Source organism: Falco rusticolus, chromosome W (assembly GCF_015220075.1).
Source record: "Falco rusticolus isolate bFalRus1 chromosome W, bFalRus1.pri, whole genome shotgun sequence".
Lineage (NCBI taxonomy): Eukaryota > Metazoa > Chordata > Aves > Falconiformes > Falconidae > Falco > Falco rusticolus.
Window position 1 is genome coordinate 15,415,676 of NC_051209.1, and position 62,733 is coordinate 15,478,408.

Below are 62,733 nucleotides of genomic sequence, written 5' to 3' on the forward strand. Positions count from 1 at the left end.
GTACAATTACTCTCTAGTAACACATAAGTATAACCTCTGGATGTTATATCTTTTTTCAAGAGTAAAACTAGTTTTTCAATAAGCACTAATTAATTTGTTAATAACAACCAATTCTCTAAGGATAAAATGTAATGAAAATCCTACTGATCTTAAATATAGCCTTTACCGCCTGTGGGTCCTGGGTCATGAAAAATGTACTCTGCAGCGTACCAGGGAGGCAGAAGAAAGGTTTATGCAAAAAGACAATGAAAAGCGGAAACAAATACTAAAAATGAATATATTTAGACTGAAAATTAGAACGTTCCTAGCAATAAAATCAGTGAGATTCAGGAAACAGTTGTTCATTTAGGTTAACAAGAACAGAAATATATCCCCTTTAAGAGGGGGTTGGATTATGAAAAGAATTATACGAGATGGCTGCAGGAAAACTGGGTTTGTGGCAAGCCTCAGGTCAATGGAGCTGGTAAAGGGTCAGGGGCACAAGTCTTATGAGGAGCAGCTAAGGGAACTGCGGTTGTTTAGCCTGGAAAAAAGGAGACTCAAGGGGGACCTTATCGCTCTCTGCAACTCCCTGACAGGAGGTTGTAGCCACGTGGGGTCGATCTCTTCTCCCAGATAACTGGCGATAGAACAAGAGGAAATGTCCTCAAGTTGCACCAGGTGAGGTTTAGATTGGATATTAGGAAAAATTTCTTCCCTGAAAGGGTGGTCAAGCATTGGACCAGGCTGCCCAGGGAGGTGGTGGAATCACCATCCCTGGAGGTGTTTAAAAAGGTTGTAGATGTGGTGCTTAGGGACATGGTTTAGTGGTGGGCTTGGCAGCGCTGGGTTAATGGTTGGACTTGATGAACTTAAAAGTATTTTCTAATCTAAATGATTCTACGATTCTATGATTTTTAATGTTTCTGTGTCTTCTGTGTCTTGCAGTTACTAAATTCCAAAATGTGTAAAAAGAGGCTTATTTCTAAAGGACTTCCTCACTGATTTACATCATGAGAGCTTCCCCACCACATTTCCCTGCCGCTGCTGGAAATGAATTTCCACAGAGACATCCTATGGCTAATGGGATGTCTGATCTTTCGCTGTGTGCTGGGCAGCCTTTGGCAAGCCATCCACTCTGGGTACTTTCAGTAGAGGCAAGAAAAAGGCAGGTGTTTTTATCTTTTCTTGAGATTAGAAAGGTTTGGAGATCATAGGTGAGTTTTGCTATCAAGTCAAGGTAGCTTTAATGCCTCTGAAACGTGGTTTAATTATTCAAATGTGGCTTAAACAAAACCCAACTTTAGGCTTGACGCTAATATATGTATCAGCATAAATTATTACCTGCTTATTTCCTTACTGTTTGTTTGCAATAGTAATTCAAATTACTATAGTCAAAATTATTTCAATAAATATAACAAATTATGGAAGTAATTATTACAGCATGTATTTCAGAGCGAGCTTTATTTACAAAGGACAAAGCATTGATTAAACCAGCTTGAATTATGCTAACTACAACTCTGAACTCTACAAAACATCTCAAAAGCACAGTAATTTGAGTACAAGGGAGAGGCAGTATTACAAGAAGGCTAATGATAATCATGTTTAAGGTCATTGACAACTAAAGCACTTACTGTACAGGAGCCTTCTGTCAGAGACAATTATAGTGAAGGGCCTTTGAATGAGGTCGAAACACTCAGAGTGTGTTTCTGTGACAGCTTTGGTCTTACAATATTTATTCTGTTTCTAGTTTATCTGTAGCACAGTATTAAATATACAGTGTCACAAGCCAAGTGGTTCATGTAAAACTGAATTGACAGAATGCAATGATGTTGTAGTTATACCACAGCCTTTCTAATAATGGCAAGGCCTTGTTAGATCAAAAGCACCCCCAGGACCTAGGAGGCAGTACCAGTAATCCTGTTCACATGGATTATGAAAGCACTGTTGGCTGCACAAAACTGCTAGAAATAAAGAAAAATCTTGTAGGATCACATACTGTTGTAGCTGCTCTTCAGTCAACACTACATATTTTTTAATTGTGTCCTCTTTTCTTTTGTTGCAAATCTATTTTACTGTGGTTTTATGTAGAGGAATTTTTAAAAGATCAAGGACATATGTTAACATTGTCCGGGTTGGACAACCCAGGCCTGTTAGTTGAAGCTGCAGAGCAACTTTAAATTGTCCTTGGAACAAGCAGGGTGAGAAAGAAAACAAGCTATGCACAAACAAGAAGCCAGGTGCAGAGCAAGTCCTAGGAATTGCGAAATCAGCACACTCTCATTGGCACACTCTGATCAGGCACATGCAGCATGGTCACCAATCAGCGACACAGACGCCCACGTGACCAGAGACTTTTATCCAATCACCTGTGTGTAAAGTCGTGTGAGCGGTTGGTTTAAGTTATAAATATGACCTGTTTGTTTAATAAAGTGAGCATGGCATGTAGCCATATTGGTGCGATTGTCGTGACTTGGCCGACTCTCCACGGGGGACCCTCTTCGTCTGGTGCCTGAACAGGGACCCTTTTAGTCGCTTAAATGCGGTTCACTTAAATATGAAAGTCTTCGTGCATTGGACCTGAAAGGAAGCTGTCCAATTAGGGAGATGGAGGTCAGAGGTGGGCGGAACCTGGAAGGTGAAAAGCAGAGTCCAGAGTTCAGTGTAGTGCTGCAGATCGCACCCCTGCCGAGGTAACACCGTGACGAAAAAAACACGGCAAGAGGCTCTCAACTAATATTCTCTCTGAGAGAAGGGAGAGCACTCAGGAAGACAGCGATGGAATTAGACGCGGAAATTAAACTGTTAACTAGTATCCTCTTTAAGAGAGGTGAGAGCACTAAAGAAACAGAAGTAGAGGCTTTAGTTTGCTGGGCACGAAAAAAGGATAAGATTCCCGAGCCCACATTACTGTTTAGTATTGCGGAATAAAGTGGGAAATTGCCTCTGGGATACTACAATCGAGCGAGGTAAAGAAGGAAAAGAAGATAAAATTTTAGGAGCTAGGTGGCAGTCTATAATTAACACTCTGGAAATTATGAAGGTGGAAAAAAAAGTAGCGGCAGCAGCTATAGAAGCGTTGGGAGGAGATGTGGTAGAAAAGCCAATAGAGCAGAAGGGTGATTCACCTAAGCCTTCTCTCTTGGCTACATTTTTTGGAGTTGGGCATACTTGTTCTATGAAGGGTATGTCAGCCTCTGCGTGTTCAACAGTACAGGAGTTTTTAGATAAGACAGCGGACAAACCGGAAGTTACTCTCCTCGGGGGTCTATGTAACTGAGCCGAAACCGGAAGAGCCTGTTGAGCCTCCCCAGGAAGGAGGAGCAGTGAGTCATGCTGCACCAATTGGAGCTGTGGGTGGAGCAAGACCAAAACGGATGGTGGTGACAGCTCGTAGGTCAAATCAGGGGGGGGAAAAGCGCCGTCCGATGTCGTATCCTCCTCTTCCTGAAACATCATCGGACGACTTTGAGGAGGAGGGCAGGGAGAAGCTTTGTGATAACAATACAGAGAAATCCTTACAGGAGGTAATAGATCAATTAAGAAACCTGGAAAAGCGAGTTGAAATGAACCTGCCTACTACTTCAATACCTGTAGTTCCTCCAGTTAACCCAACTACCCCCCCAATGCTGAACTCAAGAAAAGATCCAATTCTACAGCGTTGGTCTGGTGTTGTTTGTGATGCTATTTTGGAGGGTGACTGGCAGGTGACTAGCTCATTAGTTTGTCCAGTAGTGGTTAATAATCTTGGTGCACAATGGGAGCCGCATGATTGGAAAATATTGCAACAGGCAAAGCAAACGGTCACTACTCATGGTCTGAGTTCAGAGGCTGCGCGACAAATCATACAGTTTATTTTCACAGCAGACGTTCTTTCACCTGCTGATTGTGCTAGACTTGCTTCCCTATTTTTCACTCCTCAGTATTTAATGTTTGAGAGGGAGTGGAAGAGACTAGCCATAGAGGAAGCAAACAGACATCAAGATCCAAATATAGGAGATCCACTTTATGGTATATGGGCAGATATGTTAACTGGGCAGGGACTTTACTACGCAGGTTCAATTGCAGTATCCTATACAAATGCATCAACTTGCTCAAACTTTAGCACATCGAGCCCTTTTGTCTGTGCCAGACAAGAAGAAACCTGCTTCCTATATCACTGTTCGTCAGGGGACAAAGGAGCCCTATGGACAATTTGTAGATCGTTTGTCTGCAGCATTAAAGGACAATTCTGATTTACCTTCAGATCTGCAGGAACATTTGTTCCACACCCTTGCTTTTGAAGGGGCTAACCCAAGAAATCGAGCGATCTTAGCAACACTACCCCAAGGAAGTCCTGTAGATGAAATGTTGATTAGAGCTACTCGAGCCAAACAAAATAACCAAGCGGCTGCCTTTACTGCTGCGATGAGGGAGCAAGGGCATATAATTGCAGCAGCCTTAACAAATCATATAGGTGGACATCAAAAAGGGAATGATGGTAAATCAGGATTTGGTATTTGTTATCAATGTGGTGAATCTGGACACATGAGGCGTACTTGTTCAAAAACTGTTTGGCGTCACAAATGTAACTTAGATTCACATGCTACTGCTGTTTGTAGATATAACAGGTCGGGAAACATGCACCACAGTGTGACGGTTCTACATACGAAGACACAAGTACAGGCCCCACCAATGCAGATGAGAAATGCTGATTCTTATACCAGCATGTCCCAACCACCCGGGGGAGTCTCGGGGTAGACGTGGCAACCACAGTAGAAGTAACTTTGAATAATAAAGAAGTGACTTTAATTCCAACTGAAGTAAAAGGACCTTTGTGTAACGCGAATTCTCCAGTTGGAGGAATTTTATTGGGGAGATCTTCAACAGGAAGGCAAGGAGTAATTGTTTTACCTGGAATAATTGATGCAGATTTTACAGGACACGTACAAGTTATGGCCTATGCGTTACAACTATCTGTTACTATTCCAAAAGGAAGTAAAATTGCTCAAATACTTCCCTATGAAAGCCTTGTTGCACATCGACAATATTATGAGCAACTCAGACAACAAGGCCAGACATCTAAGATGAGCGGAGAAGACGATTTTGGGTCTACCGGACATGAGGTGTGTTTCACATTAGATCTTAATCAAAGGCCATATCTGAAGATTCAATTGAAGAAAGGCAGTCAACAAATTAGTCTGGAACCTCTATTAGACTCCGGGGCAGATGTCACCATCATTAATCAACATCTATGGCCCCAGAATTGGGAACTGCAATCTCCAATGACCCAAGTGGTAGGAGTATGTGGATAACTGGCTAGCTGAAAAAGGTCACATAGACATAGTCCAGCTGGCTGGACAAAAATGCACATCGCTCTCAGCTTATCTGAAGTAAAGCAAAAATACACTATCCTTGGCTGTTCTTGTTACACAATAACAGGAAGATTGCGGTGGGAAAAGAATGTTGCAGGTGGGAACAGATAACTACAGAAGAGAAACTAGGGGCGGGCTTGGTATTTAGGCAACTAACCAATAATGAGCTTAACTTTTGTAATATGTATGAGCTAATTATAACAAGGCATAAAAGGTGACTGTAAGGGACAATAAACGAAGTCTGCTGATCACTCATATTGAGTGACTGTGTCTTCCCTCCGTCGCGACAAATGGTGCCCGAACAGGGACCCTAGAGAGGGCTGAACCTGCGAGCCACGAGTCGACGGAGGTTCGGGTACCGGTCCTGAAAGCAGCGCAGGAGGCGGAAGGGCACAGTCCCCGCGCCTGGGAGCACCTAGAGAGGGACCGCTGGCCACGCATCGCCAAAGTCTCACAAAGGCTGCAACAGCGCTGATGACGGTATGGAGAGACAAGCGACGTATGATTTGCTCAAATGCTTTTTAGAAAAGCGGAGCATTCGGGGCATAGACTGTAAAAAGGAATTACCCGGGTTATTAGCATATGGGGTAGCGAGGGGTCATTTTGGGAATCCGGATACGGTTTTCGAGCATGCAGAGTGGCGTAATTATGGGGACGCACTGTTTGCCAAAGTAATAGCTGACAATAAAACTGCCAAAAAACTGATGAAACCATGGCAAGCTGTCGCTAATGCCCTTTTGCAACATCGAGCCGAACAGAGAGCGGCTGCTGCCTCTGAGCGGCTGGGAGTTGCAAGCGGGACTGCAATAGCCACACGGCAGGGGGAATCGGCTTCCCCCGCCCCGATTGCCCGTTGCCTCCCTCGGTGCGTACGCTGACGGTTCAACAGGGGACTGCGGGAAGGTGGGACCAGTCGCCCTTCCCGTCTCCGCCCTCTTCGAATCCCTCAGCCCCTCCGTCGGGGAATGATGACGTAAGTGAGGAAATAGAGCGTAAAAACCCCGTAGAGAGTAGGGAATGTACGAATCCTTTTGCAGAATGTCTTCAGGTTGCCCAAAATAGGCAAAAGGTCTGGAAGCAGATGGCAGAAAGCGCTATGCTTGAGGGTGAATGCGATTTTGCCGCGGGAATCGTGCATGAGGCTTTCCCGGTCACGTATTCACAGCCAGATGCGCAGGGGAATATCACGGTTTCTATCACTAACTTAGATTGGAAGTTATTAACTCAGCTACGGGCTACGGTGAGTGAGTCAGGTTTGAAAGGGGAACCCACCAGGCAAATGTTAGATTATATTTGGGGAACTAATATCTTACTCCCGAGTGACATCCGCAGTATAATGAAGTTAATCTTGAGCCAACATCAGCAGCTTCTGTTTAACGCTCATTGGCAGGCTGCTTGTCAGGAATCGATAGCAGTGGTTAGACAGCCAGGGGACCCGCTGCATGGGGTTACTCTACAGGAGCTGATGGGTTTAGGACCCTATTTTTGAACTGAAGCTCAGGCACTGATGGGACCGGATAAGGCAAAGGAAGCGATGAGGCTAGCTAGACTAGCGCTTGACCGTATAAAGGAACCTGGGGGAATCCCTTCATATATGGGAATCAAGCAGGGAAGAGAGAAGCCATTTGGGTTATTTATTGATCGGGTAGCAAACGCCATACAGGCGGCTGGGGTGCAAGACTATCTCAAAGGCTCCATTTTAAAGCAGTGTGCCATACAGAATTGTAACCCAGCCACACGTAACATCCTAGCTATGCTACCAGGGACATGGACCATAGAAGAAGCTTTGGAAAGAATGGCACAAATGCCGGTCGGGCCCCAGGCTATGTTGGTCGAGGCAATAAAAGAACTAGTGAGTGCTTTAAAAGAGCAGGCGCAGGCTACCCAAAGTCAGGTCTTGGCAGCCCTTGCTCCTTTGCAAGCCTTTGCTGGGCGATCAAATGCCCGCGGCCCATCTCGTCTACGGTGCTTCCGTTGCAGTGTCACCGGACACGTGAGATGGGACTGCAATGTCAACTCCGTATGGTGTCGAAACTGCCACTCAGACACTCACAACGAAGCTGCTTGTCGTCGATCAGGAAACGGGCGACCCAGCGGGAAGAGCCGCCCCGCGCCAACACAAAAATCGGCTTCGCTGTTTCCCCCACTCTTTATACCTAAAGGGACCAAGATAGCCCAGCTGATTCCACTACCGCATCTTGCAGGCACCCTCCAACCACTGCAAGAACAACCTCGAGGACAAGGTAACTTTGGGTCTACAGGGCAAATGGCTTTATTGACTATTGGCTTGCAACAACGACCACGGCGATCGGTCACAGTGCAGTATGGAGACCAGACTCTCGATTACTGCGCTGTTGGATACTGGCGCTGATGTCTCTATAATCAGTGCACAGAAATGGCCGGCGCATTGGCCAACCTGTATGACCAATGCCACAGTTGCAGGAGTGGGGGGATTGACCCTCGCTCGCAAATCCCCCCTTCTGCGATGGACTATAGCTGACAAAGTTATAAACTGTTGTGTCTCGATTATTCCATTGCCTGAGGGGGTGCATGCTTTGATAGGCCGTGATATCTTGGCCCAAATGGGGATGGTCCTCACTTCAGACCTCCCTTTCTAGGAGCGACCATTGCTTGGACTTTCCTGATCCCACTCCGATGGAAGACAGAGGAACCAGTGTGGATAGAGCAGTGGCCGTTAAAAAGGGAAAGTCTAGAACAGGCGCATGAACTGGTTAAAGAGCAGTATCAACAAGGTCATTTGCGTCTGTCAACGAGCCCCTGGAATACCCCCATCTTTGTTATCAAGAAAAAGTCTGGAAAATATCGATTGCTTCATGATCTGCGAGCGGTAAACAAACAGATGCATGATATGGGGGCCTTACAACCCGGATTACCCAACCCAGCTATGATACCGGAAGGGTGGCATTTACTCATTGTAGATTTGAAAGACTGCTTTTTCACAATTGCTTTACATGAAGATGATCAGCGCAGATTTGCCTTTACCTTACCCGCGATCAACCGGGAGGGACCGGACCAACGCTTTGAATGGACGGTCCTCCCTCAAGGAATGAGAAATTCGCCCACCTTGTGTCAACTCTATGTTGCTGCCACACTACAACCTTTGCGACAAAAACAGGTTTTAACAGAACAACTCAAGCATAGAGGCTTGGTAGTAGCACCCGAAAAGGTGCAAGAATCAAGCCCCTGGAAGTATCTGGGGTGGCGCATTACTGATACAACAATTCAGCCTCAAAAGTTGTCACTCCACCTGGATATCCAAACCCTTCACGACGCCCAACGACTGCTCGGTGATCTGCAATGGCTCTGACCTGTAGTGGGCATCCCCAATGAACTATTAAATCAACTACGCCCCCTGTTGAGAGGGACAGATCCCTCAACCCCAGTACAGCTTACTGAACAGCAAGAACAAACATTACAACAAATAGCTTCAATGGTGACTACGCGCTCCACGCATCGGCGTGTTGTAGGGTTACCCATCGATTTGACTATCTTATGTGGCACTCAGTACCTCATGGGTGCTCTAACACAGCAATAAATAAAAGCGGGGGAGAAAGGGGAGTACACCACCATCGTATTGGAATGGATAGCTCCCCCGCTGCAACCACGACGCACAATACAAGACAAAATTTCTACGCTGTCGGCGCTGATCAAGAAAGGTCGCTGTCGTATCTTACAGGTGGATGGCACTCCTCCTGGCACGATATGGGTGCCGATGAGACAGATCGACTTGGAGTGGTACTTGCAGAACTCCGAGGAACTGCAGGCTGCATTACTCCACGATGGAGCAGCGATAATAGTGAAACCACTCCCATCGCCCATCCTGTCGTGGATGGAGAACATGGGCTGGATTGTTAAGCCGAAGCCATCCAGCCAGCCTATCCTGCACGCTCTCACGGCCTTTACTGATGCGGGTTGACGCTCTAGGACCGCTGCCATAACGTGGAAAGATGAGCAAGGGTGGCAACACCAAATTCTACAAGAGCAGCCAAAGGATTCCCTACAGACGCTAGAACTCTTTGCAGTGGTCTGGACATTTATTAGATGGAGAGATGTCCCACTGAAGGTAGTCACAGATTCTCTCTATGTTGCCGGCATAGTCAGCTGGATTGAAGATGCAAGCGTGTGTGATTTAAAGAAACAGCGCTTGACAGAACTGCTTGTGAGCTTGCAGCTTGCAATCACACAGAGATCGGAATCGTATGCGGTGACCAATATCCGAAGCCATCAGTGGGAAGAAGGCCTCGGAGAGGGCAATGCTCGAGCTGATCGTCTCGTCGCAATTGCTACTGAACCCCCATTAGCACCACATTGTCGAGCCCGAGAAGCCCATTCGATCTTCCATCAAAACGCGAAGGGGCTGGCACGAGCCTACAAACTCTCTATGGAGGAGGCTCGGGCCATTGTGAAGGCTTGCCCTATATGTAGTCACCATAACTCAGGCTTAGGGCTCGGTTGCGGGGTCAACCCGCGACGACTAAAGTCTAATGATGTTTGGCAGATGGATGTTACTCATGTTCCTGCATTCGGTCGATTGAAATATGTGCATGTTACTATAGACACCTATAGCCATATGTTATGGGCCACACCACAGCCCGGGGAAAAGGTCCGGGACGTGCGCTGGCAATTTAACTAGTTGCTTTGCTGTTTTAGGGGTGCCTATTACTATTCAAACTGATAACGGTCCTGCATATGGTAGCGGATTACTTAAACACTTTATGCAAATGTGGAATATTAAACATGTTACTGCAATCCCTCATTCTTCAACTGGACAAGCAATCGTAGAGTGGGCTAACGGGACGCTAAAACGTTATATAGAAAAGTTCAAAGAGATTCAGGATGTAAGAGAAAGGGTAGAGAAGGCTCTTTTTGTGCTTAATCTTTTGCGTGTATTTGGGGACAGTAATGAGCCGCCTATAACAAGGCACCACGCTGGCTCAGAACCCCCCAGGCCACCACACATGAAAGTACTGTATAAGGATGCAAAACCAGGACAATGGGTAGGTCCTGGGGAGGTGATTTATGTGGGGCGTGGTTATGTCTGTATTTCTACCGATTCAGGCACTATTTGGGTTCCCAGCCGTTGGGTAAAACCTGCTGTAGAGCATGCTGGAGGAGCTCGACGCGAGAACGCTGCTTTGCCTGCACCTTGCGATAGGCCCTGTTCTGGAACCTATTCGACATCTGTTCCGATCCCACATACAGGGGACCACGCGTGAAAAACTCGAACTTTTGACAGCAAAGATACAATCTCATAGCAAACGGGATTATTATTTTTGATCATTATTGTAATAGTTTTAGTAGTGCTTAGCTGTGTATTTTCCTGTGTTAAAACGCTGTTATTGAAATTGGTCAACCAAGCCTATGTCGCCCAAAATAAAAATGGGGGAATTGTGGATAACTGGCTAGCTGACAAAGTTCACATAGACATAGTCCAGCTGGCTGGACAAAAATGCACATCGCTCTCAGCTTATCTGAAGTAAAGCAAAAATACACTATCCTTGGCTGTTCTTGTTACACAATAACAGGAAGATCGCGGTGGGAAAAGAATGTTGCAGGTGGGAACAGATAACTACAGAAGAGAAACTAGGGGCGGGCTTGGTATTTAGGCAACTCACCAATAATGAGCTTAACTTTTGTAATATGTATGAGCTAATTATAACAAGGCATAAAAGGTGACTGTAAGAGACAATAAACAAAGTCTGCTGATCACTCATATTGAGTGACTGTGTCTTCCCTCCGTCGCGACAGGAGTAGGAGGTGCAAAAGTCCCAAAACAGAGTAAAGACTTGATTACATTGCAGTTTGAAGACGGCCAGGCTATTGTAGTTCAGCCATATGTAATGCAACTCCCACACACATTATCTGGGTTGATTGGACGAGATGTTTTGTCACAATTGGGACAAGTTATGACAACTGATCAGCATTTTTTAGCCACGGCCACTGATCGGCAGCCGCCCATACTGAAGATTACATGGTTAACAGAAAAGCCAATTTGGGTAGACCAGTGGCCGATAATAGAAGAATGGCTGCGCATTGCTGAGGAATTGGTGCAGTAACAACTGAAAATAGGTCATGTTCGACCTTCTACAAGTCCTTGGAATGCTCCTATTTTTGTGATACCAAAGAAAACTGGGAAATGGTGACTTTTACATGATTTACGGAAGGTTAATGATCAGATGTTAGCGATGGCAGCGTTGCAACCTGGTCTTCCAAGTGCTACAATGATCCCTCAGACTTGGCAAATTGTCGCGATAGACTTGAAAGACTGTTTCTTCACGATTCCCTTACACTCTGATGACACACAAAGTTTTGCATTCACTCTGCCATCAATAAACCGTGCCGCTCCGGTCAAACGGTATGAATGGGTAGTCTTGCCACAAGGAATGAAGAACTCTCTTACGATGTGTCAGACTTTTGTAGATTGGGCACTTGTTCCGATACGACAACGTTGGCCTCATGTCCTGATCTACCATTATATGGATGATATTTTATTGGCTGCTGAACAAGGGATTTCAGACTATCAAATGAAATGGCTTGTTGACCACCTTCTATCATGTCATTTGATTGTGGTGCCTGAGAAGGTTCAACGTCTGGCCCCATGGAAATATTTGGGCTGGCTCATCTCGGATACTCAGATCTCAACCCCAAAAGGTAACTCTTACTACACAAATAAGTAATCTGCATGATGCTCAAAGGATTTTAGGAGACCTGCAGTGGGTTCGTAATATAGTTGGCCTCACTAATGATGATTTGCAACTGTTCCGATCCTGGTTGCACGGCACCGAAGCCAACAGTCCTCAAACTTGTTCACCAAAACAGCGGGCTGCCCTAGAAGTTGTGTCCCGCAAGATTCAGTCTGGCTGGTGTGGTCGCCAAATGGCGAATCATCTGTTATCTTTTTTGGTTTGTAATGTTGCCACTTCACCTTTTGCCCTTATTTTACAATGGCAAAAGAAAAAGGGGGAAAATACAGTGATCGTTTTAGAGTAGTTGTTTTTGCCATTGCAACCCAGACATCGTATTTTAAGTCATCCTCAAGCAGTAGCGGCCTTGGTGAGAAAAGGAAGGGACAGGATTGTTGAAATTGATGGGACTGAACCGGCAGATATCAGTATTCCAGTCCGTGGTGATGATTATGAGTGGCTCCTGAGACATTCAACAGCCATATAGGAAGCCTTGATGGGTTATACAGGTGTTGTACACAACAACCGGCCAAAAGGACCTCTCTGGAAGATGTTAGAACATTATCAGTGGATTGCGAGACCGTTACGCTCAAAAAGACCAGTTGAAGGGCCAACGGTGTTCACAGATGCAGGACGAAAGATGAAGAAGGCTGCGTGTGTATGGCAATCCGATAATCAGTGGCAGAAACACATGATCACCAGGTGTGAACCAGGGGACAACCTTCAAACCTTAGAACTGAAAGCAGTGTGTTGGGCTTTGGGAAGCTGGAATGACACACCTGTAAACATAGTATCAGACTCATTGTACGTAGTAGGTGTAGTACAGCGCTTTTGTTATACATCACCAAACAGCGCAAGGGAACCAAACAACTACAGTTCCTGGTTTGAATATTTTGTATAAAAATATGGCTTCAGGCATATGGGAAGGGCCTAATCCAGTGGTATTTATCGGTAGAGGTTATCTTTTTATCTCCACAGATAAAGGACCTATATGGGTTCCTAGCAAGTTTCTGCGACCCGTATGTCAAGATCAGAAGACAGAAGAGAAGACTCAGAGCGAGCAGACAGAATAAACTGTCTATGTTGTAAGGGATGTAACCCGCAGATATTGTGCCAATGTATGCTATGTGGGGTAAAATGGTTCTGTAAGCCAAGGCTTAAATGTCAATGGTGTAAAGAGTGTATGTGTTTGATTAGTAACCGGGCATGAAGCAAGAGAAAGCATACGGCTAGTGTAATACCATGCTGATTGGAGACAGTATACATCATCAGAATCTGTGAAAGCACAGATTTGTGGGGTGGAATATGTAAAAAAAAATAAAAAAATGTGGAAATTGCAGGAGTAAACATGTTTGAGTGGTGGACTTGGTTTACGGTCTTGATGAATTTTTTACTCATTGGCCAAAATATTTTTGTCATCTTGCCTAGGACAAACATATGGGTGACATGGGCAAATATCATGGGAGTAACAGACTTTTGTTTAAGTCTGCAACAGGCAGACAACCCCTTTAGAACTTGTTTAATTGGTATTCCACTGCAAGAGAATGAAACAAATTTTGATGGTTTTTGGAATGTTAAAGCAGTGAATCTGACTTCCAACCAGAATGGTACATGTATGAGTCCAAATGGGCAATATGTTTGGCCTTCTATGCGTAATGCAGTGTGGCAGAAGACGGTTATTGAGAATTTAAATCAGCCACATCATTTACCTTTGCAGGAGTTAGACCTATTGGCTAGCGTTGTACCTGTTGAATATGTTAATGTTACTGCAACTGATATGGCAGACTGTACCCACATGTCATCACCACTTCAACCCGTGAAAGGCCCTGGAGTAATTTGGTTTGGTGACCCGTGGCAGTTATGGCTAACACGTCAAGGTGAACAAAAATTTTATATAGGGTTTCAAAATCTAACTGGTTCACCTATTTGGGGTGAATTGAAAACTGGGGGTTTCCATATAGATGTATCAGGGGGTTATCAGTTGCCACCGGGAGTCTCTTTGATATGTGGGGACAGAGCATGGCCAGGGATTCCTTTGTATCCTGTCGGTGGACCATGTTATTTAGGGCGCTTGACTTTGCTCCACATATGAAAGACTTATTGAAAATGACTCAACATTCTCACAGATCACAGCGGGCACTGCGCACCTTTGATAAAACATGTAGTGACTGAGTCGATCTACATTCCATAACAGCAAATGCCCTGGCCTCCATATTTATGCCGGGGGCAATGACAGCATTAAATGCTAAGAATATACGAAGGTTAGTGTGCTGGGGAGAGAAACAATTTAATCTTACATCGCAGATTTTAAGTTTGTTATTGCTTGATTTAGATAGTTTTAGGCATGCTACGTTACAAAATAGAGCTGCAATAGATTTTTTGTTATTAGCACATGGACACGGTTGTGAGGATTTTGAAGGGATGTGTTGTATGAACCTTTCCGATCATTCCATATCGATGCACAAGTAGTTGTCACAACTATGGAAACTTGAAGCATATTCTTGCTGATGATGATCCCTTTGATGAATGGTTGAGAGGATTTGGGATAACAGGGTGGTTAAAGACGTTATTGATGGAAGGAATATGCTTTGTTATCATCATTGTTGTAATGTTTTTAGTTTTTAGCTGTTTATTTTCTTGTTTGAAGAAAGGTTTAACATCTATTGTGAAACAGACATGGGTTGCCCAAAAAGAAAAAGGGGGATATGTAGAGGGATTTTTTAAAGGACCGAGGACATATGTTAACATTGTCCGGGTTGGACAACCCAGGCCTGTTAGTTGAAGCTGCAGAGCAACTTTAAATTGTCCTTGGAACAAGCAGGGTGAGAAAGAAGACAAGTTATGCACAAACAAGAAGCCAGGTGCAGAGCAAGTCCTGGGAACCGCGAAATCAGCACACTCTCATCGGCACACTCTGATCAGGCACCTGCAGCATGCTCACCAATCAGCGACATGGACGCCCGTGTGACCAGAAACCTTTATCCAATCACCTGTGTGTAGAGCCGCGTGAGCGGTTGGTTTAAGTTATAAATATGACCTGTTTGTTTAATAAAGTGAGCACGGCATGTAGCCATATTGGTGTGATTGTCGTGACTTGGCCGACTCTCCACGGGGGACCCTCTTCAGTTTACTGTTGTTTGTTGAAAAGGACAAAATAGATGAGCTGTTTTAACTTCACATACTCTGCTGTACCTCAACTTCTCACAGTCTTCAGTTTGGTTAATCCTACTACAAAACTTGATGGCGCTGTGACTATTGCAGATGGAAAACGGAGTCATGTAAGACGTCAAGTAACTTGAGTGTTGTTTCCTAACGGGTGGCAGGGTCCACTCTCCACCACTGTGGCTTGGGGACCTATCCATGCTGCCACCCTGTCCCAAATAATACGGGTCTTCACCCGGGATGTGTCAGTCCTCTAAAATGGCAGAGGACTGAAATAACTTCAGTGCATGTGACAAAAGCTTATTTCACACAAAGAGGGTGTTTAACCAGTTGTAAGGGTCAGTCTAAAGAGAACAATATTGTCTCAACATTGCTAACAGAGACCTGGAGATGTAATGCGCTCCTCATGGACACCTAGACGCAGAGACCCTGAAGAACTGCATGGTACGAGTTGTACTATGCCACTCCCTGATACCCGGCGCTGGAAGGAACAACTATGATAACGTCGCATAACAACTGTTGTCTTTACAACGGACCAGAACATGCATTCAAGGCAGAGACTGACAACAATCCATGGGCCGGAGGAGGAGCAACGTGTATTGCTCAGCATAAAAGAGGACTCCTTAGCAACCAAATTTTAGGAGATCTCCCACACCAAGGATCACGACGATCAGAAGGAGCAGCAATGTTGCCTGGACGTGGGACCATAGGGTAGACCTGTGGTGGTAGCTATAGACTTCTTCCCTTTTTCTTTTTACTTTATCTTTTCCTTCAATTTCTGTCTTTTTACCTATCGCACACCACTTTACGGGCAAACAATAAAATTGTGCTGTTTAATTGAAGCATAACCCCTTGGTGTGGTCGCCTTGATTTTTTTGAGCTTCAAGATCATAGTAAACGAACCTTCACAAGTCCACTGAGTGGACCATGACATTAAACTGGCGCCACGGACAGGATCCTGAGAGACAGAGGGGTGCAGGTTGTGTGTAGTTTGTAACAGGGGAAGTACGTTTCATTCTAGCCACACCTGGCCCTACGCTCAGCAGGGTGAGAGGTGTCCAGAAAGCGAGGGGGATGACTCGAATTTCCTGCATACCACACACGCCTAGGACTTAGCACTCCAAACTCTGATTGAGGGCTCTGTCTGTTGGGATCCAACTAAAAGAACTCGAAGTGCAAAAGAGGGAAAGTGCTAAAAAGGGGGGCTGCCCTCGTGTTAATGAGAATTTGTCTGCTCTGCTCAGGAAAGTGAAGGGACAACCTTGTAGTAACTATAAGCTGCCTTCTCGAAGCAGATTTTTGGTCCCTTCAACCATTCGGGGAAGAGAAGGGCGATACAGCAGTGGCTGTGTGTTTGTAACTAAGTCTAGCCTCCCTAAAGTGGGTTGGGTCCCTTCGTAGTGAGAATGGCTGAAAAGGCTGATAAACAAAATCCTTTGTTGATGAAAGATCAGGACATGTTTTACACATTTCTGGTAAAGTATGGGGATCGAGCCTCTGTACCCGGAGAAGATTAGGCTCGACATAATACGGCAAACTTGCAGAATGTAGTGGACCGAGTGACCTCTTTACAGACTGAAGCTAAAGTTAGATCAGGTAAGGGCAAATCTATAGTCTGTGCCATTTTAGGAGCCAGCCTGGTCGCAGCAATCGAAGATCGCTTTAGAAAACGTAGCAATGTACGGTGAATGAAGAGACGGGACGCAGCTTGATGCAAGCAAATGTTAATTTATTGTACAGAAGCACGATTTATATACACTTTCAGAAGCTGCACGTTTTAAACAGATTGGTTCTTGAAGCTAAGCATTGCATACTAGGCAATCCCTGATTGGTGGTTAACTACCAGCAATTAACAGCAAGGTGTTGCCTTTCCTTGGCGCCATCCTTGGCGCCATCCGTCTCCCACTCCCCTGTGCTCTGTAAACATGTCTCATCATGTTAATTGTTGTCTAGACAAGCTCGAGCACATTCCCCTCAGCAAACTGATTGCCATGCATGGTCCTAGTTTCCAGCCTGCTCCTGCATCTCCCCCTTCCTGTTGCACAAAAAGAACCTTTGAAACCGAACGAGTAAAAACAAGGTATAAGTAATAGAACAAATAAAAAAAGCAACTAAGACATATTATCAGTGTCAAAATAACCCACTGTCTCTGTTCCGTACAGTTTTACAATTTCCCCTTTTTGTTTTTGAACAGCTAGTACCAGGTTTGCCATGTTCTGCAGGGCCCTTGCAAACATGACAGCAACCAAGGTAATAGCAAACAAACAATACTGCCAATTGAGTGAATGGATGCCAAAAAGGCTGACATTTTCTCAGATTTTGATAACATGTTGCTGCAATGGGGCGCCTAAAATTCACGCAGCACATACCATCAAAATCCTCACAGCCATGTCCTTGAACCAACAACAAAAAGCAGTGGCAATTTTGACTCACATTCTGAACTGCCTACCAAACAAGGTGATTTAACTCTTTAATGCTTTCACTGCTGTTACTCTGGGTAAGAGAAGAACCGCTGAGACACATTCCCATCATAGCCTCCTACTATAATAGTATCTACAGAAAGACAATTATCGACATTCAAAGTGTAAACAGTATCATCTTCTTTTGGATTAACATTATACATAGGTGGAAGGGCACACCAAACAAGAACCCGTTCAGTCAAAAAGTTCGAAACATCGCATGCCTTCTCTGAACATACCTCTGGGGTCATTCCCTTCATTCCCTCTCTATTTTATGCAAAGAGAAACACTTTTACCATAACAGAGAAGCCCCTATTTACATCTCTGAGCCCGGACACAAACCACAGCTGTATGCTCCACCAGGCTCGGGGCAGGAATCATTCATGTAGTTACGTAGCTATATATCTCTACAAGCATGCAGACACCTATTAAACACTAGATAACCATGTTTATCTTTCCTATTCTCCTTCACAATACCTAGTTGTTCTCTCATCTCTTGTTAGGTCAAATATTCTCCAGTTTCCTCTCCTATCTCTCTTCAGACATTCTCTATCCTCTTTTTTGCTTGTTAATTGCGACGAGGCAAAGGGTGTGTGTAGCTGGGTGACCATGACCTGCTTTATGTTACAATCAACTAAACACTGAATACAGGGAAAAAAAGGCATGGGAGACATAAGGCAAACATCAATAAGGTGGTTAAAGATAATTGTAATAAATCCTGTAATACTTTTGAGTCATGGCCCAAAGTTTCCCAGCCGTGAGAAGAGACCAAAGGCATCCCGCCCCTGGCTCTGCTGCAGATCTTTGTTTTAAGGCTTTTAAGTTTTGTATACTTTTGTAAATTAATTCACAGTGGTCACTCAGATTCACGTAACACATCCTATCAAAGTCTTCACACTTGTGTCCCTGTGCTAATAATAAAAATCAATAGCAACTCGGTTCTGTAGCAACATATGATGGACAGAATCAACATCTGTTAATAAGCCAGAAAAAAAAGAACAGTATTTGTAGTATTACTTTGTTTAGCAAGCTAGCAGCCTAATTTACTAAGCAAGTTAAAAGCATGTACTATTCTTACAGAAGAGATTAGAGAAGCAAAAATCTGTTATGCTGCATTCCAGAACTCAGCCTGAGAGTTACAGTCTGCTGTGAGTTCTGCGTTACAATCATTTGACACATGTTGGGGTTGCGATTGTGAAAGTTGCCCATTTACAATTTTCATTGGCATTATCACAGCTAGTTTTAAAAGCAACCCTTGAGCTTCCTTATGTTTGACTTGTTGCAAAATATTCTGAAGCCAATCAATCAAGTTAGTATTAAAGTTAGTGACTCTCTAGGACCCTGCAAGACTGTGGCAAGACTCCCACATCCTGACTGCCTTAATAGCCATCTCCTTCATTTGCAAACAGTTGTCCCTGGGATACCTTGCCTGAGTCACAGAATCGGCACAGTTATTTTCTCCAGCCAACTGCCCATAGTTAACAGCAATTCCCTGATTAAGGTTTTCAGTCAAGGCCACTACACATAGCTCACAAAAATCAAATAACCACACCATATACTGTATCAGTTAGTACCATATAAAGCAATAACTTCCAATCATGCAGTGTGAGCGTATAAGGCTCTGCCATCACTTCAAGAAGGGACATAGCAAATGTATTATGAATCCTCCCTTCCCGCACTGATTTGCTTAACTCTTTAACAGTCTCGTATTGCACAGGCTGCCACTCTGCAGGTTGATTTGTCTGACAAAATACTGAACATGCCCTAGCGACTCCCAAAACCCATCACTTAAGTGTTTCCCACTTGCATTCCTGCCACCAATCCCTCAGACTCCCTTTCACCCTCCCCAGAAATGCAATCAATGCATCAGGAGAGACAAGGGGGGGGGGTGGGGGAAAGGTCTAGCTGCTTTTCCAGATCTATAGGACCTGGATCAAAAGGTTTATCAGTGTCAATGGAATCATTGTCCCAGTTGTCCTGTTCCCATGCTTGCTCCTGTGTTGTGAGGGTTGCTGCAATCAGTGACAGAAGCTTTGGGGGCAGAGGAGGTGTGGATTGAATCGCCATCGCTGAGGGTGTCTTGAGAAGAGTCGCGCTGTCGGTGGAATTTACAGCTTCAAAGTCTCTAAAGTTTCTTGGCTGCTCACCTGTCTCGATGCAGGTTGTCCGCCTGGTGCGGCCAGCCAGACGATCGTTCAGCCAAGACGTCTCCTCCGGAACACAGCCCTCTTCCACGAGTTGTCTTTTTTCCATCCTTATTCTTCCAAGGCTTCGGAACACCACCATAGGGGTCACCATTTGAGGAGACTGAGGCACGGACTCCCGGATCTGACTAGAAGACCCTTCATGAGTCCATATACATCTCTTTCTGGGGACGAAGCCTGATTCCCCGTTACGGATTTCCCACAGCTCACCTCTCAACTCCGGAGGGATTTCAGGCTGGCTCCTGCTTCCTTTCAGCAGATCATTCAAAGTTCTGTGGGATTCGCTGCATGTCGCTCAGATAGGCGATTCGAGAGCCCTTCACGTCAGATCCTTAAACGTATCACGTCGGGGTCAGCAATTTGCGGCGAATGAAGAGACGGGACGCAGCTTGATGCAAGCAAATGTCAATTTATTGTACAGAAGCACGATTTATATACACTTTCAGAAGCTGCACGTTTTAAACAGATTGGTTCTTGAAGCTAAGCATTGCATACTAGGCAATCCCTGATTGGTGGTTAACTACCAGCAATTAACAGCAAGGTGTTACCTTTCCTTGGCGCCATCCTTGGCGCCATCCGTCTCCCACTCCCCTGTGCTCTGTAAACATGCCTCATCATGTTAATTGTTGTCTAGACAAGCTCGAGCACATTCCCCTCAGCTAACTGATTGCCACACATGGTCCTAGTTTCCAGCCCGCTCCTGCAGCAATGGAAACAAAATTATAGAATCCTTTGAAAATTTGGTGAAAGTTCTGCAAAAAATGAATTATGGCTTAGAACAACAATTAGAGAAAGAAAGGGAAGAAAACCGCTTGTTAAAAACCACTCTGAAGGCAGAATGCTCTAAAGACACTGAAGCCCTGAGTGAAATAGAGCTGGAAGTAGAGGAAAAGGGTATTAACCCAAGATACCCTCAGTAGGAGTTGGAGGAGGAGAGAAAACGTTTTTTAGAAAACCCTCAAGTAAAACCCTTAATTATAACAGAATATACTTATCTGAATGAGGACGATGATTATCCTCACATTACAACCAAAGAGATACCATATACTGCCACTGAGCTAGCCAAATTGAAAAGAGAGTATGGGCTCCTTCCTAAAGAATCCAAAACAGAGTATGTGTGGAGCGTATCCCTAACTGGGGGGGACCAAATTCAATTAAGTGAAAAGGAAGCTGGTGGCTATTGAAGTCATGGAGTTTTCTTAACAACAAGAAATAAACGTGCCCCATGGTCCCTAACCCATTGAGCTGCTTATTGGGCTGGAGGATTTAACCCTTTGGACAGAGGGGATTCCCTGGCAATCACTGGCACAGCTGATCAGTTGTAAGAAAGTGTACACAAAGCAGCCTGCTTACAAATGATACATGAAAGAAAATTAATTCCCGGATGTGAATCCCCAATGATGCTGCCGGTGAATCCCGAAATCATGACCCTGTAATAAGTAACTAAAGGTAATTTGCTGATCAAACAAGTTAAGCAAGAGGAACGAACCAATTGTGGGGGTCTTGAGAACTTCCTGTTTAACAAGAAGAGACATGTCCAAAATGTTATCTTGCTACACCAAACATGGGAATGTCCTGTTTGACAAGAAACCACGATAACAGAAGAAGCAGAGGGGCGTACCGAAGATGTCAGAAACGACCTCGGTGAAGATAAAAAGAGCTGCTCAGCTTGCTTGAATTTGCGAGCCCTTGGTGGAGCTGCGACTCCCTGGCCGCCCAGCGCTGCTTTTGCTTTCCTACCTTAATAAATATTTAGTGAATCCATTTCAGACTCGATTTGTTTAAATTCATCTATAACAAATTTGGTGCCGTGACTCGGATCCAGACAGCCAACTTGGAATTCAACTCTGGGAGGGCACCCCATCTTCGGATGGTCCCAGAGGATATTCCGACTTAGCTCAACTGGATTTTCCGAACTGAGATAGGAAAGCAAAAAGAAAGAGAAAGGAGATACTGCAGTTCCCCGTAATTTTTGTGCACGAAGAGCCGGACGAAGACTCAGTAGTGAGCGAGTATATTGCGGTTCCGTTCGGTCAGGGATTGGGTACCCAGAGTGCGAGTGAGTGAGATGTCCACTGGGCTTAGTCCACCGGGCAAAGTGAGTGTGGACTTCCTAATAGTGCGGTTCCCATTGTCCGCGAGGGCGTGGGCCACGAACAGAGGGAAGTGAGTGAATTTTGAGTGAAATAAGGCACTCTCGGAAGATGGGACAGAAAAAGAGTAAGGCTTTTGGTTCCATGCAGGAGATATGGGGTGGGGGTGGGCTCCCCGATATACCCCAAGATAGCCCGTTAGGCCTAATGATCCAATATTGGGGTACTTCCCCTTCTCGAAAGGGGAAGTCCAAGGGGAAAATGGTCCATTATTGTATGGAAGTATGGGGAAAAAAACAAATAAGAAAAGATTTATATTGGCCAATGTATGGATCTTTTGAGGATTGGCTATGTCAACAATTAAATATATATGTTAACAACAAACGACCATTTAATAAGGAGGAGAGCGAGTATGCCTTTTTATGGATCCTAGGCACAGCCCAGACCGCTAATTTGTTCCTATTAAAAGAAAAGAAAAATGATAGAAAGAAAAGGCGGGAGGTAGACGAACCTCCAGCTTCTCCCCCACCCTATATTCCCCCTCCTCCGCTACCACAAGGTCCTGAGCATGATCTTCTTCCAACAGCACCCCCCCAATCTCAGGAAGAGGCCCCTCCTAATCAGAGAATGTCTAGAAGTCAAACTAGAGAAAGGAGGGAGGAAAATCTATTGTATCCATTAAGGGAGACTGCTATGGGGGGACCACAACCCGGAATTGGATTTGTATCTGTACCCCTCAGCTCCGGGGATGTGAGGGAATTTAAGAAAGAAATGGGACACTTGTTAGAGAACTCATTAGGGGTAGCAGAATGTTTTGATCAATTCCTCGGGCCTAACATTTATACTTGGGACGAGATGGAGTCTATTTTAAGGATCTTGTTCACAAACGAAGAACGAGGAACAATGAGAACGGCAGGCATGAGGCATTGGGACCAGAGGCATCAGAACCAGAGGCATCAGCATAGTCCTGCTGGAGATGTAAAATGGCCCTTACAGCAGCCCAATTGGAACAATCAAGACCCCGTACATAGAAATAATATGGTAGATCTCCGGGATATGATAATTCAGGGGATTAGAGAACTCCAAGTAATTGGTGCAAAGGGGGAACCTTTCAAAGTGCCCCTGATAAGGAATGTAACAATAGAAGCTCCAAATAAATATGAAGTGGGAACATTTTTATTGGTCCCAGAAGCTGAATATAACCTTCTGGGATGAGACCTTATGGTGGAATTAGGAATCAATTTGGAAGTAGATCAAGAGGAATTAAAAATAAGATTATGCTTATTAACCGCGGAAGATGAAGCCAAGATTAATCCAGAAACTTGGTATAGCCCAGGGTCGGTGGGAAAATTAAATATCAAACCGATCACGGTCTCCATAAAAGACCCAGACCAGCCAATTAGGATAAAACAGTATCCCATCTCTAGAGAGGGGAGAGAAGGGGTGCAGCCAGTAATTGAGACACTTTTGGCCCAAGGGCTTTTGGAACCCTGTATGTCTCCCCACAATACTCCCATATTGCCCGTAAAGAAGCCGGATGGGTCTTATTGTTTAGTACAAGATCTGAGAGCTGTAAATGAATGAACCATTACCCAGTTCCCTGTGGTGGCTAACCCACACACTATACTTAATCAGTTAAGTCCAGATTATAAATAATATAGTGTTATAGATCTAAAAGATGCTTTTTGGGCTTGTCCCTTAGAAGACAAATGTAGGGACTATTTTGCTTTCAAGTGGGAGAACCCCAAGACCCATAGAAAACAACAATTACGGTGGACCGTTTTGCCCCAGGGATTCAGAGCCTCTGAACTTGTTTGTACAAGCTCTGGAACAGTTACGGGAATCTTATGAATTAAGTCAGGGACTAACTCTGATACAATACGTGGATGATTTATTGATCGCTGAAAAAACTCAAGAAGGAGTCAGAAATGAGAGCATCAAATTATTGAACTTTTTAGGCCTCAAGGGATTAAAGGTTTCTAAGTCCAAATTACAGTTTACTGAAGAAGAGGTAAAATATTTGGGACATTGCCTCACAAAGGGATACAAGAAATTAAATCCCGAAAGAGTAAAAGGAATTTTGTCCCTAACAGTGCCCACTAATAGAAGACAGATAAGACAGTTATTTGGATTATTAGGGTATTGTCAACAGTGGATAGAAAATCACAGCAGTAAAGTAAAATTCTTGTACGAAAAATTAACTAAAAACAGGTTGGTAAAATGATCCCTTTACAGGAGCAGGCTGGAAACTAGGACCATGCGTGGCAATCAGTTAGCTGAGGGGAATGTGCTCGAGCTTGTCTAGACAACAATTAACATGATGGGGCATGTTTACAGAGCTCAGGGGAGTGAGAGACGGATGGCGCCAAGGATGGCGCCAAGGAAAGGCAACACCTTGCTGTTAATTGCTGGTAGTTAACCACCAATCAGGGATTGCCTAGTATGCAATGCTTAGCTTCAAGAACCAATCTGTTTAAAACGTGCAGCTTCTGAAAGTGTATATAAATCGTGCTTCTGTACAATAAATTGACATTTGCTTGCATCAAGCTGCGTCCCGTCTCTTCATTCGCCTCATCCCTTGAAGATGAGAATCATTGGGAAAATATAAAAAGAGATCTGGTAGAAGCACCTGTCCTCAGTTTATCCGATATCCGTAAACCCTTTCAAATTTTTATCAGTGTGGATAACGGTACAGCTTATGGGGTTCTGACCCAAGGATGGGCAGGACAGAGAAAGCCTGTAGGATATTATTCTAAAATACTGGATCCTGTAAGCCGCAGGTGGCCCACCTGCTTGCAAGCAAGAGTGGCCACTGCATTATTGGTAGAAGAAGTTGGAAAAGTCACCTTAGGAGGTGAACTAAAAGTATACACCCCCCATAACATTCGAGGAATATTAAAACAACAAGCTGATAAGTGGCTTACAGATAGTCAATTGTTAAAATATGAGGGAATTTTAATTAACTCCCCTAGGCTAGAAATGGAAACCACTTCTATTCAGAATCCTGCCCAATTTTTATACGGAGAACCTAAAGAAGATTTGACACATGACTGCCTCCAACTAATAAATTTGCAGACTAAAATAAGGGAGGACTTAGAAGAAGATGAATTAGACAAAGGAGAAAAATTATTTGTGGATGGCTCCTCACGAGTGGTTGAAGGACAATGAAAATCAGGATATGCTATTGTGGATGGGTATACTTTTAAGATAAAAGAATCAGGACCATTAAGTAAAGCTTGGTCCGCACAAGCGTGTGAGTTATATGCTATGTTAAGAGCATTAAAACTCTTAAAAAAATAATATTGGAATTATTTATACAGATTCAAAGTATGCCTTTGGGGTGGTACATACTTTTGGAAAAGTTTGGGAAGAGAGAGGCTTAATTAATTTTTGTGGTGATTGCTTTGCTAATATTTATAGGATGTGTGACATACTATCGCAGACAGTGTGTTGTTGATTGTTATCGCCACCCTTAATACTAAAGGAAACTCCCGTACCCCCCTCCTCGAACAGAGGTGGCAAAATGGATTTATAACGTTAGGCCAAAACGTGGCCAATGCTTCCAATTTGACAAACTTTTGGGTATGTGGGAGTCCTTTAGGATTCAGGGACTGGCCATGGATGTCAAAACCGATATCCCCAAGATGGCTTGTAAGTGATCTAAGTGATACACGATTGGCAATAATTCACTAAATTGGAATGAAGAAATGGATCCATGGAAAATCCAGTTTCCGGGAAAAGGAGAGTATTGTCTTAATCGTAATGATAGCAATGGAGTTTTTGTGGGTCATAGTATATGTAATTGGACATTTAAATATGGGGATCACTGTATCATCCCTGGGTGTCAACCCATTAATTGTTCAACTTATGATCGTTCCTCCTCCCATTCTGTCGAAGGTGACATGTTATGGTGTTTGTATTATAACACCAATGACGAAAATCTCATCCCTCGACAATCAAGGTGGGCATGGGTCAATGAAACTGGGCATAAAAAACAATTTGATAGCTTTTGGTCTAGAACCAGTCTCACAGGGATCGTGAAATTGGGGGAAGCTAATTTTGTAACTTGTGCCATAAGTGGTATAGTTGGCCAAACAGTCACCATTAATGCAACTATATCAGTCGAATAGGAGCATGGAAATGTAATCTTTGGATTAATGGAGTAAAATCAAACAGTCACATTAAACACCCTTTGGGTTTGAAAAAACACCACCTATTTTGAGACTCTGTGTAATTCCAACCTAAGACAGAAAGGGAAAGGACCATTTGCAAATGGAATTTGGGCTTTAAAAGGTCACTATTGGATTTGTGGTCATTATGCATATCGAAAATTACCAAGTAATTGAAGTGGGACATGTTATGTAGGCTTTATACGCCCCTTCTTTTTTTTTTTTATTACCAGACCAAAAGGGAAACAATTTGGGAGTTAAGGTATATGATGACCTGAATCAACATCGACGGTCCATTGATACTTCTATGACAAGTGGAAGTAGCCAATCCTGGGGGAAATGAATGGACACCCCAACGTATTATACAGTATTATGGACCTGCAACTTGGAATCCTAATGAACTCATTAGCGGTGCTCGAGAACCTATCTACAATCTGAATCGTATCATTCGGCTACAGGCTGTCTTGGAAATTATTACTAACCAAACAGCTAAAGCTCTTGACTTACTGGCAGACCAAGCAACTCAAATGTGAAATGCAATTTATCAACACAGGATGGTTCTCGATTACCTGCTAGCCGAAGAAGGAGGTGTTTGTGGTAAATTAAATGTTTCCAATTGTTGTTTGAAAATTGATGACAATGGTGAGGTAGTTAAACAAATCACATCAGAGATAGGGAAGTTAGCCCATGTTTCTGTCCGAACTTGGAAAGACTGGAATATTGACTTGTTTTCCTGGCTACTCGGGAGCCCCTGGGTAAAACAAATTTTATTTTATTTGTTATGTGGATTAGCCACCTTATTGTTTTTGCCATGTGCTGTTCCATGTTTTATAAGATTAATTCAACACGTTATAACTAACATGCAATTTGCTACTATGGTTTCACCTGATGGCGTTAAACAAATTAGAGTAGTACGCCAAAATGTACACACAATAACAATTTAATAGCCAACAAGAATAGGGGAACAATTTGTTGGGGCTCTTGCTGTATTGAATGATTATACTGAACTCTGAAGCAAGTGGAAAAATACTGAAGAAATAAGACGAGGTTGCGACCAGAACAGTGGAATGAAGAAAGAGGAACAAATTGCAGATGTTGGCACAAAACCAAGGCCAACGGGACGTGATAAGAGGAGCTGGGAAACCGCAGAAAAGAGCCTACGTGCCAGAACAAGCAGAAACAGAAATCTTCCCAGTAAACAATTGTTAACCAATCATATTATTATACGCTTGTAAAATAGCCAACCACATTATTGCACGCTTATAGAATGCCTTATAAAAGTCTACCTGGTTTGTACAATAAACGGATCAGATCTTGAACTCTGTGAGTATTTGAATCTGACTCCCGCTCGCCCGAAATGCCCGCAGCATCTGGTGACCCCCGACGTGATCCGATGAGGGTCGACAGGATCGGTTAAAAGGTCAGGAGGATTCATTAAGGATCGTGTTACGAGCTGCGGAGCCGGCGAGGATCCTGCTGCCAGCGGAGAGAGAGCTGGGCGCCCGAAGAAAGGCGGAACGTGCACGGCTGACCGGTGAGTCAGGAAATTTAAGCAGGATGGGAATCACTGCATCAGTGGTGGAAAAAAGCAATCGTAGACAGTTTGATGAAACTGGCAGAAAAAACTGAAACGCCAGTCTCACGGCAGGCGGTAGTTGATCTGCTATGTTGGAGTCGCCGCCGTGGTTACCTTGCTTCTACGCAAGATGTATATAATAATGACACATGGAAGAAAGTAGGAGAGGACTTATGGGAATCTGTGCAAGTTGGGACTAAGGGGGTAAAGACTTTGGCTCGCACGTATCGAGCTGTACGGGGTATGGTCGCGCAGTTACACGGCGAGGCTCAAGTCGCTGCAGCTGTTAAGGCTGCAGTGCGGTCTCCCGGCGATCCTACTGCTCAGTCGGAGGAAGAGCCAGAGGGACAACCTCCGTGTGAAAATTTCCCCGATTATACATCCAAAGCTTATCCAGTACTGACCACTGCTGAACGAATAGCGTGGGGATTAGATGATGAATTACCACCCTGGTGTCCTGAAAAGGAACAAGCGGCGAGCGGCGGCGTGCGGCCCGGCAGGCCCCGTCCCGGCCGCGGTTTCTCTCCAAGGCGGCACCCCACACCCCACCCCCCCTCCGATCGGCGCCATGGCAATGCAAGCGGCCAAGCGAGCTAACATCTGGCTGCCCCCAGAGGTCAATCGGATCCTTTATATTCGGAACCTGCCGTATGAAATCACAGCGGAGGAAATGTATGATATTTTTGGGAAATACGGACCTATTCGACAAATCAGAGTTGGAAACTCTCCTGAAACAAGAGGAACAGCTTAAGCTTCTCAAGGAAAAATACGGACTTGATTACAACCCCCCCCCCAAAAAAAAAAAAAAAGAAAAAGAAAAAAAAAAAAAAAAGAAAAAAAAAGAAAAAAAAAATAAAAAAAAAAAGAAAAAAAAAATTGCTTAAGATTTCACCTACAAGAAATGCGTTTCTGCTTTGAACTAGCTTTTGAGCCTTTGGGAGTAAACTATACGGCTATAAATCAATCATATTGGGGTTGGTTAGATCGGCAGTATAATGACACGAATCATGGCCTTGGAGATAACTGTACCTGGTGGAATACTACGCTTGTTAAAAATACGTATTTTTTGCAACAGTTGATTTACCGTTTAAATGTATCAATTTATTTACCTCAACAAGAATTGAGGGTGGTTGAGGGATTTATTGAAACAAGGTCTGTCTATATTGTTGTTTGTTATTCTTTTGTTGCTTTTAGTCCCTTGCCTTTTACAATGTTTTCAGAGCTGTGTGGAACGCAGTATTAATGCTGTATTTAAAAAGAAAGGGGGAGGTGTTGGGGCTCTTGCTGTATTGAATGATTATACTGAACTCTGAAGCAAGTGGAAAAATACTGAAGAAATAAGACGAGGTTGCGACCAGAACAGTGGAATGAAGAAAGAGGAACAAATTGCAGATGTTGGCATAAAACCAAGGCCAACGGGACGTGATAAGAGGAGCTGGGAAACCGCAGAAAAGAGCCTACGTGCCAGAACAAGCAGAAACAGAAATCTTCCCAGTAAACAATTGTTAACCAATCATATTATTATACGCTTGTAAAATAGCCAATCACATTATTGCACGCTTATAGAATGCCTTATAAAAGTCTACCTGGTTTGTACAATAAACGGATCAGATCTTGAACTCTGTGAGTATTTGAATCTGACTCCCGCTCGCCCGAAATGCCCGCAGCAACAATTGACTCTTACTCTTAACAATTCAGATAACAATGTAGGCTGAGTAAGAATAAAAATAAAATAGCAGCAAAAACAACCGCCAGGAACGCATAGGCAAGGATATGGTAACACCTTTTATACTTTTCCTCCTCCACCATAAGTTCTTGATGTGTGACGACAGAAAAACGCACCCTCTGCCTAAACAACAACAGGAAAAAAAAAAAAAGTTTTGATCCCCTTTCTAATGAACCATATAGGTTAAACGTTTTGAGAACACTCACCTTACAGAATGTTCAGAACACTCACCTTACATAATGTTCAGAGGGGGAAATGTGCACTCCAGACCCTTCTTCCCTGGCAGGTGACGTGGCGGTCTGGTGGTGAGAAAGCATTACATTGAAAACAGGGACCTATCGTTTGACCATAGTGCCATAAATGTTACCATTAACAGACTTACCGGAGTGGTAAGCTCGGAAAATGGGTCTGGGACTTCATCTGGACATGCAGTAGCCATTTTTTATCACACGAATGATCTGTGTATGCCTTTGAACATGCGCATGCGCAATTTTAAAGCCCCATGGAATGTGTTGGAAAAATCTGGAAAGACCGTGCATGCAAAAACCCTATAGTCTAGCCATGATAGTGACGCATGAAAAAAAAAAAAAAAAAAAAAAAAAAGGAATGTGTTAAGGAACTATAGTGTTTATAGTTCATTTAAATAATATTTATTTTTATTATTACCTAAGTGAAACATATAGCTATAAGTATTGTTTTAGGTTTTGGTTTTTGTAGGTTATTAATATAAGTATTACCCAACCCTTTTGATTTATTTTGAAAACCGTGTGTTGGATGCAAAGTAAATTCAATGAATCATTTGACAACCAGTAAACAACAAATAACAGTTTATTAACAAACATGAACTAGAAGTTGAATAACAGAATAACAGTCCAGCAAAGTCTCATGTGACGTGGAAAACAGGCTTCTTCACTCGTGAGTCCAGCACAGTCCTGAATAATGTCGGGGTGGTAACTCCATCTGTTCCCTCCATGATAGTCCGTGTCTGGTCCTTGGTATTTTTCTTCACGAGGTAACGAAGATGAACAGAAACAAATAACAAGTCACATGGTAACTTTGCTGGAGATCAACAGTTTTCTTTTGTTTATATAACAGTGTCTCGCACTCTGCTTGGTATCCCATGGGTTCCACTACTTGGGGAAGATTGCGAGGAAGAGATCGCACTCTTCTGTACTGGTGCGACCAAAAATACTCACAAAAACACATACTGATGGTTACTGTAGTCACTATGAGACGAAGGCTGAACAGCAAAACCGTACAAAGTGTGTCGTCTCCTGCTCCCATCTTTTCCAAAATGATAAGGATTGTTTGTGGTGAGACAAACAAATTGGTCCGTGACCCTCCTGGTCAAGATTCAGGCTAATGCCCTGACCAAAACTGCACAATGAAAATGCATGTGCAGCCTAACCTTAAAGGGGCATGAAGATTTACCCTTTTAAATGCCCACCTCTTGGCTCTTGATTCTTAACCCCCACAAACAAACCTTATATATGCTAAGAAATGTTTTATTTTGTTTTTTTATGTAATCCTGTTATGATAATGTTTTGAAATTAGCTTATGACATGTTTGAGTTTTGAATTGTTAGCTAACGTTTGTTAGGGATTTATAGTTATTGTTAGTCATTTTTAGTTATTGCCTGTTATTGTTTATTGATAATGGTAAATGGGTTTAATGCTTAGATAAAGATTGTTAACCTCGTTTGTATAGTTGGCAGAATCTTTTCTCTATCTCTATCTATGCCACCCATGGAGCAGCAATGTTGAGCCACGGGGTGGTGTGAAGGACCTTATTGGGACTGTGCTGTCTCAACATTGTTGGCTGACTGCAAAACAACACAGAGACGGAGATACCCGAATCACCTAGAATAGGAGATCTCCAGGGAATACCCAACTTAAAACACCCCACTTCCGGACATTTATGTTGGGTTGTTTGCCGATGTCTAAATTGTAATAGAGATTGGTCCTGTGTTTATTTTAAGAGACAACCTTACTGTATGAAATGTCACAATGATTCGATACGTACCAGGGGACCAGAGGATCAAGCGGAAATTCGTAAATTATTTCGTGGACGGGAACTGTCAGTACCTGAACTTTGAGAAGTATATGAAAGACTGGTATAGAGTTTTAAGACAGTGTACTATAAGATTCTCCTGGAAATGGGCACAACAACCAAACAGGTGGAAATATATTTAAGAGATAACTAACTCTTTAGACCTTGGAAATTATTGACAGGATAACAGCAAAATTCCCCTGAAGACTACCTGCTGCTGCCGAGAAGATATTGATATCCCGTTGCTCTCTGCAAAAGAGTAGACGAGGAAGGCAGAGAGGTACTGAACAGTGGGGAAATGAAAGCTAGTATCCTATTAATGGTATTGATTACCATGACTTTAAAAAAAAAAAAAAAAAAAAAAGAACAACATCAACCCTTCAATTGGACCTTAGGTTGATGGGAAGATTCAATAGAAGTTCGGTATAACATGACAGCCGGACCCCCAAAATTCCAAGATAAATTGGAAGATTTAGTCTTTTATGAACTAGACCCACCCGGTTGACGAGAAAGAGCAATAAAACCTTTTTATCTCTGCCCCAGTTTGAATCCAGGGAAAAGCTATTGCAATTTCCCTAATCATTATTACTGTGCATATTGGGGATGTGAAACCATAGCTTCAAACTGGGACATAGCCATTAAAAATAGATTTTTAAATATAACATGGGGACCCAGAGGATGCAATCCACCAGCTCCTAGCTGGGATGGACACATAGAGGGCCCCCATCTTGGCAACTGTAAGCATGTTATACTAGAAATCCTGCAGCCTAATGACCATGGATGGCTATTAGGATGAACCTGGGGAAGAAAATATTTGGAACCTGGAACTGATAGAGGGGTCTTAATATTTATTCAGAAACATGAACTAAAAACGCCACAAGCAGTGGGACCCAACAGAGTCATTAAAGAACAAAAAGGTAAAAAGAAAAAGCTAAAGGTAAAGAATTTTACAACCACAGTCACCCTGGTTGACTACTTTAATTTCTACTTTGGCGGGACCCCTCATAATGTTGTTATTGGTTCTGACTTTTGGAACCTGTATCATTAATAAATTTGTAACTTTTGTGAAAAGCAAGTTGGAAAAAGTGCAGCTAATGGTGATGAAGCAATCGGAACTAGAGATGAAAATCATACCAAATGAAAATCCTGAATTAGATGCAGCTTGTGAGGTATTGTCTAGGTTTGATCAGCAAATTATTTATAAATAAAAGAAGGGGGGAACTGTAATAAGTAACTAAAGGTAATTTGCTGATCAACCAAGTTAAGCAAGAGGAACGAACCCATTGTGGGGGTCTTAAGAACTTCCTATTTAACAAGAAGAGACATGTCCACAATGTTATCTTGCTACACCAAACATGGGAATGTTCTGTCTGACAAGAAACCACGATAACAGAAGAAGCAGAGGGGCGTACCGAAGATGTCAGAAACGACCTCGGTGAAGATAAAAAGAGCTGCTCAGTTTGCTTGAATTTGCGAGCCCTTGGTGGAGCTGCGACTCCCTGGCCGCCCAGCGCTGCTTTTGCTTTCCTACCTTAATAAATATTTAGTGAATCCATTTCAGACTCGATTTGTTTAAATTCAACTATAACAGGATACATCAGGGCTACGGAATCAGCTTTCTAGGACATATTTGAGAGAGAGACAGAGCTTGTGTTTCCCTGAATTACTTACCATTAAAATTTGCCAATTTATAATCATTTCTGTAGACTGTCAATTGAGTGGTTAAATGCTTTGGGGAGAGTATCAGAAATAATCAGGGAATAATTTATTTACAAATAGTTTTCTCCTCTTGAGCAGCTGCAATTTTAATTGATCTGAGGCTCTCCATTAGACAGTGAGATAAGCCTACATTCATTATGTGTTGCTCCAAAGCCTGCTGAAGTCAATGAATCTCTTAATGGACTTCCTTGGCTGTGGAATAGCTTCTCTTTCTGTAATTTCTAGAAGGTGCCCAGAGACACAGTTTCAAACTTTTTGCCTCTATTACTTACCAACAAGAAAGAGGAGAATCACTGAGAAACTTTTTATTTTCTCATTGTACACCAAGCCAACTGAGGCATAATATCGTCTGCAGAATACTGGAGACATAAGTGGAGATGAAAACATGTACATCTCGAGGGGCAAGGGAAGAACAAGTCCAGTATGAATTATCAGGGATGAAACAGCAAATAACTTGGTGAAGCTGGGGAACAAAATTCTTTTTATGAAAACATGTACAGCCCTAGACTCTCAAACAGGTAGGTACCAAATGTGACACAGAGGACATCACACAGTGAAAAGACTGACTTTTTAAATTATTTATCTTTTTCTGACCTAATAATAACACAAAGGTCTTTTCCATCTGTGTCCTCTTATTTCTTTACTTTGAGCATACATTATCCTTATCTTGCAAGTTTATTATTATTTTATTACTTTTTTTTCTAAAGGCATGAAGGAGTTGCTTTTTTCCTCCCTCCTTTTCTGAATCTTTATAGATATTTCTATTCATGAAACGGGGACTCTTTAGAAGAGATGACTGCTTGATATTAAACAAGTTGAATAATGAAAAGTATTTATAGAGTATCACATCCAGATGAGGAAACGTTAGGTAGGAAAATAACAAATTGTGATCCCGGAGTGCATGCAGGTTACAAAAGGTTATAGTACTTTGGAAATCAAATAGATGGACTCATGCCATCATGAACAATAAATGGATCAGGGCCATGATGGGAAATGTATTTTCTCAAAAAAGAAAGAAGCTCTGTGAGCATTGGCTTAGATGTATGGATAATATTTAACCTCAAAAGACCTTGAAAGCACATATTGCAACCTAATTTTCCTTCTGCTTTGTATGCATAAGATGTTTTGAAAGGTTGTTCAGTGCTGCTCATCATCTTATTCTTTGAAATTAAACCTTATGCTTTCAATATTACATGACATTACTGAACAGGACAGATCTTCCCAGTCTTTATATAGCTGATGGTTGAAGCTTAAATTTTTTCCAGGCTTGGAAGAAATTAAAACTGTGAGCTACCTTATAACTTCCCAGTGATTCTTCTCATAGATCTCAATTGCCACAAATAAGAAGGGAGATTTTTTCTCTCACAGTTTGGTGGAATGATATATGTGCCTGAACAGATGAAAAATTGCTGGCTGGGTCTTGGCAGACATTAATAATGAGGAAGAAGATATCTAAAACATTAGGTGCTTATTAGTCTCAGAACCATAAGATCCAGCTATATTAACACCTTCTGGTGACCACTACTAATTATGCTGTTACCTAATTCCAGTACCACAGCGAGTGCACCCATCTGACATTTTCAGATATGCAGCTGGGTGAACTGTTTATTTAAAAGTTTATTAATCATAAGCCATTCAGAGCAATTTCAATTCTGCTTTTAGTTGATCATGTCTAATCCTTGCAGAACTTAATAAAAGATGGACTTTGCAATAGGAAAAAAAAAAAGCTTTAAAATTTGCAACCTCAATAAAGAAATGTCAGTGACTTTTGAAGTGTTCTAATATTAAAAGTGCTAAAAGAGTGTGAGGAAGAAGATAGTGCAGGATAAGGGGCTCTGAGCTTCTTTAATGTATTATTAGATCTTAAGTGAGAATGGCTGAGGAGGAGGTGGAAAGCATCAATCTAAACCCTTATATTTTGAGGTTAGACAGATGAAATAAAATGAAATCAAGTGATACTTCACATCAAGATGTTATGGGTTATGAGCTGTTGCCAGAGCACTTCTCAATAATAATTCTATGTGGGAAGTCCTAGAGAAGTAAAGGTCCCACCTCCACCTTTTTGTTTAGACCAGCTATTTAATCATATAAGTTAGGCATGTTTTAGCTTGTACAGGAAATGCTCACTTTTATGTTGCACCAACAGATTTATTCATAGTCATTTGTTCATATCTTAATATTCTGGAATGCACTGAGAGATGTGCAAGACCTGAAAGAACATTTTTTTTTTTCCCCCCTGGGCACTTATACACTGAAACACGCAAGATCTTTCCTCATGTTTCTTCGGTTTGTTGCATATATATCCAAATCTTTTCATCTCAAATCTAGGTATAAATTTTATTGAAATACTGCAGCTATGCGGATCCAAACAAAGCATTTACAAAGGTTTTGTATTTAGCACTCAATAATTAGGAAATGATTGTGTATTTGGTGGTGCTGATATGCTCCTCTTGATTGCTACACATTGTTATTTAAATTTAGTTAATCTTAGAAACTGTAACTTTAAAGATCTTATTAACTTTGGAAAAAACATCTCTATTCAGCACCTGATGGAAAATACATCCAAAACTTAATGTCCTCAGTTCTCATATAGATTGATTACTTCATGTATTGTTAAATAAATTTGTCAAAAGTTTGAGCAAAAATCTTAATACGCCATCTCCTGTTAAGTAGGAAACAAAGGTTGATCATGTGTCATTGATTCTTTTTTTGTTTTAATTGAGACTTTATCTGAGGTTATCCAGGTTTTAAATTCAGCTGATACTTACATATACTTGTAACATAATCAAAACAGGTACCCAAGAAGGTAGGGTAGAATATGTATGGTAGCTTTGTATGATCTGAGTACCTTCTGGTCTACCTCCTTCCATTGGTTGAGAGAGGAAGGAAACAGTGGCCATAATCCCAGATTAAGCATTTCAATCAGTATTTTAAATTATTAGATGAATTAATGGAAAAAACATTTTAAGAGACATGCTTGGCTACAAGGGAGAGCAATTTGTTAAGAAGTCTTTCTTATTAGAAGGCAGGAGGTTGGGAATGCTTATATACAAGTACCAAAGCAACCTTAATTGTAAAGATCACTCACTTCTGGTAAATGGACCTGATATATGGACAGACATCCAGATACCTGGTTAGCTCTAACAGGTATGAGACCTTTAATATCAGCTGGATTAACTTCCATGTCTTCATAAAAAGTCTTTTCAGAGTCCTCATTATTCCACTCAAGATTCATTTAACCTAATTTTAGCCATATGAAGAAAGTTTAGCTAAATATCAAGTTGTGGTTTAACCCCAGCTAGCAACCAAACCCCATGCAGCTGCTCACTCTAATCCCCCCATGTTGGGATGGGGGAAGACACGTGGAAGAGTAAAAGTGAGAAAACTTGTAGGTTGAGATAAAGACAGTTTAAAGCAAAAGCCGCACATGCAAGCACAGCAAACAAGGAATTCATTCACTGCTCCCCACGGGCAGGCAGGTGTTCAGCCATCCCTAAGACAGCAGGGCTCCATCACACATAACAGTGACTTGGGAAGAGAAATGTCATAACCGCAAATGTGTGTACCCCCCTTCCTTCTCCCCCCAGCTTTGTATGCCAACCTCCCAACTTTTTGTGCACCCCCAACCTCCTCACAGGTGAGGTGGCGTGAGGATCAGAAAAGGCCTTGATGCTATGTAAGACCTGCCCAGCAATAACTAAAACATCCCTAAATTATCAACACTATTTTCAGCACAAATCCAAAACATAACCTCAGAGTAGCTACTGGGAAGAAAACTATCCCATCCAAAAGCAGCGCATTCTCCACCTCATTCCATACCATTTGTATCGTGCTCAGGTGCCACACTATCAACTGCATCTTCATTACCCACCACCACCCTTCCCATTCTTTGATATAATACACAGATATTGTTCCCTTTGTCCATAGGCCACCCCTATACAATGTCTTTAAAATGTCTATTGAGTTATTTTATTCCAGACTTTGGGTTCCATCTGTTATGGTGGTCACTCAGGACAAGGAGAGGTGGTGTTGTTACCGAAATCTCGGAATGAAGAACTTATCAACACCAATGTGATGTAGATAAGCAGACACTTCTTTATTGACGGCCGGGTGCGTGAGCGAGTCCTCTCACGATCAACGCACACCAAGTTTCAAAATCAAACACCATATATAGAACTTATTCATACCTATTCATTAAGTATTCATGCATAATCATAATATTTCCCGTAAATCCTTAACATATTCTCCTCCTATATCCAAATCTGCGCAGTAGAGCTTAGAAAGGTCTAGAAATGGGTCTGGGGTACGATTTGGGTAGGTGGTATATGAGTCGGTGGTCGCGATCTCCCCCTGCCGGAATTACCTTTTACTAAAGTTCACGGTTTCTTGGCAGGTAACCACAAGCTGTTCCAGTCGACTCTCCCTGGTTTCCATTAATCTTATATTCTGACATTTCAATACACCTTCTACATACAGAAGACTAGTCAAATACAAAGAAACCTTTCAAACCCTAAATTTATTACCTAAGTTTTAACAATGGTTCTAGCCCATTCTTCTAGCCTTGGTACGGGATGTACAGAAGATCTCATAGCAGCTTTTACTGTGCAACTATAAGTTTCATTAAAATATATTTCTTATCCTTCTATATTTCTATTTTATAAAATAATTTTTATAAAATCAAATAATCAAATAAAGTCAATCAATCTTAACTTATTAGCAAATCTATAACAGTGTGTTGCATGGAGTTACTGGGCACCAAAGCCAACTCAGATTGAGTCACTGTAGAGGAATTATAGAGGAATGAAGGCAGGTTAATTAACATTGATAATGTACAGCTGTGGGCTTGATTCAGGAGCAGTGGGTTGGCTGATGGTGGTGGTGGTGGTTGTGGTGGTGGTAGAAGTAGAAGGGTCCTGGATGAAGAGAGATCTGGAAGAAGCAGAGAGAGTGCTCTGGATGTAGGAGAGACAAAAGGATAGGCCCAGGGAGAAGCAGGGGGGCCCAGAGGTGGATGCAGCAGAGGTGAGAAGCAGGGTGGACTGGCCTGAAGAGGATGAAGAAACAGCATGGACAGTAGATGAACTGTTGAAACCTTGTGGAGATTGGTGGCTGTGCTGGGCTAAGGTGTGGGAACTACTTATTGGAGTTAAACTGGTAAGGGATGGTAAAACCCTTGTTGCAGCTGGCTAGCTTTGGGAGTGCTGCAACAGGTCACTACTGAACTTATGCTGGTTCTTATAAGGTTTGTCCTACGTTGGTTAAGGTGGCTTCTGCTATAGTAATTCCTACAAAATACAACTCCAGTTATGGATTACAACAATTTAAAGGTATTTCTATTACAACCTCCCCCCCTTGTCCTTTTGGACCAGCCCATAGGGTTTAACACTGCAAAGAACTCCCTCCTTCCATTGCCCTGCTCTGGCTTGAATTTATCCACAGACTGCAGTCCCGTAGGGCTGTACCTGCTCCAAGTGGTGCCTTATCTGTGAGCCACAGTCTCTCCAGGGGTACATCTACTGCAGCATAGACTTATCCACAGCCACAGTTGCTTTGAGGTGCACCTGTTCCACTGTGGCCTAATCCATGGGTTGTAATGCCTTCAGAGATATCTGCTGCAGCATGGCCTTACACCCCTAGAGGGACTGCAATCATGAGTATCTGCTCTGTCATGGTCTTATCCACAGCCACACACTTTGAGGTATTCCAGCATGACCTCCTGCTCAACCACTGGTGCTTCAAGGTGTACCTGCTGCAGCATGGATTTATCCTCAGCCACAGATGCTTTGGGGTGTCCTGCTCCAACAATGACTCATCCACAGGTCATAGCCCCTTTGACTCAAGTTCTCACAGGATTCCTAGCCTGTCCAGTACAGCAGCAATGCCTTGTCTATCTGCCAGCTCAAGTGCATGACCATTGCTTTCATCAAAACATTCCTGGGCACAGTACAGTAAGATGATAAGCAGTGAAAGCAAAAAGCAGCCACTAACGGAAACTGAACTCTAGTATACAGTAAGGCAAGCAAACCCCATGGCAAGCACAGAAGCCTGGCAATTCATAGCTAAACAGCAATAACAGCTATAAATTCCATCTAGCACATTCCAATCAAATCTGTTTGCATCTCAAACACTTTGAGCCTCACATAGGGCACCAAAAAGGACTGTTGTGGCTTAAGCCCAGCTGGCAACTAATCACCACACTGTCATTTACTCACTCCCCCTCAGTGAGATGGGGGAGGGAATCGGGGAGCGGGGGGAAACAATCATGGGTTGAGATAAAACCAGTTTAATAAGATAGCAAAGGAAGGGAAAATAATAGTAACAATAATAATAATTTTAATGAATAATAATTGTTATTAACAATAGTAGCAGTGTTATGGCCTCAAGCTGTGTCAAGGAGGTTTAGACTGGGTATTAGGAAAAGCTTTTTCACTAAAAGGGTGGTCAAGAATTGGAACAGGCTGCCCAGGGAGGTGGTACAATCACCATCCCTAGAAGTGTTTAAAAAGAAAAAAAAAGGTAGGAGCAATGCTTAAGACATGGTTTAGTGATGGGCTTCATAGTCCTGGGTTAACAGTTGGACCTGATGATCTGAAAGGTCTTTTCCAACCTAAATGATTCTATGACAACAGTAAAAGAATTAGAACATACTAAACAAATGCTGACCGATGGCCAGCCAGACCCCAAGCAGCAGCCCCTGGCTAGCTTTCCCCCAGTTTATATGCTGAGTTTATATACTGGGTCATATGGTATGGAATGTCCCTTTGGCCAGTGCAGCTTAACTGTCCTGGCTGTGTCCCCTCCCAGCTTCTTGTGCCTCCCAACCTGCTCACTGGCAGGGCAGTATGACAAGCTGAAGAGTCCTTGACCACTGCTTAGCAACAACTAAAATATCAGTGTGTTATAAACATTATTATCATTCTAAACCAAAAACAAAGCACTGTACCAGCTACTAGGAAGAGAATTAGCCCTATCCCAGCTGAACCCAGGTTACTAATCTCCCTCTCTAGTTAGTGGAAAGACAGAGGCATTTCTTGGATTCAATTCATCAAGCTGGGGATGATTAGTCCACTTGTGTTACCTGTCTTTAGAAAACCTATTACGTGGTTTATTTACGTGACAAAGCTAGACTGATGCTCTAAGATTTATAAAGGCAAATAAATTCCCCTTATGTTAACATGACCACTTATCAAGAAATTGTAAAAGTGGTACTTTTTTTAAAGAATGGAGATAAAACAGTTGTGGTATGGAGCTACTTGGGATAGTAAGAAACTGGATAAAAACTCCATTGCATTTTCACATAAACCCATATTGTCTCAAAACTTCTTTATGAAAACCCATTTAGCTGTCTCCTCTGATTTCCTCTTATTTGTTACACCAGATTCTCAAGGGCAAGATTGCCATTTGTCTTTTTTTTATAAAGTAGCTACCACAGTTCACTCATGATTTAAAACTTCCCATGGTGTTATCATCAGAATAACAATACCTTTAGAAACTGTAATATCTGAAAATGTTTCTGGTATTGGTTTCCCTTTGTTTCTTGCAACTAAAGCTAAATCTATTGCTTTCACACGTGATAATTTATTCATACCCGATGCTTTTTCAGTCTGGTACATACCCTGTACTCCTTTTTTTCGGATGAGTGACAAAGGTTGTGAATAGGAAATTGTAAAGGAATTAGTGTGATAGAAGGCAAACATTTCTGAAGTCTAGGTGGGGAGGAAGTGTTGGTGATAAACTGCCAGTTTCACGCTGTCTCTGGCAACTACGTTACCTTTCTCCCCCTAATACTACAACACCATTGAGTAGGTCTCTGACGCAATGACTGCGTGATTCACTGATGGAGTAAGCAGCTATTATTGGCCCATGTTGCTGCATTTGACAAGGGGCAGCTGTAATTTCACTTTGTGTGTGTGTGTCACCTGCAGCCTTTCTGAAAGCATTCATCTGTATGTGGCGGGGCTGAGCACCAGGTGAGCGCACGTCCTGCCCCCGTCCATGGCATGTCACAACGGCAGCACCTAGGAAATGCATTAATGTTCATGGAAAGGGAACAAAGAAATCAAAGTGTTTCTGTCTGCGTCTCAATCTATCCCACTTTTTATAAATTTAATTTTGGAACAACTTTTGGAGGGATAAACCCTGCACTGGTTACAATGAGACAGGAATGCACATGTATGATATTCCGTTGCAATTGAGAAAGTCCATGCAGATTTTTCTTCAGTGAGTTTGTGATTCACCCCACCCTTTTAAAACTTAACACTCTTAAATCTCTTTTCTAATGAAAAGGCATTTAATAAGCACTTTCTCCTCATTCAGCCCTTCTGTCTGTTACTTGGTTAGGTATAAGGATGCTCTCTTTCTCCTAAAGTCCAGAGATGTGCTGGGCAGAACCAGAACATCAGAGTCTGCATGTATGCAGCGCCGCCTTCATACATGAAAACATCCCAGAGGTTTACAGTAGCTCATATTTCCCTTCCCACCCCAAGAAGTACAGAATGATCCAGAGATGAGTGTGTTTGTTAGTGCTTTGGGTACTTCCCTCAGCACCCTAACCCTACTCACCTCTGTGTTCTCTGCAGGAGAGGATGGAGTTGAAATGCTTCCTGGGAGGAGATGTAATTAATACAATTCCCAGTATGGGATGTCTGAGGAATCATCTAACAACTAAACTCTGCAGTGCAGTAGCTTTTCCCTTCTGAGCACTTTCAAGTACTTTTTTTTTTTTTTTTGGTAAACTAATCTGTCACACAGCTAAGGCTTTGACCTGCTTGTGCTCTCTGGGATCTGAGTGGCTAATGAATCACCAAAAGTCTTGAAGGTGTGCGAATAGTCTCCTGTAAACAGCTATACTGCTGTAACAGGCAAAGTGATGTCTCCTGCAAGGAATGACTTGCCCGCCCAGTCAATGGATTGAGATTTTAGAAATTGGGTTCCTTTGCCACATCTCTGTGTCACTCAGTCCCCTTCTGGCCTGTGTCTTGTCAATGGTAAATTCTGCAAAACAGGGGCTGTCTCCTGCCACATTACAGCTGCAGTGTGTGGAAGTAAAAGGCATTCAATTCAATATTCATCAACAATGAATAACAACTTGTTAGAAATTGAGGCAGGTGTGGTCCAACTATAAATAAAGAAGAGCAGGCAAGCAGGCATTGAATCATCTCTTCCCATAAACATGGTCACGTCCTCACATTCAGCCTCATCAGGAGGCACGGTGCTCACACTGCATCTTGTGGCGGCAGCTCCAATATCCCTTTGTAGCTCCCTGTGGGAAGGGACTGGGCACAGCAGGATGTGCTGCATGTGCACTCCTGGTTGCTACAGGGTGGAAATTTTCCTATGGCTTGGAGTACTGGAAAAGAAACTGGATAAGTAGCCAGAGCTATGGTAGAGGAGCAGGAACTGGGGCCAAGGAAGTCAGTACAACCTGTTGCCAAGATACTGCTTCTGTGCCCAGAGATAAAAATTGTTTCAGTAGACTCCTAGTCAGGTACCTTTCAAAGCTGCACCAGAGGAGGTTTATACAGGACATTAGGAAGCATTTCTTTACCAAGAGGGTGGTCAAACACTGAAATGGGCTTCCTAGAGAGGTGGTCAACGGCCCAAGCCTGTCAGTGTTTAAGAGACATCTGGACACTGCCCTTAAGAACATGCTTTAACTTGGTCAACTCTGGGTTGGTCAGGCAGTTGGACTAGATGATCCTTGTAGGTCCCTTCCCAATGAAAATATTCTATTCTACTCTCCTCTCTTTACTTGTGTTAAAGCATTCAGTTATTCCCAAAGACTTGTAAAAGGCACAGGGTCTTATACAGGGGTACTCAAACTACGGCCCACGGGCCGGATACGACCCCCCAGGGTCCTCAATCCGGCCCCCTGTATTTACAGAACCCCCCTGCCCTCCCCCCCCCCCCCCCACGCCGGGGCTTGGGGGGGGAAACCAAGCAGCCACAGATTAATTCCTGCCATTTCATCTGCGCGCCGGCCCCCCGTTTAAAAAGTTTGAGGACCCCTAGTCTTATACTTTCTGTAGGAAAACCCTCAACTTTCAGCCCAGATATTTCCAGGTGCTCTCTCTAGCTGCAAATCTCTTCCAAATCAAACCGCCTGTGCTAGTCAAAGGATTATTGAAAAGGGAATTTGTCTGATTCATAAATGAAGAGTTCAGTCCTTGAATGTTGTCAAGACTGCTGTGACAACAAAAGGCTCAGCAACGTTATGGTCCTAGAGCTGCTAGTCTCGTCTCCCCTGAACTGACTGACTTAATCTGAAAAATTACACTTTTAATTTGTGCATGCACATCACTCCTTCAACTCCATTCACTAGCTCTTGGGTTTCAGCCTGATGTGTATTTGTGCTATATAGTTCACCACTTCAGCTGTACAAATTCTTCTAGAATGCTTCTCTGACTAGTTAATCTACTGCACTTCATTTTTGTGATAAAAGGGCAGAAAAAATGTAAACACAGTTCTCCACCCCTGTCACAGTCCATTCAGTGGACTCGTGATGGTTCGTTTACTATGATCTCGAAGTGCAAAAAATCAAGGCGACCATGCCAAGGGGTTATGCTTTGATCAAATTGCGCAACTTTACTGTTTGCCTGTAAAGCGGCATGCAATAGATAGAGTGACAGGAAGGGAAGAAAAAGTAAAGTAAAAAAGGAAAGAGGATTATAGATACCACCACGGGTCCAAGATGTCCCTATGGACCCAGGTCCAGGCAGCATCCCACCAGTCCTTCCGATTGTTGTGATCTGTGGAGTGGCTGGAAGACAACAGACATATTATGAGCAATCCAGACCAAGTAACTTTGTTGTAATAGCAGGCCGAGCAGGCCAAAGCTGTAACAAGCTGCGGCTGTTGTGAAGGACATATGCAAGGCCAAGAGAGACAAAGAAACTGTGTACTGGCAGAGAGATAAGAAAGTTGGACTATTAAGGAACTGCAAACGTGGGAAAGAGATAAAGGAGTTGGACTGAAAAATAAGAAAATAGAATGTTGAAACAGAATGTAGGCGAGGAGCATGGATACCTCGCCGTGACCAATCATAGAGTGCAGGAGAGTGAATAGACAAGCAGCTTTAGCCTATTAGCAATCTAGAAGCAATGTGTGTGCTTTGTGCTAGTGTATACATTGCTGTGTATCCCTTAATAAAGTGGCACTAACTTGATCACATTGGTCGTATAAGTTGTGTCCGAGCCTTCCTGGTCAACAAGTGGTGCCCAAACAGTGATGCCCTCTCGTCCATGCTTCCTGGAGCAAAGAGACTGGTCAGAGGGGGCAGAAGAAGCCGGCCATAGCAGGTACTGCCCTGGTGCATGGGAAGTTGCGCGCGCGCAACCATCGGAATCTTGCCCTGATCAGGTGAGTGGTCGGGGAGGAGATGGGGTCTACGCTAAGCAAAGAAGAAGTGGCAGTGGTTAAGCTCCACCAACATATCCTCTTTAAGAGAGGGTTATCTTATGATGAGGGAAGCCTGAGAAAGTTGCTGTTATGGGCTCGGCAGCGAGGACTGATCCCCTCAGTGAGCGTGGCTTTTGAGTTAACAACTTGGGATAAGATCGGCGCAGCACTGAGGGAGGACATTAGTTCAGGCTCTAAAGAAAGTGGGAAATTCTCCACCGAAGAGGGTCCCCCGTGGAGAGTCGGCCAAGTCACGACAATCGCACCAATATGGCTACATGCCGTGCTCACTTTATTAAACAAACAGGTCATATTTATAACTTAAACCAACTGCTCACCCGACTTTACACACAGGTGATTGGATAAAAGTCTCTGGTCACGTGGGCGTCTGTGTCGCTGATTGGTGAGCATGCTGCATGTGCCTGATCAGAGTGTGCCGATGAGAGTGTGCTGATTTCGCAATTCCTAGGACTTGCTCTGCACCTGGCTTCTTGTTTGTGCATAGCTTGTTTTCTTTCTCACCCTGCTTGTTCCAAGGACAATTTAAAGTTGCTCTGCAGTTTCAACTAACAGGCCTGAGTTGTCCAACCCGGACAATGTTAACATATGTCCGTGGTCCTTTAAAAATCCCTCTACAGGAGATGGCTATTAAGGCAGTCAGGATACCAGAGTCTTGCCACAGTCTTGCAGGGTCCTAGAGAGTCATATACTAACTTTATTGATCGGCTTCAGAATATTTTGCAACAAGTCAAACATAAGGAAGCTCAAGGGTTGCTTTTAAAAGAACTAGCTATGATAACGCCAATGAAAATCGTAAACGGGCAACTTTCACAATTGCAACCCCAACATGTGTCAAATGATTATAACGCAGAACTCACAGCAGACTGTAACTCTCAGGCTGAGTTCTGGAATGCAGCGTAATACATTTTTTTTTTCTTTTTTGCTTCTCTAATCTCTTCTGTAGGAATAGTACATGTTCTTAACTTGTTTAGTAAATTAGGCTGCTAGTTTGGTAAAGAAAGTAATACTGCAAATAGTATTTTTTTTTTTTTTTCTGGCTTATTAACAGATGTTGATTCTGTCCGTCATATCTTGCTACAGAACCTAGTTGCTATTGATTTTCATTATTAGCACAGGGACACGATTTTGAAGACTTTGATAGGATGTGTTACGTGAATCTGAGTGACCACTCTGAATTAAGTCACAAAAGCATACAAAACTTAAAAGCCTTAAACAAAGATCTGTAGCAGAGCCAGGGGCGGGATGGCTTTGGTCTCTTCTCACGGCTGGGAAACTTTGGGCCGTGGCTCAAAAGTATTACAGGATTTATTACAATTATCTTTAACCACCTTATTGATGTTTGTCTTATATCTCCCATGCCTTTTTTCCTGTATTCAGCGTTTAGTTGATTGTAACATAAATCAGGTCATGGTCACCCAGCTACACACAACCTTTGCCTCGTCGCAATTAACAAGCAAAAAAGAGGAGGATAGAGAATGTCTGAAGAGAGATATAGGAGAGGAAGATGGAGAATATCTGACCTAACAAGAGAGGAGACAATAGCTAGGTATTGTGAAGGAGAGTAGGAAAGATGAACATGGTTATCTAGTTATAAATAGGTGTCTGCATGCTTGTAGTGATATATAGCTATGTAACTGCATGAATAATTTCTGCTCTATGCCTGGTTGTGCATGCAGCTGTGGTTTGTGTTGAGGCTCAGAGATGTAAATGTGGGCTTCTCTGTTACAGTAAAGTGTCTCTGGTTGTATATAAAAAAAAAAGAAAAGGGGGGGGGAGGGGGGGGAATATAGGGAATGACCCCAGAGGCACGATTAGAGAAACCATGTTATGTTTTGAACTTTCTGAAAATCTCTGCCGACAATGCAGTGCCTCCCTTTGTATGACATTTTGTGTCAGTTGGTGACAAGCAGCAAAAGCATGAAGGTGTCTTAGTACGCATGAAAGACCCTTGTACCAGGCATTGGTTGGGACCGCATGAATTGTTAACTTGGGGGAGAGGTTATGCTTGTGTTTCTACAGATGAAGGTCCGCGATGGATACCTGCTCACTGTGTGCGGCCTGAGCTTAGCATGCCAGACTGTGGGAGCGCTGCTGCTGCCAGTCAACCCAACAACTACTGTGTGGTCTCCTTACTGAACCAGTCCTTGTTTGGTGTGCCCTTCCTTGAAACTGACTTGCAGACATTGTTGCAAAAAAAGTGAATGTATGTGGGGAATGAAGAATCTTACTGAAAGCCTTGATATTTGGGATAATTGATTACCTCTGTATAATGTTAATCAAAAGGAAATTTTTTTTACACTGTGAATGTCGATAGTTGTTTTTATGTAGATGCTTGTGTAATAGAAAGCTATGATAGGAATATATCACAGTGGTTCTTCTCTTATCCAGAGCAACAGCAGGGAAAACATTAAAGAGTTAAATAACCTTGTTTGTTAGGCAGTTATTAGCCTTTTTTTGTTGGCTCAAGGACATGGCTGTGAGGATTTTGATGGTATGTGCTGCACTGGATTTTAGGTGCCCCATTGCAGCAGCATATTATCAAAATCGGAGCAAATGTCAGCCTTTTTGGCCTCCATTCACTCAATTGGCAGTATTGTTTGTTTGCTATTGCCTTGGTTGCTGTCATGTTTGCAAGGGCCCTGCAGAACATGACAAACCTGGTACTAGCTGTTAAAAAAAAAAAAAAAATGGTGAAATTGTAGAATTGTACAGAACAGAGACAGTGGGTTGTTTTGATGTTGATAATGTTCAGTTTTGGCCTTGCTTTGAATGATGTGCAGCTGAGATCCTGCAGCAAAGAGTTAAATAACTTTGAGAGAGTATGAGAAGAAACTAGGATGAGACAGAAACAAAGGAGGAATGTGATCTCACCTCTAGAAGATAAGGAAACAGCATGAACAGTAGAGAGTAACCTATAGTGAATAGTGCTAAGAAAAGTGTTTTATGAATTTGACTGGTCACTCGAACTCTATTCATAAGCAGCTTGATGAGTTGAGAAAAAACGTACAGGCCATAAAGATTGAGAACAGGTTAACGGACTGGCTACAGAGTTTAGGAATTACTGGATGGTTAAAAGATTTGTTTCTGCACGGGATAACGGTATTAATTGCCATTGTAATCTTTTTAATGATATTGGGTTGTGTGTGGAATTGCTTTATGAGAATTATGAACCTAAAAGTAGTCTGGATCGCTCAAAAAGAAAAAGGGGGATTTGTGGAGTGGCTGGAAGACAACGGACATATTATGAGCAATCCAGACCAAGTAACTTTGTTGTAATAGCAGGCCGAGCAGGCCAAAGGTGTAACAAGCTGTAGGTGTTGTGAAGGACATATATTTGCAGTTAGATAAGAGAGTTGGACAGAAAGATGAGAAAAAACAGGATGCCTGCACAAGGGGGAATAGTGTGTGGGCACCACACCGGGACCAATCAAATGGAGTGTGATGCCGCATGAACAACAACTAAGTGACATAAAAGACATCGACAGAGACTGATGTAAACAAACAATTAAACAAGGTGTTGCCTACATTGAATTATTTGTCCCTGACAGAAGGAAGAGAAGGACCCCCTGTTGTTATACATCATCAGGCTATTCAGGGAAGTCAAACACAGGCCATTCCTGGTTTACAGGTTCATTTTGAGAATATGACTACAGGCAACTGGGAAGGGCCTAGTCCAGTGTTGTTCATCGGTAGAAGATATTTTTGTGTTTCCACAGATAAAGGACCTCTATGGGTCTCTAGCAGATTTGTCCGCCCTGCATGTCAACTCCAGAAGAACGGAGAAAATATAAACGACATCTTTACCTCCAATCAGTCTTCAACAAACTTTGTGCAGAACTTGGGCCAGTCCCATCCACCATAGAAGACGTACTGTTGACAACAGCGAGAAGACAATCATTGAAGCCACGAGATTGTATTGCTGCGTTGAAAAGATTTTGTAATACCAAGAATGCTGTTTGTGGAAACTGTAGGGAATCAGCAGCAATAATATTAAGTTGTGGTAACTGTAGACAGAATTTTGTTACATATTGTAGCCGCTTGCAAAATGATTATGCTTTGTGCTTAGATTGTCAAAACAGCTTTGCTAATATTACTTTTGAAAATACTTGTAGGGAATTTTTGAACTTTAAGCCAAATCAATATTTTCCAGAAATATGGATGCCAGAAAGTATTGACAGCAGAAGTGAAGCTATCACTTGGTGGAACTTGACCAAAACCTTAACTGTTGTTTTAGCTACAAAGAAAAGCTCTTGGCTTGTGGTGCTTGTTTTGTCAGTTGGGAACAAGAATTGCGAGATAATGAAATTGTTTGATCTGTTTGTAGGGCTGATAGGAATCATCAGCACGCCCTCACAAGGAACAGCGTGGGTTCCTGTTCAACCACAAATGAACATGTGGGTTACCTGGGCCAACAAGACAGGGCAAGATTCATTTTGCTTATCATTAGCTACCCCATCTGACCCATTTCATACCTGTTTGATTGGAGTCCCTTTAAATTATATGAAGGAATTTGGGCCCTGGACAACAGCCAAAATCTTTGACCAAGCAGCAACTGACTTTTGCACCCTCAATAGTGGATCAGTGCAAGCCGATTGGTGCAAATCACTTGGTATTCCAAGAAAACCCTTGGGGGCTCAAGCGTTCAAAATTGCTCAGGACCTGAATGTTACCGACATGGAACCTCAGGAGCTTGACATCTTAGGATCTATGCCGGGAAACTACTGTTTGATTTTGGGGGTTTACAAGAAAGACATTGACTCAGGTAATTTTAGGATCCACAAACCAAGGAATTATAATACTTGGATTGCCCCTGGGTCCTCCTGGTATTATAACATCACCGGTTACTGTAACAATTGGACTTGGCCTGTTTCATGGTCTGGTAAGACAAATGAGAAAGCAAAGATGTTGCCCTCAAGGATATTCCCCATTTGTGGAGATCGTGCCTGACCCGCCATACCTGCAAGGGCACAGGGAGGACCATGCTACTTTGGCAAATTGACATAATTTGCCCCTAGTATCCATCAGATGCTTAACATAAGTAACAAGTTTAAACAGGTTAGACATAGTGTATACCAATTGGGACCTGAGTGTAAGGATGATGTTGAGTTGTGGGAATGTCCATCTGTCATTTTAGCATCACCTTTTACACCACAACTTGCTTCTACCAAGGCTCTCACTCAATTGAGACGGTTGACTTGTTGAACAGGAAAACAAATTAACATTACCTCCAGAGTCTTATTATTTTTTGTTGTATTTTTTCCTGTATGAAGAAAGGTTTGGAATCAATTGTTTATTGAGACTGGGTTGTCCAAAATGAAAAAGGGGGATGTGTAGAGGAATTTCTTGCAGAACAAGGGCATGCTGTACCCCTGCAGGGATTGGACAACCCTGGCCTGCAGATTACAAAGTTACTTTGAAGATCTTGTACTGTCCTTGAATAGGCAGAATAAACAATAATAAGCATTGTACAAGAGCAAAGACGGATGCCAAGCAAGATATGAAAACCACTAAGCTAGCACATCCTTATTAGGCACTTGCAACATGAATACGTAATTAACAACCAATTAACCACTAACCTGAATATGTAATTGTAGTCCAATCAACAAGTAACCTGAAGACGTAATTGCAATCAACTAACCAATGATTGTTACTGCGTGAACAGTGTATTAGAAGTATAAATATGACTAAGTTGCTGAATAAGTAGGACGACATGTAGCCACATTGGTGTGATTGTTGTTACTCGGTGACTCTCTGATTGGGACCCGCTTCACAGCTCTTTGTTGGCAATGTTGAGACAATACCATTCTCTTTGGACTGACTCTTAAACTCCCTCATGCATATAACACACTTGAATGATAAATAGTTCCCAGTGATGCACAGGGATACTTTTTTATATTTTGTTTCTGTGTTTTCTGATGGATTGTAATGCCTTGGGGAATAAAAGGAAAGACAAACTAGCTGATCTTTTTAAGGAGAGACTACCTTCCACACTGGGAGGTATTGACAAGGATCATGAGATCTTGATCTTTTCAGATGCTCACAACCAAATATCTGGTTTATCATTTAACAATCCTCTGACTCCAATGCCTTCTCATGTCTCCTGTTTATTTCTTTAGCTAAATGTAAAACTTGTTGGCCAACAGTTTCATATGGCTGGATTTCACCTGTCCCCACAGCTCTGCTGAAAGCAGAGTGAGCTGACTCAGGGGTTGTTTCCATGAAGCATCTCAAAGATGTGGAGCAAAAATCTGCATCTAGACATGTTTTTTAACTATGGATAGCACCCAGTGACATGGACCCTGCTTCTAATTTTCCAACATCACATGAATAAACAATTCAGTAACGATGCTGTCAGGAGCCTTTTGAGCTTAAATGGTTCCTGGGGTATAAACTTGGTTCATCTGCTTTTTGGGGGTGCTAGCTAACATTGTCAGCTTTACTCCTTAAAGATGGATCTTCACCGAGACTAGTGTGTGTCTATTGTTTTGCAAGGATGAGGAAATAAGAAATCAGTGCCACAGCTTCCATGATGATTTAATACTTTGTTACTTACATATCAACATAATGCTCTTTTTTTCTAAACAAAGTATTACAAATACAGCAAATCATTGCTATTGGCTCTGCACACTTATTTGGTAGCCCTAGACAAGATTCATTTAACTTATTTACCACATGAAATTGCTTTGCTTTCTCTACTTTTTCCCTGATTTAAGGCAGTAAACATTCCAAAATTTAGTATTGCAGCAAGATTATTTTAATTTGCAAAGCCAGGCACTGGAAGAAAGAGCTTAAAAAAATATAAAATTAAAAGCCAGTTAATTGTATTGCTGACTTTCCTACTGTAGCGATAAAGTATAAACCTTCATGAAAGTTACATTTACTCTATCTATGTAGTAAAACAGCAATATCATATTTGCTGAATTAGTCATTCATTTTCTTCCATGGAGAGCAAAGTCTGAATTTAGCTTGAACAAAGTCAGCAAAATAAGAATGAATAGATAGCAATAACTAATAAAAATATTGATGAAATAAGTTTGATGACCCCAGTTAAATGTTGAATAAGCTGGAATCCACATCAGAAAACCATTGCATGTTTGACACATTTGATAGCATGTGCTCCAGAGAGACTTGAGTTTAATTAGGCATGGAAAGTAAACAAGCTTCTCAATATACTGTCCTTTAGTTAAAGGTTTAAACGTTCTGCTGAAGCCAAAGACAGCATTTACCAGCTTGAAGTGAATGTCATGCTAGAAGAAAACAGTGATTCAAAATTTAGAAATAATAACAATTATTATTATTGATTAATAATATAATCTGGTATTAATGTCTACTAGTTGGGGAAAAAAATCTGACAGCTGTTCACCTGCAAGCAATGATTTCATTTCTACATGTGCTTGCCACTCCAGAGCCAACAAAGGTGCTGAGTACCTAACCCTGGTTCCTATAACAATGGTGTTAAGATAAAGAGATAAATCCCCTGGTATCGTTCATTCATCTGTCCATCCATCCATCCATCCATCCATCCATCCATCCATCCATCTCAAAGGGATACCAAAGGAATCATGATATAAATCTTTTTTTTTTTTTTTCCTTCTTAATTTAGGATCAGTAAATCGCTGTGGTTATTTAAGAGATTGTCTAGTGTTCAGAAAGAATGGTCAAGTGGCTGGTGAAAAAAAAATTGTTGTAACAGAAAAGCATCCATATTTTGGAAGGGCTTGAAGATCTTCACTTCTCTTTATACTGTTCAGGATAGAAATTCATTTGGTCCCAAACACTGTTACATTATTTTTCTTTACTGTTGTGTTCAAGTGTCAGCTGATGATTTGCCTTATTTCTGGCTTATTGCAAGTATAAGGAAAAATAATAACAGCAGCAACAGTAGCAGTTTGAATTTAGTTTATTCACAGAATTTCTGTCCAAGCCTGTTGACATGTGGATAATCTATTGACCATACAGCATCATGCTTCATCAGAGTTGTTCTGCTATTCAGAGGGACCTCAACAGGCTGGAGAATTGGACCCATGGGAACCTCGTGAAGTTCAGCAAAAGGAAGTATCAAGTCCTGCATTTGGGAAGGAATAACTGAAGACACCAGCACAAACTGGGGGCCAACTGGCTGGAAAGCAGTTTGGCAGAAAAGGCCCTGGGTGTCCTGGTGGATAACAAGGTGACGGTGAGCCAGCAACCTGCCCTCGTGTCAAAAGAAAACCTCTTGGGGCTACATTCAGCACAGCGTTGCCACCAGGTGATCCTTCCTCTCTGCTCAGCACTGGTGAGGCGCACCTGGGGGCATGTGTTGAGTACTAGATTCCACAGAACTGGAGAAATGGAGAGATTGGACCAAGTCCAGTGAAAGGCCACAAAGATGATTAAGGGACTGGAGCATGTGGTGTGTGAGGAGAGACTGTGAGAGCTGGGACTTCAGCCTGGAGAAGAGAAAAGGCTCTGGCAGATCTTATCCATGTGCATAAATATCTGGTGGGACATGTGGGGCGACTACAGAAGATGGAGGCAGATTCTTCTCAGTGGTGTCCAGTGACAGGACAAGAAGCAAAGGAGATAAACTGAAATGCAGGAAATTGTATTTAAACATTAGAAAATAGATGATTTATTTATTTATTTATTTATTTTACCATGAAGGTGGTCAAACATTGGCACAGGTTGCCCAGGGGTCTTGAGGAGTCTCCATCCCTGAAGCTATTCAAAATCCTGCTATTCAAAAGCTATTCAAAAGCTGTTGGTGGCCATGCTGGAGCAGATGTTTGAACTAGGCAGCCTCCAGTGATCTTTCCAGCTTCAGCCACTGTGGGAATTCAGACTTATGTTTTCTGGATGCTCTGTCTTATTTATTTTGCTGAAGGAAAATTGTAGGTGAAGAAATCTGAACTTGAAAAGGATATGGTTAAGTAACATTTGTCCTTGTTTCTAGTTACAGAATGAATTTTGAGGGGACTTGCAGGACAGAGGGTAGTCAGCCAGCAAGTCCTGGAGTCCTCACACTGACTGTCCTGCCACCTTGATCAGCTGTCCCTTTTTGAGGAAAAGGAGTAAAAAAAAAATCAAGGAAAACACACCTTGACATTAGGAAAGTCCTGTGAGCGAGTTTTTTTTGTTGTTTTGTTTTTTGGGGTTTTTAAGTGTTTTATATTTAAGTTTTTAAGACAAAAGACTGCAAAAAGGCAGAGTAATGGAAAAGTACACCTAGGCCATAAGGGAGGGATTCAGTTGCCTACCTATAGGTGTATGCTGCCATTTTAAGCAGGTGAAATGTTTCACTCATCTTTTGCTGCCCCTCCAGAGGAGACTGGGTCTCCTGTTCTTCTGTGTTAAATACATGACATCTGTGCAAAAGTCTTGTATGTTATTGGGCATCCCAAATGGCATGAGGCATGTGTTCAGGATATGTGATTGGGATTCAGTTGCCCAGTACTTGCAGACATTTTGGCTTTTATGGAGCTATATCAGCAGTGGGCAGATTTATCAGATTCTTTACCAGAGCTACAAAAAGACATATTTTTTTACCAAACTGTTGATAACTTTACCAGGCCACAGAGATCTGCTAGCAGCTTTGTTTTTGTATGTGTGTTCATACACCGCTTTGCAAAGTTTATAATGAAAATTGTCTCTATAATGAAGCATTATGCCTTAAAAAATCCTCAGCTCTCTTCTGCTCCTAACAATGCTGATTTCCTATATCCTGCATAAGTGAAATAATATTGAATAGATGATCTGTGTAACAGGACATGACAGCACACTCAAAAAAAGCAGAAAGAAAAGCAAAGAAAGACCACGTGCCCCCCCACCTTTCAGACACAATTCCTGATCCTGAGTTTTAGCTTTGTTATTTCTTTCAATCTGTTTGAAGAAACTACTCCTGGGCAGGGCATCCTTATTGCAGGGATGATTAATTTGAAAGAGGCAAACGAAAAGTAGGGAATTTGTATTTCTGTCACAAAATCAATAAAAGAAAACTTTCCTAGGGCAAGGTGCTGTTGTCAAGATTGTCCTGCAGAAAGGAAAATCATTACAGAGGTTTATCTATAATAGTGGTTCTCAACCTTTCTTTCAGCTTGTGTAGCCCAAGGCAGAAATACAGTGTGACTGATTATGATTACCACGCATGCACACGAAGACCTACTCTTCTACAGATATATTTTTTGCACTTGTTCTACAATGTCTTGTGATGTTATTCCTAAAAACGGGCCCCACCATGCACATATGCATATGCTCAGCTTTAATAACAACAATATTAATAATAACAATAATGATTTTGATGATGTATATTTTCATCAATCTCCCAGGCAGTGTCACTCAATAAATATTGAAAAATGCATCCTCAAGGCTCCCCAGCTTTGCAGCAGCTTGTACCTTGAGCAGCTAAATCTGCTTTCCCTGCAGACCCACGTGGCCTGATAATTGCTGCATATTGGAAACATTGTTTTTTCATGCTACACCTTCTGAATATTTCTGAACTTATATTTCTACATATTTCTACACCTATATTTCTGAATATCTAGGAGACTGGGATAGGTTGTCTTGAGCTAAAACCACAGAGGAAGCATGCTAGCAATTAACTACTGTATCTTAAACTGTTGAATACAGCACAGTATTCAGGACTATATTGTTCTATTTAGATTTCTAGTGTAGGCATAGCTCCTGGGGCACAGTAGCATGTTCAGCTGATGGACAAAATAGTTTCTGGGGTCTTGCTCTTCATGGCAGGGATACTGGAGTTCCTGCAGCTGTTATTTAATACTCAGAGCAATGAAACCCTTGCCCAGAGTGGGGTTTAGAGTTTCTTCCATGACATGAATTTTAGAAAGACCATATTTCATAGCAGAGGACTCAGTACATGATTTCATAAGATTTCAATGTACCCAGCCTCAACTCCAAAGATGTTTAAGGTCACATTATGATCTTCCTGAAAACATACACTAATCTATGTCCCAGTGATAGGCATGAAAGAGATTAAATCATTTGCAGGACAGGAAAAAAGTCTTGTTTCTTATTCTCCATCTTCTGCACCAGGTCAGGTGTGAAAGTGCAGCAAAACCTTTCTCCTTTCTTATTTTTCAATTTCAGAATGAGCATAATACCTTCTTCACAGTCATAGTATAAAAATATTATCTATACAGCCCTCTTAGTTCCTTGGCTAGCAGTTGTGAGGTGATAGTGAGGACATTTTTTATGACACATTAATATGACATTTTTTAAATGGGTCCTAGTTCACACTAGAAGAAATTTCTTCCTGAAATGGTTGTGAAGAAGGAAAAGTAAAGAGTGAAGGACATCAACTTCCAGGCTTACTAAGACAAAATAAATAATTTTTAAAAGTTCTGCAAAAAATACAAGGGCTTATAAAACCAAAAATCATGTTATGATCAGAGGGCTTCAATGTGTCTCCTACGAAGAAAGGCTGAGAGCTGTGGCTGTTCAGTCTAGAGAACTGGTGGTTTCAGGAACACCTTATTGTGGCCTTTCAGTACTTGAAGGGGACTTATAAGAAGGATGGACAGAGACTTTTTACCAAAGCCTGTAGCAATAGGTCAAGGGGCAATGGTTTTAAACTAAAAGAGGGTAGATTTAGATTGGATATAAGGAAGAAATTCTTCCCTGTGAGGGTGGTGAGGAGCTAGCACAGGTTGCCCAGAGGAGCTGTGGGTGCCCCATTCCTGGCAGTGCCCAAGGCCAGGTTGGATGGGGCTTGGAGCCACCTGGTCTGGTGGAAGGTATCCCTGTCTATGGCAGGGGGGTTGGACCAGATCATCTTTAAATGTCCCTTCCAACCCAAACCATTCTGTGAATCTGTGAAACCCTAGCACAATGTACCGTAACAAAAATGTATTTTTCCAGACAAACATAAACAGAATTTTTTATGTGATTAAATACAACTATTACTAAATCACAGAAACATTGAGAACTGGTTGTGCCATGCTGTGGATTAGGGAGGTCATTATTTAAGATGGTGCTTAAAACACCTCTCTAGTTTTTTTGTTGTATGAATCGCCCTCGGAGTGGTGCTATGTTGGAGCTGAAAAAAGCAGAATGAGATGAAGTTCCCAACACAGCATGCTTCAGAGAGAGCTCAGTTCATTGGGATTACAGATACTACACCCTTCTGCATTTCCTTTGGAAGGAAGACAGCTGTGCATGGCCATAGAGGCACAGCAGATGCTGAATGACAATTGTTAAACCCTAGTGGTTACTTTAATTGCCCCTTTCCACAAATTTGAGATGTTGCAATGGTAGGAAACCAATGGCGGTTGCTGTCACTCAAGTTCTCTGAACCTGCAGTTCTGCCTGAAAAAAATAAAATTAAAAAATGGATGTACTAAAAAGGAAAAGAACTTTCCACAGGCTCTTGACAAGCTTTTAAGCAAAAATGTAAAGGGAAGTGAGGCAGGGGAAGTTTTGACTCAGTTGTAGGTTTGAGGTTTTACCTGAAAGTTTCATAAGGTGGCTCTGAATGTTTTACGAGACACAGGATCCTCAGCAGCAAAGTTACAGCCTGATGGACTCTGACATTTTGTAAAACCATAAAACACATCAGTAGCTTTAACAAGCAGGAATGCTTTGACCTCCTGAGGTTCCTGTCCAATTTAGCCATAGCAACTGTTTGATTCACACAATTAATGGCTACATTCAGTCAAGGGAGGGAGGGAAAAGGGTGACAAGAAATGTCACCTTAAAACCAAGACAGCATTTCTTTTTTTCTGCTCTAGCTCTGTTATTAGAGAGCTCACTGCACCACCACACCACCCCCACACCACCCCCCGCCTGTTCTCTATGTGTTAGATATTTTCATAGCTCTAATTTTCCTTTGGCATCTATATTTGCAGGCCTCTCGCCCTGTAAATGTGCATTAATGGGATAATTCCAAGTGAGTCTGATCATTTGAATAAAAATTCATACGGTTGTTTTGCAGACATTTTATTTTACATTTGTTAATTCTTACACAGCCTCCATGTTAGCCTGGTTGGTTTCTAATTTCTTCTATTTTGATGATAATCCTGCTGATGTCTGTGATTTAGGGATCATGGCTTTTCTCCAAAAAAAAAAAAAAATCTTTGAGACCTTGCACATCCAAAAAGCAAGAGCAGACGCACGAGGGACTTAATCCATGCTTGGAGGATGAGTCTTGTTAGCTGTGAGTAGAAAGGTGCCAGTTTAAGAGAGCACTACAAAGTGGAGTAGCTTCCTTTCCTCATATTGCTACAAAACAGATGAGACATTATAAATCAGAAGAATACCCATTTCTTGTCTTCTTTTGCATATGCATTTTCCACAGGAGGCAAAAAGGGGAGGAAAGCACTCTCCAACAAACATGAAGGATAGAGGTTATGGCCAAACAGCAATGTGTGTTGCCAAGGCAGGTCCAACCTGTGAGGCAGCGTGGAGCTACATGAAAAGAAAATCCAGATCTCACTCAGAGATCAAACACAGATTTACCAGCAATGTCTTCTCCGCTGCCACTACACGACACCATAATTTGTTACAGATTTGTTCCGTTTACAAGAACAATTATCAGTCACGTATTGCAACTCCAGTGTAGTCATAGTGCATATTTCTTCCTGGGTTTTTTGTAGATGTAAGCAGAGAAATTCAGCTGTGGAACTCCTTTCCCTGGGATGCTGCAGATACTAAAAGCTGATAAGGGATCAAGAGGAGACTGGACAAGTTTGCAAGTAGAAAATCCATCCATTCCATGTAGTAAATGCATGGAAAACACTCTTGTCTCAGAAAGGTTTTTTTATCCTTAGTAAGTGGCTGGGAGAGAGATTAGAGTTGGAATCATACATGTTTGCTCTGACATTGTACTTTTTCATTGGAATCTAGTTTGGACTGTTGTTCAAGACATTAGAAAGACCTTTCTGACTCATTATGGCAGGTCTTACATTTCTATGTTCTTAGACATCCTTAAATATCCTCCTTCAAAATGTCTCTTTTCTCCCCCTAAATATGGACCGGGGGCACATAGAGAGTGGAGATGCTCCAGGGATTGCTTCAGGTCTCATGAAAGAGAAGATAAATTGCATGGGGAAAGGTAACAATAGGATGTGTTGGGTCTGGCTGAGCCCCACAGCAGCCCCCCTAGTGCTGTGTATGTGTAGCTGGAGGGGTGGTGGCAGCACAGCCTGTCCTGGGCTCTGCTGAGCACCGCCTGCACAGCACCAGGGCTGTCCCTCTGACCCCCCCTCACCAGCAGGCTGGGGGTGGGCAAGGTCTTGGGAGGGGACACAGCCAGGGCAGATGGACCAAAGTGACCAACATGATATTCCATACCATATGATGTCTGCCTAGCAATAAAAGCTAAGGGAGAAGAGGAGGAAGGGCAGACATTCGTTATTTATGACATTTGTCTTCTAGAGCAACCGCTGTGCACACTGAAGCCTGGCTTCCTGGGAAGCACATTGCCTGCAGGTGGGAAATAGAGAATAACATCTTCTGTTTTCCTTTGCTTCTGTGTGTGCGCCTTTTGCTATTGCTTCATTAAACTGTCTTTGTCTTCTCTCACAAGTTTGTTGGGTTTTTTTCCATCTTATTTTCTCCCACCCTGTTCTGCTGAGAAGGGGAGTGGTAGAGCAGCTTGGTGGGCACCTGGCATCCATAAGTAAGATTAAAGATATGTGACAAGCCTGGGAAAGATGTGTAAGACTTAAGAACAGATATTTAAATGAGGGCACATTGAACCCTGTAGCTGAGCACAAAATCTAGCAAGAAAGAAAATCAAATGTGAAATGCCAGACTTGTACTTCCAGACTTTCTTAAATTATTGTTTCCAAAAAAGTGCAGAGATATATAGCTTTTCACTTGAAGGATCCTCATAACTCAGTGAGATAGATTGGAAGGTCATAAATGCTTGGAGGATGGGACTCTATTTCCCTGTTTATTCATACAGAAGTTAGCAATAGGGAACCATTTCTTGATGTGAACAATTCCTAGGATACACATTATAACCTCTTTTTGACATGCTCTTCTGTCATCCCTGTGGATATTTTTCTCTCAGAAAATCTGCACATTAACACCTTGCATATCACACACTTTAAGTCAACACACAAACAAACTCATCTTTTAACAAATGCTGCTTTTACCTGAATATGATGCTCAAACTCAGTTCGTTGTTAATCTCTGGGTCTCCATCTCTACACAGAAGAACACGACTCTTGGGCCTAGATTACATTTCTTCCAATATTCATAGCTGGATACTAGAGGTGAGGTTAACTCCAGAATTCACTCTGTCACTGCAAGGAAACAAATTTTCTGTGTCTTAGGATAAAATGCCTTACCTGGCAGTGTCCATACCAATTCTATTTTCTCAGAATAAATAAGGGAGAAAATAATTCTTTCATTTTTCCTTCCAGCTCTTCAATGATCATGAAAACTCTTCTACTGCCATAGAGTTTGTTAATTTTCTGTAATCCTGTATAAATATTGCATGAATAAAACTGCAAGATGAATAAGATGCTGACCACTGAAATCCTTATATTTTGTCAAATATTTTCCAGTCACAAAGAAATTTACGTCATTCTTCTCAGGGCTGGTGAATTAATTTGAAAGGTAATATATAGATAATTATAATGATAACTGAAAATGGTGATTCTTCTATTTTTTTTAGGTATGCCATGCTTTTTCAATATATGAATTGATATTTATTCTTTACTAGTTCATACTGGTCCATAAAAGCATGCTCCAGAAATAAGATTGTGTTAATAATTTACAAAGTATTTTATTTTGTTAGCAGTTCCTGTACAAGGTACATAAAAAGTAGATGTTGGGAGTTAGGATATAAGCTTTTTAACACCCTTGCAAGAGAAAGAAGTATCACAATGCTTATCTTACAAATGGGGAAATTAGGTCATGAACAATACAAGAGCGAATCCAGATTCTGGGAACATAAATTTCTCCATGTCACACACCTTCCACAAGCTCTCTGAATGAGGTATTTGAAGCTCTAAGATTTCTCCATTGACTAGCACAGGGACTTGGTTGGAATTTAGATTGTCTAGAGATATACCAGACTACTTCCTCAATGTGATGAGAGGAATCCAAGATACAGTTTGACAAGATGTTTGCTTTTAACCAATGGAGAAACCAACAAAATATTTTCCATTTAGAAATCTAAACCAATTTCTGAATATAAGCATGGCATGGATTTTGTAGTGTATGCTTACATTGATACCTGTCCCAGGTTATTACTAGGTCCATGAAAATAACTTTCTTAACACTTCTCCCTTTCTTTTTCCTGATACCTCTTTGCCTATAGCACTCACTGTGTTGTGCCTGTCTCGTGTCCCTTTTCACAAACAGCAGAAGTACGTGCAGATTCCAGGCGTGGACTCGCCTCACCTAACTTTAGCCATATAAAAACTTGTCATTTAATTAAAGTAGTCACCTAAATTTCCTCTGTAATCAAAGAAGAGAACAAGGTCTCTTCAGAGAATGATTCATCACACACATTTCAAATATCTATTTTAAGATGGGATTAATTCCTCTCTGGTGGTACCTTGCTCTCTCCCATAACTATGGAGACAGTTTAAATAATGGGCTTTGACTAGAAACATGTAGTTTTAACTAGCTAGAGTTAGACAAGATAAATGTTACTCACAATATTTTGGGGATTTTTTCTTTCCTTTGTGCTAAAAGCTGTATGAGCATAGAAAAATCAAGGTATCATTTAACCCTTGGTACAAGAGTACAAAGAGCACTAATCATAGGAGCAGTAAGCATTGGCAATGCTGCACGCATTCAAGGGTAGATCAATTTTCTATTTTGAATTTCAAAGACCCAGGCAAAATGTCATAATATTGTCAAGTGATTTTTGAAAGAAACAGAGTTCTTTCTTTTCTGCTTCTTCATGGACAGGAAAGGAATGTTATGATTTTTTTTTCTCATATTTGCTATGTTCTTTAAAATCCACTTTTCTCTCAAACTCTCTGTGACTTCCTGAAGGCCACAGGTTTAATGTGCACTTCCATGAAGCTGCGTAATATTAATCAAGGAGAAGTCTCAGTTTTGATTAGCAGGAACATACAGATGTTCTGACATTTGGAGTCAGCTATTCAGGTCTGTCATTCAGGTTAATACGTATCTGCAAACCACAGAATTTCACAAAAATAAGTTCAGACCAGGAGAACAATAGGGGGAAAAAGAGATAACACTTCCATGCAAAGCTTTAATTAATGTTAAACCAATGCTGGCCTGTAGGAAATGTCAAGTTCCACTGGATAAATCAGGGCTGCTTCTTGGTTTTGCAACACATCATGTTCAACATGTTCAACAAGGTGCCAGGTTGCTTATTTTGCCTGTCATTTATGTGCAGCATTTTTCATGTGGTCTTAGAATAAGGTGCCAAAGTTGCCTGGTTCCCTGACTTTATTCTGCGATTAATAATGCATTAGTTTAGCAAAATATTTGCTCCTGCTATTACTCTTGAGGTTATGAAATTAAATATTTATAACTGAAAAATACAGTAAGCATATAGGAAATAAATCTTTCTCTGATCTTCCCTTCCCCGTTTTCATTAAGGCAGCTTTTTTAGTTATAAGACCAGCTCTTGAATTACAAAACACATATACAAAAAGACTTCATTAAACTTGCTCAGCTCTGATTTTCCTGCCTCTGTGAGCTTAAAAGCCCATCACTGCATAAACCTAAGCCCTATTCACTGCTGTGATAACACAGCTTCGACCAGAACAGCTCCACTGATTTCAACGTTTACTTTGTTGCATGCATCAGAAGCTTCACATCATTAATAATATTTTTATTGTACCTTAAATATTTTAGGTTTTAACTTGTACAGAAAAGTATATTGAGGTCCTGTGGTGTTGTGTGTGGGTTTTTTTATCTTTCAGGCTGAGGAAAGTAACTTACCCTGGTTTCAGACCCAATGCCTGTCCACACCAAGCGTTGCATCGCTGGGTTTACTCACATGCTCTCCTCACTAATGGATCACCAGAGGCACAGAGTAACACTTGCCATTTCTCCTCTTTCTCTTCTTGTAACCCCTTGCAAGTCTTTTTTCTTTCTTTCTTTCTTTCTTTCTTTCTTTCTTTCTTTCTTTCTTTCTTTCTTTCTTTCTTTCTTTCTTTCTTTCTTTCTTTCTTTCTTTCTTTCTTTC

General features: G+C 42.0%; 1 long non-coding RNA gene across 1 annotated transcript; it reads right to left on the reverse strand.

Moving 5' to 3' along the window:
* Window positions 1-28,540: 28,540 nt before the first annotated feature.
* LOC119140935 lies at window positions 28,541-42,146 on the reverse strand. Its single transcript, XR_005101783.1, has 3 exons — window positions 42,137-42,146; window positions 30,799-30,803; window positions 28,541-28,623 (listed from the first exon to the last, which is right to left on the reverse strand). It is a non-coding gene; the product is annotated as an uncharacterized LOC119140935 (long non-coding RNA).
* Window positions 42,147-62,733: the final 20,587 nt, after the last annotated feature.